The sequence below is a fragment of the Anastrepha obliqua genome, chromosome 3 (assembly GCF_027943255.1).
Source record: "Anastrepha obliqua isolate idAnaObli1 chromosome 3, idAnaObli1_1.0, whole genome shotgun sequence".
Lineage (NCBI taxonomy): Eukaryota > Metazoa > Arthropoda > Insecta > Diptera > Tephritidae > Anastrepha > Anastrepha obliqua.
In genome coordinates this window covers 71,884,478-71,956,566 of record NC_072894.1, presented here as the reverse complement: position 1 = coordinate 71,956,566, position 72,089 = coordinate 71,884,478, and the positions used below count along the sequence as shown (strand labels likewise).

The 72,089-nt window shown below is 37.6% G+C and overlaps 1 protein-coding gene across 1 annotated transcript; it reads left to right on the top strand.

The window, feature by feature from the left end:
- The first annotated feature begins 32,926 nt into the window (after positions 1–32,926).
- LOC129242379 (uncharacterized) lies at positions 32,927–63,558 on the top strand. Its single transcript, XM_054878987.1, has 4 exons — positions 32,927–34,063; positions 39,693–40,201; positions 43,014–43,270; positions 61,237–63,558. The coding sequence occupies exons 1-4, from the start codon at positions 32,969–32,971 to the stop codon at positions 63,276–63,278; spliced, it is 3,903 nt and encodes a 1,300-aa protein (XP_054734962.1). The 5' UTR covers positions 32,927–32,968; the 3' UTR covers positions 63,279–63,558.
- The last annotated feature ends 8,531 nt before the right edge of the window (positions 63,559–72,089 follow it).

Below are 72,089 nucleotides of genomic sequence, written 5' to 3'. Positions count from 1 at the left end.
ATTTGGAGAAGTCGTTAGGTAGCAGTCACTCACGCTTGGTTAAAAGCTTAAAATATTTATGAAATAGACTTCGGTAACGTATACAACTTTTTGTTCTGTATTTTAAAAGGTTCAAAGAATTTTTTAAGCTTATAAAAAAAAATCAATTTTTTGATATTTCTACAGTGGTGTTACCCCTTAAGTCCATATAATTTAATGTTTGAAGATTATTTCATGCAAATGTTGACCGCGACTGCGCTTCAAATGGTCCATTCGCTTAGTCCAATTTTGGCATACTCTTTCCAATGTTTCGGCCGGTATCTCACATGTAAATGCTTTAATGTTGTTTTCCAATGCGTTAATTGAAGCAGGCTTGTCTGAATAAACATGAGCTTTAACATAGCCCCACAAAAAATAATCTAAAGGCGTTATATCACACGATCTGGGTGGCCAATTGACAGGTCCCGAATGCCAATAATCGATGACCATTGACAGTACCAACGTAGTTATTTTCATTTTCGAAGGAAAACGAGACAATTATTCCATCAGCCCAAAAACCACACCAAACAGTCAAAGATGACATAAAAAGGCGCAGTCTAGGAATTATTCACTCCTAACATCTAGACGTCTCCTTTTAAAAACCCTTTATTATTATATTTAAAGACCAGTTAAGAAAAGTACTAGGCCATATTTAAACTAGAATTATTTTTGGATATGATTACCTTCTTATTTTTATTGTAAAATTTCGACAGGAGAAAAGCTGTCATACATATATAAAATGTTACAATAAGGGCTTCATTTACAATAAATTTTTGCCTAAAAAATAATAGATGTGAGTATATCGAAAAGCGAGTATTGCAAGTGGTGATCCCCAAATCTTAATTCTTGCTCCGATTTCGATGAGATTTTGCAAATTTGATTTTCAAATCAAGGCGAAATTTGCAACAAGAGGCCAAAACTTTGCAATTTTATGCCGGCCTTAGTAGTAGTGGATGAATTGTTTTACGTACAATGTAATGGACTTTTAATTTTAGAGCCCCACTGTTTGTTATTGGGCTAGATATTTTGCCTTCAGTTAATAAGCCGTTTTGAGGAGCTATTTTTTAGGAGCTAAGAATTATTGTTAGCAAATTTCGGCAGATCTGCTATTAAAAGTAGAAAGAGGAGGAGGAGCTCGACCAAACACCCAAAAGGATGTAGGCATCAACCCCTTCGGCCACGACAGCTGCACATGCATATATATAATGACGGTTCAATACGTCGCTTTGACGAATCTCTATATATCATTTGGTTATCTATCAGACAATTATATCTAAGATTTAAGTATTTTGTATGAGAGTAGTGGAAGAAAATTTCTTATTTGGAACAGATTCTAATAGGAATGACTTTTTAATCAGGATTGCAATCCATTTTTCATAAATTTTGTAATTAATTTTCATAATAATTATGAAAAAAATATATTCTATGAATAAGTTCGTGCGGTTTTTTTCGAAATTTGAAACTTTATTGACGTAAAATGGTTACAAATTTAATATTCAAAGTATTGTCCATCGCTTACTACTACTTTTTCCCATCTTTCTGGCAATTCACGGATTCCCTTTGTGAAAAATTCGGTCGGTTTTGCCGCAATCCACGAATCGATCCATTTTTTGACTTCATCGTAATTACGGAAGTGCTGGTCAGCCAGGCCATGTTGCATCGATCGGAAGAGATAGTAATCGGATGGCGCAAGGTCTGGACTATACGGCGGGTGGGGTAGGACATCCCATTTGAGCGTTTCTAAGTATGTTTTGACCACTTGTGCAACATGTGGCCGAGCATTGTCATGTTGCAAAATAACTTTGTCGTGTCTATCGGCGTATTGCGGCCGTTTTTCTCGCAGTGCTCGGCTCAAACGCATCAATTGTCGTCGGTAGACATCCCCCGTAATCGTTTCATTCGGTTTCAGTAGCTCATAATACACAACACCCAGCTGGTCCCACCAGATACACAGCATAACCTTCAGGCCATGAATATTCTGCGCCGACGTCGATGTTGAAGCATGGCCAGGGTATCCATACGTTGCCCGACGTTTTGGATTGTCGTAATGGACCCACTTTTCATCGCCAGTCACAATTCGATGCAAAAAACCCTTTCTTTTGTGCCGTTGAAGCAGTTGTTCGCATGCCATAAAACGGCGTTCAACGTCTCTTGGCTTCAATTCATACGGCACCCAATGGCCTACCTTTCGGATCATTCCCATGGCTTTTAAACGTTTGGAAATGGTTGATTGATCAACTCCCAAAGTTTTTGCAACCTCTTCTTGCGTTTGAGCCGGATCTTGATCGAGCAATTCCTCCAATTCGGTATCCATGAACTTTGGCGGCGCACCCTCGCGTTCTTCGTCTTCCAAGCCAAAATCACCACTTTTAAAGCGTGCAAACCACTTCTGGCACGTTCGCTCAGCTAGAGCAAGCTCACCATAAACTTCCACCAAGATACGATGACTTTCGGCTGCTTTTTTCTTCATATTAAAATAATGAAGAAGAATTCCCCGCAAAAACACATTATTTGGCACGAAATTCGACATTTTCAAGTGTGGTAAAAATATTGTTGTTTACGCTTCAAATAAAAAACTTATACTGACGTTTGTGCCTTACGACAGTAGCTCTCCAATGAATGTTTGGAAATGTGGATCGATGGAATAATAATCAAGTTACGCCATCTGTTGTAAAACCGCACGAACTTATTCATAGTCTAACACACTTTTAATCAGAACTGAACTTTTAATCAGAACTGAATTTTTTAGTTTATATAAAACTTCTTCATGTTATAATGTGAAAAATTATCCACTTCAAAAGCTTCAGTTCTCGCTAGTTATCCTTTCTGGTGCGATTTTGTGCTCTGTGGTACCGTGATCTTCTATGTTAATATCTGCTTGTTATGCTTGAAGGCCGAGAAGACATTTCAACACATTTTATGGGACTATCCGGCATTGATCGGGCCTAGAATTGCATTTTTTGAAGAAAATTGGAGCGGGCCTCAGGCTTATTAGAACTGCGGCTCTCATGGATGTCCCCAACTTTTCAGGGAGTCTGAACACACTTAGGATGAGGGACGTGATATCCAGATGAATGATCTTTTGGATCACACAGCCGCACAGTGGGGATTTTGCGACCAATATTGTTCAAAAATGTATATAATATCCAATTTTCTACCGTTTTTAACAGTTCCTTTTTAATGCTCATAAACGATTCTCGGCAAACCGACAAGGAATTCTGAAACAGCAACAACAAAAACCCATATATAATTTTTTTTTATTTTTTGCGGGGACTATTCTATGTTTGAACTTGAGGGGTCACCTCAAAGGCAAACGGAAAATAAATTCGGATTAAACTACTCCAAAAACGTTTTCATGGATTTTTTTAATTTTTTCGGTGAATATTTTAGATTTTTCCACGAAAAAAATTTGTTTTCAAGTTTTTAGTTAGTTAGGGTATGATTTCACCCCTTTAGAGGGGTTGAAAATTTGCGTAATTGCTCTAATGTATTACCGTTGATTACAGCTTCAATAAAAAAATTCCAAACCGAATTTGAATATTGTACATATGATATAATATTTTGTTTTTAAAATTTTTCTGAATTTTTCATAAAAGTGCCCCTCAAAGATGTGTTTTGATTGAATAAAGAAATATTGAAAATCAGGTCTAGACAATCTCTTTCAAAATCATTCGAGAGCATTTAAAAAAAAATATTAAAATCGGTCGAAAATGGCCATCTCTAGGGTTTTTGAACGAAATTTGTAGAAAAATACCAACTGAGTGTCGTTTTATCTCTATGATATCCAATATTCTGTCTTATCTATGCCAGCACTCCTGTAAAGAATAACCAACAAAATGCTTTCTTTTTCAAAACTAAAAAAAAATATACAAAATCAATTTTATTCGTTAATTCAGATTTCCAAGATCTTGGAGCTGCTTTCTAGTTCGATTTCATGAATGGCTTATGCGATATTTGAATAATAGAGTATTCACGTTACAACTGTTCTTCACAGCACCCCAAAGAAACAAAGTCTCAATGCTTCAAATCGCAGCTACGAAGTGGACTATTGGCATCGCCGAGATGATTGATAACTCGATTACCAAACGTGGTGCGCAGAAGATCGATTGTTGAAGCTAGAGATCGGCCAAGCTCATGTCTTTAATTCCCGGCTATAAAAAATCATATATTACGCCTCTCGCTGACCATTGGTTTTTCTGATGTTAGCTTGTTAGCAAACTCGCCGAATGAAAATGAACTTCGTAAGGAAATATGATTTTGATTTCTTTTCAATAAACACACTGTTTGGGCTACACAACATTGACTTTGGGAATAAGTTCATAAAACTTTCCAATATTGTTCAAGCATAATGGGACTCATTTCCTTTTGAGGAAAAGGACTATATGGGTAAACACTATATGGTATGTACGAATTTTAGCGTGATATGACCAAGTCACGAAATTTATTATATATTTTTATTTTCAAAGATTATCAATATTCCTCGACCTGAGATTTATTAAAAAAAGTGGCAGAGAAGGTGTTGTATAGCATTTTCCTCTCGAACATGATTCCAACGCATGCCAAGATTCTTTCCTTTCTGAGTACTTAAGATCAACAAAAGTTGCCGAGACAGCAGAAAATGGTGTTTTTCACTAGGAACGACCGCTCCACGTAACCCCCTTTGCGGGGGCCATGTGTTCGTGTGCATCATATACACATGCACATATGTCAATATGTATATAGTTAAATACAATTACATTGCTATATGTGTGCATGTATGCACTCCTCGTACCCCACATTTATGGAATTCACTTCACTTCTGCTGGTCACTCGCAACATTTCTTCCTTTCGCTTCACATCACTGCATGACAAGCGCTTTCATATACATTTTTATAGTACATACATATACTTGTATATGTTGTTGCTTTTTCTTGCATTTTTCCTGCAAACAATATTACGTACATTCATTCAGTTTTCTTTATTTTCGTTCGCATTTCTTTTTTCCCTTTCAATCAACATGGTTTGCTCGTTTGGCAAGCTTTAAAGAATTGTTTTGCACACATACACTCAAACACATGTGTATGCATTTAGCCAAATTTTCGTACATACACATAAATATGTAGCTTGAAGTGTTTTAGCAAACGAATGACATTGCTGTTGTTTACTGCAGCAATATTTGTTGTAGCAACACTTAGCGAGTGCGTACTTACAATAGCCAAGCATCGAACTGGCGATAACAAAAGCTAACAGCAACTGGACTCTGCGTACCTACATATGTACATATAATATGTATATGTGTGTGTATGCGTGCTCTGGTTACCATCGCTGGTACTTACATATGTACGTACATATGTAGACACCATTTTATTCACACCACAATCTCACATTTCCGCAAAGCAGCAGCAGATGCAGAAGAAGAATAAGTCGCTGCTGGTGCTCTGTACTCACCCTGTAGAGAAAAGCCAAACTATTGGATTCGGGAATAACTTCATGGCGCTATTATATAATATATCTATATAATTGGCGCGTACACCCTTTTTGGGTGTTTGGCCGAGCTCCTCCTCCTATTTGTGGTGTGCGTCTTGATGTTGTTCCACAAATGGAGGGACCTACAGTTTCAAGCCGACTCCGAACGGCAGATATTTTTATGAGGAGCTTTTTCATGGCAGAAATACACTCGGAGGTTTGCCATTGCCTGCCGAGGGGCGACCACTATTAGAAAAATGTTTTTCTTAATTTTGATGTTTCACCGAGATTCGAACCTACGTTCTCTCTGTGAATTCCGAATGGACCACGCACCAACCCATTCGGCTACGGCTGCCGACGAAGACTTTTATTTAAACAAAAACAATAATTACATCAATAAGTTAATCAATTTTATATTCAACGTTGCTGTTTCCAACCTCTTCTTATCTCTCGACCAATTTGTTGATGTCGTTCCGCCAAAAATCGCCTGGTCTGGTGTCAAAGCAGTTTTGAGCCAGTTTTTAAGGGTCTCTTTATTATCGAAGGTAATGCCCTTCAATTGGTTTGACGAGGAGCGGAAAAGATGGTAATCGATCGATGCAAAATCCGGAGAATAGGGCGGATGCTAAAGGACCTCCCATTCGAGCTCTTGGAGTGCGGTTTTGACGACTTGTTCAACATGGGGCCTGGCGTTGTCGTGAAGAAGTATGGTTTGACCATGTCGATCAAGTATTTTCAGTCCAATAGCCTCATTCACGTAGTGGGCAATATAGACCTTCTAGTTGACCGTGGAATTCTTTTTGAGCATTTCCCAGTGCACCATGCCCTCTCAGTCCCACCAAACACATATCATGATCTTCTTTGGATAAAGATCCGGCTTGACTATCGGCTTTGGCATATCTCCTGGAGTCACCCACTGCTTTCTTTGCTTCATATTGATGTATAGGCACCATTTCTCATCTCTCGTAACGATTCGGTACAAAAAGCGCTGTTTATAAAGGCGTTTTGCTCGATGGCGGCTTTCATTGCTTTTTCGTTGAGCTCGTGAGGCACCCACGTTCCCAACTTTTCGGTAGATCCCACTGAATGAAGGTGATTGAGAATCGTTTTATGATCGCAGTTCATTTCTTCCATCAATTCTCGACTGGTTTGACGACCGTTCTCCTTCAAAAGTGATTTGAGCCGTTCTTTATCGAATTCAGAAGGCTTTCCGCTGCTCCGCCGCGGTGTATCATCGACGTCGAAGTCGCCATTTTTGAACTATAATTTTTCCCTGCAGGGTAGTTTTAGCGCACGTATACAAATGTACATACATATATTTATTTTCCAAAAAACGAAGTTCTGTACTTTGCATGTATGTATGTATAGGTATGTACATACATATGTAAGCTTGCGAATACTGCGGTAGCGGATGGATGGTTGACTTGATGGCCGACACAACTGTGTATTCAACCATCCGAACAAACGAATAAACAAAGAAATAAACGAATGAACAAATGGTCTGACAAGCTATCGGCCAAACAACAAGACGATCGAATATTCTGACAGTGTAGTAGGTGTGGTTAAATAGCTAATAAATTGTGGAAAATTCGAATATAATATTCCCATAAAAGCGAAAAGAACGAAGAAATACTCTCGAAAACTTTATTGCATCATTTGGTCTTTCGTGCCCGGAGATTCGAACCCGAGAACTTCCAAATGGTCGATATGCACCAATCCATTCGACTGATGTGGCCGCCATGCTTTTATGGACGTCTAATTTAACCAATACCCTGGGAAGTCAATCTTCGGATATGTTGCTAAAATTATGTAAACCGCCGATTTACTGGCATGTGAGCTCTCATCACATATATTGTCCAGAAACTGAATATTAGACAGAAGTTTTGTTTTTGCAATCATATGATCTTAAATATTTAATAGGCCCTTCACAGTGGCTGCGTTGCGTTCATTGCGGCAACATATTTGACTGAGAGCAAAATTAATTATGTGTATTTGAGTCGAAGGCGAAACGTACGTGCCGTATGCTATGCCAGAATGCACAAAAACTGGCAACTTCTACTTTTGCCGTACGGTAAGTGCAGCGAAAATGACAACTGCTTAAAGAAGAACAATTTTGTATCGCGCATATTTTTATCGCTGGTGGGTTTTACTATATAAAATTAAATGCAGAAAATAAATGAAATTCAAATTTTATGAGTCAATTCATTACACCCTTATGTTTTCAATAAAAGTTGGAAAGAGTAGAGAAAAGGCTAGGCTTAACTAATCTCCAAGTTGCATCCACCGTCTACTGTTGCTATAAATCCTATTAAAACTCTCTTTTGTTTCAATAAGCGTTAATTTTATAATACATTTCAGAACTTACAAAAATCTGCTTATACACAAGGAAATATAATATTTGCTTTCACGACAAGAGCATCTGTTTTTTTTTTTGTTTATATGCGGCAGTACTTTCATTGTGGCATCAAGGTATGTTTACACGTCACGTTAGTCAAATGCACTGCCGCAACGGACGCGATGTACCCAGCTTTATAATTTCATTGTTGAAATATGGCGAGAAGTTTTAAATAATATTTTAAATTTAGGTGCATTTCTTTCTCAAATCGGCCGGATTCGCAACTCGAACAAATCTTGACTGATTGAAATTTAACTGTGTATTCGTAGCTACATTCTGCAAGGAAATATGGATGGATTTCTCTCGTTAAATTGCATGGTTTAAAAAATAAAAAAAACACATTCGTTGTTTTTTAATCTTTACATCAAAAAATTCGCATTTTCATTTGAATTCGAGATTCAGTTTTTTTTGTTTTACGCGAAGCAATTGCGAGTACAATTGGTCCGGCCATGTCTCCTTCAAAAGCTATGCAGCTACTATTTTCTTTTATATTACTAAGGAAAAAAATAATTCATAAACTTAGTTAATGATATGCAGAATGAATCAGTTTTTCCAGATATTTTATTTATATATTTGACTGGAAAAAGTTTCTAAAATAATTTATATTAACCGCCGATATAGTGGCCTAGCTCCACTAAATTGAGCCAACAAATGAACTCCAAGTCGTTAGCAGAAATTTGGAAGCTCTCAGTCCATTTTTCTTCTGCAAATCTTTTATTTCTCTATTGAAAAACACCCTATACTTGTATGTACATATACGAGTGTACTTCTGTACGATATGCGCGCGGAATCGCGCTTAAAGACACCACTGTTTCGAAGTTGAAGTTGCACCATTGAGAAACTACACTCAGTTTGAACTTATTCATTGCTGTTACCACGTTTTTCATTACCCACTGGCTTACCCTTCTACGCTCACTTCCGCTCATTATTGTCCACCAGTACTTCATACTTCCGGGCATTTACCCTTTTTCATTTTTATATCAAGCAGTGGCAAAATAAAGAAAAAAAAATAAAAAATGCAATAAAGATAATACATATTACCATAAAAGAAACAAGGTAGAAATGAAGTGCAAAAAAAGGTATTAAAAATCAGTAAAAGAAACAATGTCAGTGTAGAATAAGAAAATGAAACCAAACACTACAAATGCGAGAAGAATAAAAACAATAATAAAATGCATGAAATACTTAGTAACATATCTCTCCATAACTGATATCAATCCCACGTATTCGATTACATACAACTGCACCTACAAATGTACATACATTCATAAATATATAACGGCGCGAATGTGCACGGAAGTACAGAAGCAAATGGTCTTCACCGTCATTGTCATCGTCATCGTCATCAACAACGTCTATGCCTTTCCCGTGTTATCATTGTTGTCATCATTGTTTGTAGTTGTTATAGCAGTTGTTGACGCCATAGTCACATTTGCGCTTTTGTCATCGTATCTGCGTACATACATATGTATATGCTTACATACTCACTCTGCAATTGTTCTTTGATGGCATGAGCAGTTGCTCTTCTGATGTTTTTGTTTTGCTACCATTGTTGACATTTTTGTGGCGGTTGTGGCATTTCAACTTTTTGATTTTTGATTCCTCATGTTGATCTTAATTTCATTAGCTTTGTCTTTTAAAAGGCGTCACAATCGTATCGACTTTCACCTTAATGTCACAACTATAACATTTTATTGCTTCAACACATCGACACTTATTAGAAATAGCTTAGTTTAAAGTAGATGTATGTATGAGCACATGTTCACGTGCACATATGCATGCCCGGTGTGAACACGGAACATCAATTGACACAAGTCTACGGATGTATGTACATATGTTTGTATTTCTGGCACAAAAAGGCTTCTCCATATGCTTATATGAGGTGATAAGGCTGCAGGCCTCTCCATTTCTAGGATATCCGGAAATGAGGCACATATAAAATGAAAGAAGAAGCTCGACAAATTCACTAATACCTAATCTCTTGACTATGACTGATCGCCTGATGGCACTTTATTTCGCAAGGGCTCACCGATAAGTTTATCGGTATAGGGGTAGTGTGACAGTTGCTAAAGTTAAGAAATCGGTGCACAAAAAAAATGAAAATTGTAACAAATACTCAAAAGCTTTATTTTGAATTCTCGTCTTCCAATTGTCTCTCTATAAGATTTAAATGTTTCCCAATAGGCGACTAGATATTGTTTTAAGCCTTTACTGCATGAACTAATAAAGCGTTTAAAGAAATTGTTTCACCGTGCAAATACAATAGTCTTATTTAAATATCATTAAGAAATATTAAAAGAAAAATAATGAAAAAGCTTTATATTTGATTTTTGCACGTAACCATGTATAAAAACTAGTTCCAAAGTATAGAAAATAGTTGCAAAGTGAAAAATGATTATCGGTCAAGAAATATGAGTATACTGGCTCCATGAAAATATTTGTTTTTAGTCAAAAAGTACTTAGGTTTTACTCTGCTATCTTTGTTTGGAAATGAATGGCTCGTCTTCAATTCTGCTTCTTCATTCAATTTCAAAATTTCATAAAATCATAGACAATTTTTTTGCGTTCCATTATTGCTAAATCTATATTTGATGAATTAAAATAACGGCAGATATTTTTATGAGGAGCTTTTTCATGGCAAAAATACACTCGAAGGTTTGCCATTGCCTGCCGAGGGCGAGCGCTATTAGAAAAAAGACTTTTTCTTTATTTTGGTGTTTCACCGAGATTTAAACCTACATTCTCTCTGATTTTCGAATGGTAGTCACGCTCCAACCCATTCGGCAACGACGGTCGCCGATGTGAAAAATTATTATACATCATTTAAATGTCCCCTACCTACAACGTAGATGTCCACGTCTACAAGTGGAATCCGCTAAAGAGTCGACTAACGACTGTCGAATAGTTGGGAACGTCGAGATATTGATGTTGATAGTTGCTTAACCACACTTTGCGCTACAGCGGCTATATTCTCTACAGCACGTCCCCTTTATATCCTCGACAAAATCAGTTTATGAAAGATTTTTCACCAACCTTTGAATTGCCTAAATATTTGCCAAATGTTACAGATGATATAAAAAAACCGGTACTGTCTAGGAATTATTCACTACTGACATCGAGGCGGCACTTTTGAAAGACTCTTTACTTCCTCACTACTTGAACTATGTATGTATTTAAAAGTATATGATAGGATCGACACTTTTCAATGTGTTATGTGGGAGTGCCCATCTCAAATTGCTTCTGCCTATGAGAACTCCTCTTGAATTCAATAATATTTCGTATCCGTATTTTTGAAAAGTAATGAAGCGTAGTTTAATGAAAAATTATTTTAATTAGTCAGTAGCGTGCCAATAAGGAACGAACTAGTCTTCGGTGGATTGCAATAATAACAACTATATCGTGCAGATTATTTTCGCTAAATTTTGTGTACTGGTCTGTAAAACACATTACAGATTGAATGAATAAATAAATAAAATGTAAAAATAAAAAAAAATATCTTTAAAGTTAAATTTGCAATCCTAAAAACTGTAGATGAACTATCTAGGGTAGTGGTAGCTCCTTCCAACAAAGTCTTACTTCCCCAATCAGTGTGCCGCCGGCTTGCACTCGGATGATACACTCAAGAAAGAGATGATTATGGTTTCTGGTTTTCATTCCTGCAGCTTCTGCAAAAGTCGTTGTGCGAGACTTTCTACCTCAACGGAAAACTCCTCATAATCATTGGTTTCATAGCGGTCACATGGTTGTTAATATTAAAGGCGTGTGCAATAGAGCCATCTAGGAAATGCATAGTTTTTTAATCACCGTAAGAAGATTACTAAAAGAAAGAGTTAACGGTTGAAATCCTATCCTATTCCTACTCTACCACATAAGTGAATACTTTTGTTATATCTTTTCCTCACGTTAAATATCAAGTGCGCACATTTTACCAAGGCAATAATAAAACGGCTGCTTTTCACGCTATCCAAGTCTGTTAGGAGCACAAAAAGTGTTCGATAAAATAAAGATGTCGCTTTTTAGTCAATGAGCCAAAAGCGGAATGAACAAGTGAGACTAGGTCTCAGACTTTTTTTCAATGATTTTTGGCCAGATTTAGATTGATTTATCGCCTATGGCCCATCTATTATTTGCATCACCCAAATTTACTTGGCATTTTTCAATTGACTTTCGCAACATGAATAGCCGAATAACGGTCTGTTATTGAGCACATTAATATAACTCGTTTGCTCGACCAAACATAAACTTTGTAATTTTGATTACTTCTCAGTCTCTTCTTTCATGAAAGTAACAAAAATTAACAAGGAATCTAATGTAAATGGACGATGTGTCAACAGTAACTTTGCCATTACCGTCATGCCATGCCGTCTGGCAATTGTTTGGAAAAAACCTTTTCTGATCGGTTGTTCTGCCATTCAAGTTTGAGTGTTTAGACGATTCCATCATCCATTAAAATCGCCGTTGATTGCGCAATCACTGGCAGTGTTTGTCAAAAATCACCTGCCAGTAGAATCATCCTACCACCAAATCGGTGCGTCCATACAAACCATCGTGCATTCAACCCAAACAATCAATTTGCTTTGCTGCTTAGCAGAATTTGGCCATAGCAGAATTCCTGGAAAGGTTGCAAGTTGGAGTTTAATTAGGTTCAATGTTCCACGGCAACTTGAGTGCCAACAGCGAAGCTGCAAAATATGTGCAAGTGCAGGTCATTTTGTCCATTAACAATTCGGAGATGTTCGGCCACGAACATGTAAACGCATAACCAATTGCGTCAAATTGGACTTGTTGGGAAGAACATGATGTCGACTAACATTGAGGCAACTTTGAGTAACATTGAAGCAATGAAAAGTCGAAAGGAGAAGATATGCTTATTGTCCGTATTCCCATAATTCCCACCGACAAGAAGTTTGACTAGATATTTAAACTCGGCCAGTTATATACATATAACATGCTAAACAAATTTATTTGTTATAGTTATATAAAAAAATAAAAACCCGTCTGTCCATGCGTGGTTTCCACTTGATTTTTTTTTTCAAATAATAAGTAGTTCTAAAATCCGAATTACTGATTTCTTTAGTCCATCTTTCCTGGAATAGACCACAGGTCCTGAAGGGAACCTCAATCCTCCTGTTTTGCGATGAAATCTAAATGAGCCTAATATCCAAGCAATCAGATGCAATTGAGAGAGAGGTCAAGCATTCCCCGACAAATTTCAAACGCACAAGCAACGAACCGAAGGCCCTAATTGCCTGTTAGCTATCGGAGTAGATATTTACGTCCTTTACAGTAATTACAAAGTTAAGCAACCAATCCACTGCTTCTTTAATTGCGGCTCCCTCCGCTTGGAAAACACTACAGTGGTTCGGAAATCTAAATTTCAGCTTAAGTTCATCAACTCTACCGTACAACTTTGAGCCAAACTGAGGCTGTGTTGGTGTTATAAGAATAAAATCGTCCAATGAATTGTTGCTGGCAAGGATGTTGTTGCTTGTCTTAGGGAATTCGGCAGCAGAATTCTGCACCTTCATATCACACGTAATAACACATTCGTGCAATCAATCCTTGTATGGGTAAAGGTTTCAGGTTTCAGTTTTTTCGTAAATAAACTGCTGTCAGAACCTTTGCGGCATCAGCCAATTAGCTGATTTTTTCAAATACACTGAGAGCCGGTTAACGGTCTGATCTAAACTCTTTTCAACAGGCCTGTCCCTTGATATTTTATTTTATGAGGAGCAGAAATACATACGATTGGATTCTTATTCGAAAAATTTGGTTTTAATCTGAGTTAAAAAAGAAACTCGAACTTGAAAGTTTATATTTTGCAAAAAAATATGTAAGTAATAAACATGTATTGGGCACATAAAGCTTCACTACTACCAAATTAATTAATTTTTGTTTATTTTTTTAATTGACGCTCTGCACTTTACTGCCATGTGAACGGCCATTTTCCTTCGAGCCCAATTTAAATTGCATTTACCAAGTTTATTAACGTTGCCATTTCACAGCGATTTTAACGTTATCATCATCCACATCGTTATCAACGTTCTGCATAATTATCACGAAAATCATCATCGTTAAAAAATAACAATCATCCTTCAGTGTTCACTAACGAATGACCATTAAGCATTGTTCACCACTTCTCGTTTGCTGTTTGCCATCAAACGTTCGAGTGCCATGGCCATTGAGCGACGTCGTTTCATTCGGGGGAAAAATACAAATTGGGGGAAGTTTAAAGGTTTTCTGTTTCAATTTCTATACTTTGAGGATATGTACGTCTGTACCAGTAGACATGTGATGTAAGCTTGAATGCATGGACAGTGCATATATGTAGTATAATGCAATCATGTGTGTATGTGTAAACAATTCAATCAGTTTGAATTGTGGCTTGGACCGATTGATTGACGCCAGACGCATACGGAGGATTATTTACTGTTCGTGCATTTTTATTTTACCCGGTTTTTGCATCATTGATCTTTGGTTTCCGCTTATCGTCTCCCATAGCTTTCGATGGTCGCAAAAATGTAGCACAAGCTGTCAAAATAGAGGAATGCATGGAACAAAAACAAAAAAACAGAAGACACCACAAAAAAAAGAAAAAAAAAATTAAAATAAATGCAATGAGAACCAAAGAGCTGATAAAAATTGAATTCACTTAAATTGCGTTCGTTTTCGAATTAAATGCATTTTAACTGTTTGGCAAAGGGGAGTTATTTTCAGCGCTCACATGCTAACAGAGGTTTTGCCTTTTGTTTGCTCCGCTTTTCAACGTACTTCAACGGCTGTTGGTCATAATGACTTTATATTAAAATTTAAATATATAAATAAGTGTTTTATATAAATATGCAGTTACAAGTGATTCGAACGGGTGTGTGTGTGGATGCATACATATGTAAGCATGCATGTGCACACATTGCACATCCTTGTAAATACTTATTGCAAGCTGTTGCATATTAAAGTGACCACATAAAGTTGCGGTCAGATAAGAGAAGAAAATCGCTTTTTCAACTGCTATAATTCGTATTTTGGGTTCACAATTTTTTACTTGCAGGTGTGAACACTTTTGAAATCGGGAGAGTTTTTTCAACTTTTTGGCAATCAATTTCACAACGGAAACTTGCATGGCCTAACTGAATTTATCAGTTGTTTTTGTTGCTATAATCAATGCAGGAAAAAAATAATCGACCTAGAAATGATTTCAGCAAAACTACTTTTCTGTAAAAAAACTATTTATTTATTGCTGATTTTATTTATTTTTTATGTTGTTGAAATTTTAACAGTAGCTGGCTCAAACACTGAAATTTCGATACTGACATTTTGTTCTTGCTCAAAATCTCAACTGCCCGATCATTAAATTACAGTGTACTATTTTATGACAAATTTGTGGCTATCATTCGGCATTTCCCGGACTCGAAATCTCGGCAGGATGAAACAGCAAAGGATAGAAAGGGTTTTTCCTAATATCGATTGCCCCGCAGCAGGCAATGGCAAACTTCTAAGTATATTTTCGACATGCTAGGTTAGGTTGAACTGGTTGATTTACAGTTACGCAAAGATCGGTTCGGTCCATAGCGATACTAGATGGAGTTCATTAGTTATGCCTTTGAAATAGTTACCCGTCTGGTGCCTGTTTCTATTGGGAATTTGAGGAGACACTTCCAGCCCACTGTGAGATATCTTTCGATCAGTCAAATCCCGTCAGTCGCAAATATTTTAGGTCTATTTTGAATAACGCCGGACATATGCAAAGGAAATGCTGTACAGTTTTCCTTGGACCCCATATTTCCTGACATTCGGAGAAAACAACAAGCCGCACACCACAAAGTGGAGAAAGAGCTCAGCTAAACACAAAACAAAGGATGTACGCACTAACTGGCACAAAATTATTTATCCGATTTTGTTTTGTAATAACTTTTTTACTAAGTAAAAAAATATTTTGAGTAGTTGGAAAATTTATTGGACCTTTAAACTTTTTTCTGTGAAGTGGAAAAGATTATATCTGTGATCATATCTAGTGAGTGCCGCCTTTGTGCCCGGCTTATCGCATTCTCCAAGACTTTCCACAAGATTTTCGCCCCTGTTTCTTTAGGGGCTGCGGCTGTCCGAGGCTTGGCGGCATAAATCTGCGACTTTAAGTAGCCTCAAATAAAAAAATATGGGATGGTTAAATATACTGATTTTACTGGCCATTCCAAAACGGAAGATTAGGTGTCCAGAAAATACTAATACTGAAAAAAATAAAAACCCACTAAAAAATAAAAACCCACTAAAAAAATAAAAACCCACTATCCAAAGGTCACACTTGTCCTCGTAACAAAAGGATATCTCATTAGCTGCCTATTTCAACAGACTATTCTTTATTTTTTTATTACATTATTACAATTTCGATTAAATCTATATAAGGATAAATACTTTAAATTTAAATAAGAAACATTTCTTCACTTTGTATTACTAAATGCTGTGAGACGTAGGTACAATGATGAGTAACACAAAAAAATCTGTATGCGTAAAAAGAAAACAATATAAATGACCAAATTAAATACTTTTAAGATAAAGCCTTGAACATTATTAAAGAGAAAAAAATTGTATATTAAGGTTGTAACAGAAATTCGTTATATTTATGATTGAAAAAAAACCAAAATTTTGACTCGTTCAGAAATACGATTAGTATTTTGAAAAAGGCCGCCGTAGCCGAATGGGTTGGTGCGTGATTACCATCCGGAATTCACAGAGAGGTCGTTGGTTCGAATCTCGGTGAAAACACCAAAATTAAGAAAAACATTTTTCTAATAGCGGTCCCCCCTCGGCAGGCAATGGCAAACCTCCGAGTGTATTTCTGCCATGAAAAAGCTACTCATAAAATTATCTGCCATTCGGAGTCGGCTTGTGGAACAACATCAAGACGCACACCACAAATAGGAGGAGGAGCTCGGCCAAACACCTAACAGAAGTGTACGCGCCAATTATTTATTTATCTATTTTTTTTATTTTGAAAAAGGAAAAATTGTGGTAACCACATCTTAGGTATAGCCAAAAAACGAATAGCAAAGTCTTGGCAAGTAGCTACGTGAGTGGAATTTGTGTTTCGTAAAATATGATAAACCATATTCTTACCAATATACTATTTTATGTAATATCAAAGTTGATTTTTGTAAGCTTTATTTTATTAAAAAAATAATTCTAATTTAATCACACTGTAAATATTGACAGATATTCTTTTCCCCGCTATGTTACCTAACCGCAAGCCTGAATTAATGAGTGCCTTTTGAAATGGAATTGTTAATTTTTGTGTTCGGTTGTGTTCTGTTATGTTTTGAAAACTAGAATGGAAAACTGAACTTTTACTGAACCACGTTTCCAATTATTTTAACCAATTCTCCAACACAGCACCAATTTCTGGACGAAGCATTTTATTAATCGCAAGTTCTTTCCGCAGCTGCGTTTTTCATAATGAGTTGTTTAAAGATGTGGCAACATCGGTGTGAATATTTCAGTTTTAATGGTAATTATACTTTGTGGTATTTGCAGGTACTTGAAACATTCGTCATAGTCATATAATGGAATTAAACTTTGAACATTTTCCTGCTATAATTGTCTGTAAAAAAAAGTTTCTGCCCTCATAGTTGCAATTAAATTTGGCAGTGTGAACAGCCAGAAAGTAATTTAAAAGCAGAGTGTGATTGCTCTTGCAATTACTTTTCGAAATTGCTTAGTCTGCAGCAAGCACTTCCTTTATCACGTCTGATAGCACCTTAAGGCTGCTGCACTACGCAATTTTTCGAGTTGTTGTAAGTGAGAAATTGCAATTACGATCTCATTTAATGCGTTGATTAAAAACTTTGCCGCAAAAAGGCAAACAAAAGTAAATATATTGAAAAGCTGCATAGCATAAAACATTCATATATTGCGTTTACACATCGCTCATTTATTTCAATGACGTCATAATCCAAACACAATTTTTTTAGATAAGTATGCAGAAATGACCACCGGCTCTTCTTTTATGCCGTGTAAAAAATTCATTGAAATTCAAAATTCAAAGTAACTCGTTATAGGGGCATAGTAAATACAAAACTTTGAAGCTGTTTTTCTCGATATATTGATTTTTTGAGTTATGGCACTATTCATATTAAAAGTGTGTGCCTCCAATCCTACTCATATGAAAAAAAGCGCCGTTCAATGCTATTAAATTTACATCTGAATTCTTAAAATATGTATTTCCGGCAGGCATTAATTTTTGTTATTGTTCATCAATGCCTTGCAAAAAGTGTTTGTATTGGTAGTAATGAAATGTAGAAAAAAAATATTGTAAACTCATTTTGGTACCCAAAACTATAACAAAGAAACGAGTACAAACACATATTTTTCCAACCAAACTTAACTTTTTTATGCCCAAATGCCGGATGGGTCTTCGCTAAATTTTTGCTTCTACAAAAAATCGGGAAAAATAGCTTAAAAACACTGGCGTTTTCGTTTTTGAATCTATACAACTTGATTAAATATACTGTTCTAGGTATTCTGCAAATTCTGTCGCTTAGGAGCAGCGAATCTTTTACTGATTTGATGGGCACCCATCAGGTTGGTTTGCATTTTGAGAGAATCAATTTTTTCCATATATCAGTTCTTCCACTAAAAAAATTGCAAATATAATTGGCTATAAAACGAAAGAATAAAGTATTGGCAATTGAATAAAAGGACTGCAATACTATTTTCCGCAGGAAAAAATTACAGAAAATTAGATGTTAAAATTTATCGTTGAATATCCTTGTAGAAAAACCAAATAATTCCACCAACAAAAAGTACATTACCTCCATTTTCTCTGCAAGGCAAACATTTTAATTTTGTCCGATCACTAATTCAGCGTAAAACGGACCTTCAAGATAAGCACTTTCCAAAAAACTTCATAAGACCACTCAAATATAAAGAAATCAAAGAATTGCAATTTAGTTTATAATTCCAAAAACATAAAAATGCATTTGAAAATATTATACATTCTATCAAAAAAATACCGCGAATCGCTCAATACAACGCAAAGTAATTCTTTAATGATCAAAATTATTTTGTCGCTTTCAAAATAGGCTCCATTCGAAGCAATACACATATGCCAACGACTAGTCCAGTCATCAAAGCACCTTCTAAATGCGTTTGAAGAGATCTTCTTCAGCTCCTTCAGCGAATTCTCCTTAATGGCCTCTATCGACTCAAAGCGGCGTCCGCGGAACGGCAATTTAAGTTTTGGGAAGAGGAAAAAGTTACAGGGGGCTAACTCCAATGAATACAGTAGTTGTTTGATGGTATTTGTCGAGTTTTTGGTAAAAAAAAGTGTTCACAATATGAGCCTTCTGAGACGGTGTGTTATCATGGTGCAAGATCCTTGAGTTTTCTTTCCACAAATTGGTCCGCTCCCTACGCACATTCTCTCTAAAACGTTGCATAACTTCCAAGTGATATTCTTTATTTACCATAGAACCATTTGGAACGAGTGCCGAGTCCACAACTCAAAGATAATCAAAGAAAACGAGTAGCCCGACTTTCATTTTTTACCGACTTTGACGTAGTTTTTTGTGTTTCGGCTCATGTGGATAGCGCCATTCAGCTGTCTGTTGACTCGTTTGCATGTCAAACCCACCTCTGGATAAATGTTGGGTCCGAATTCACTTGCTCAACAATGTCTTCAGCCACCTTCTTCCGATGATTTTTTTTAAAGAAATTCAACTCTCTTGGAACGAGTCGAGCAGCCACGCGTCTCGTGCCTAACTGATGGTGTAAATGTTGCGAACTGATTCGTGAGACACGCTAAGGTCACGAGTTACCTCCTTCAAACTTTATAGTGGTTTTCCAGCACCAGTTCTTTGACGTTGTCGACGTATTCACTGGTTGAAGACGTTGATGGGCGACCAGATCGGGGCAAATCTTCCACGTTTCTCGGTCATCTGCAAAAGCCGTATACCACTCGTAGACCCGAGTTTTTGATAAAGCACACTCGCTACAAGGACAGTGAGGACAATTTACCAACATTCCCGAAAAAAAAATTTACACATATGTATGTGTAACGCGGGACTTTTAATTGAACAATTCCCGACATTTTTTGACAGAATTTATGTGGTAAAATTTTGGTGGGTAAAACAATCAGAGATTAATGCAGTGCGTTAAATAACCATACCACATGGACTTATTGACAAGTTTTGAAAACTTGTTTGTTTTTTATTTAATTTTCATATTTTTTTATGAAATGATAGTTCATTTCAAACAAATAGAAAATAAAAATCCAAATTTCAAGCATTGCGCAAATTAAAAAAACCTAAGCATATTGATGTATGCAGTTTTATCGCCATTTAATTTTGGTTATAATAAAGGATAAGTTTGAAGGGATGCAAAAATCGTTTTGATTTTTCGTAATTTTCTTGTTGGCGGTGCTTTTCGAATTATAGACATTTTTTTATAGATGTAAATACCCGTTGCTGCTATATAAATGCAGTTTTTATTGATGCAAAGATTTGGTTTTCCTTCAAGGATAAGCTTAAAACTCTTATTTTTTTCAGAAAAATTTTAATGTTCTTTCATTTCATAAGTAAACGTTTTTTCAATTTTTTTTATTGAGACACCAATGGTGAAAACCGATGTTCTCAAAAATTTAACGTGATACTGTTTGATACTGGGGTAGTGCCCGGGCCGGCGGGGCTCTGTAGCAAAAGAGCAAATTGGTTCTTCTTTTATCGAATCTTTGTCATATCAAGTTATTCAATAGCAACTATGGAAATTCATAGCTAGCAGAATTCAGAGTACAACTTCTTTTATTGATGTAAGCTCTGTTTCAGAGGTTTGATAGCCAATAACTAAATGTTTGTTACCTTAGAGTAGAGGCTCATCACTACACTTTATTCTCATTATATTCTTGAGAGAGTTCGTTTTGAAAAAAAAAGTTTCCAAGAGAGAAAACCGCAGTGGAGTTGAATGATGGGAGTTGTATATCCCGATATAAAGGGTGTTTTAATAAGAGGTGTTATTTTGATATTCAAACAAAAATGCTATTTTTTATTATAAATGATCGGGTGTTTATTTCATTATAAAGAGGAAGGTATGCCGTTAATAGTGGAAAATAACATCAGGCAAATTACCTCCACGAACGACCACGCTTACAGGACAATATCATTTTCCAGAAATTTTCCATAATCGAATTGCAAAGTGGCTGCCCCATGTCTCACGAATTCCATATTTGAAGTCTTGAATCGACCCAGGGCTGTTGGCGTAGACCTTCTCTTTCACGTGACTCCAAAGAAAAAAGTCACCAGGTGTTAAATCACAAGATCTCGATGGCCAATTGTGATCACCTCTTCGAGAGATAACACGGTCCGGAAACTTTTCCCGTAAAATATCAATGGTTTCGTTGCTTGTTTGGCACGTAGCGCCGTCTTGTTGAAAATAAACCTTGTTCAGATCAATACCATCCAATTCCTGCCATAAAAAATCGTTAATCATCTCTCGATAGCGCAATCCATTCACCAATAACACCCCTTATTGGAAAACCCTTTAGTTACATATAATTTGGAAGTGAAAAAATTGGATAATGATGCATCCATCTTTAACACAGTATTTAATACAAATTAAATCCATCTTTAAAACTGTAAAAAAATCGAAACCACGTGCAGAGGTAGATTTATTTTTACAAATATCATGCAATGGCTATACAATTTTCGTAGAAATGTTAAGCACAGATGTGGGAACCTAAGAAAAAAACACAAAACTCAAATCAGTTGACTGGGAGCGCCATCTGGGGGTTATTCCGGGTACTTTTTGATTAAGGTGGTGCACAATTTTGACATTTGACAGATAACAGCTATATAATTTATTGTATGAAGAGGTATACGCTTCTAGAACGTGAAAACACATTTCAATAGTTTTGTGGAATAATTCGTCAGCGGCCTCGACTTCGGTCAAACATTTCGACACTTAACCGTTTCGGGACGGGAACTTTTGTGACGTACAATCTCAAAGAAAAGTGTTTATTTCATCTCCTATGGCTATTTTAAGAAAAGTAATTTGATAATATATTTTTAGCGCATCCCTAAAAGGAGATATTGTCCTGGGATAAAAACATCCCAAATCCATCTTAAAAATTCTAGACTTAAATTAACTCGATTTCATTTTATTTTGTCGTTTATATATTCAATTTTATCTTATAAGACATTATATTTATATCTCATGGCAAGGAGTAAAACATTTTTTACAAAATGTCAAGTTGCAAGCAATGCAAATCTGATTCGTACGGCTCTCTTTGCCCTTTTTAGCACAATTTACACATCGTTGTCTCTTCTTCTCCCAGATTTTGTTTAATTTTTTTCTTCATTGCGGAGACCGGTCCTGTTCGAACTTTGCGCTGAATTTTCGCATTTTTTTCCCCTTCGTCGATGAGGCATTCGGATAGCTCTATCAAGAATCCCAAGAACGGTTCTTTTTCTGACGTGGATGGTTTGTTTCCGCCTGGATAATCCAAGCATTTACGGTGCATGTCATCATAAGTCGAAAGAAAACGTTTCGCCACCATTTAGCAGACTTTCGGTCTAGTTCATACAGGGTAGCCATTTTGTCGGCCAAATCTACGCCACCCATAATGTTTCGGTATGTTTTCACTAAATCTGGACAAGTCACATCAACTCTGGTGCCATCTTTTTGTTTTCTTTGAACGGTGCCCACTGTAGCCTCATGGCAATTGCTTAGAAACATTACATGTTTAGTATCTTGCCAAACCACTGCCAAAGTACCAGATGAATTACACTTGAAAACATATTCTCCTCTGTTTAGTTTTTCAGTAACTTTAGGTAAATTTTTTCTGTTAGATATACAGGTACCTAAAGCTGGAAAAGGAATATTATTTATCAATTTTGTTGACGTGAAAAAACGGTCAAAACACAATGTAGTGTCAGGATAATGGTCGATGCCAATTTCATAATAACGCGTTCGCCTAATGTGGATGATGTATGCGAATTGTCTTCTTTTCCGGAATATATATATTATTAAAATCGTAAGTATAGCCAGTCATACTGTCGCATCTCATCCATAATTTTATTCCTCTCTTCACTGGCTTCAATGGCATATACTGCTTCAAGGTAGAGCGACCCAAAAATTTGGTCATAGACTCATCTATGCTTTGGAATGGAGAGTCGGATCTACATTTTTGAAAGGTGCTTTTGAGGCAATTGACCAAATCATCAATGAAATATGTTTTAGGTTTTGGATCAGGCTGGTATGATAACAAGGAAAAATATAGTTTGGACATAACGTGTAAGAACCGATCTCTGGACATGGCTTTTTTTATGTACGGATTCCCCAATGAAGGGCTATTTGAAAAATAGTCCTTCAAAGAAGGCACTTGATTATATGACATTACAAATGTGCATCCGAGAATTATGAGGATCTCACCAAAATCGGTTCTAGTTCGTTTGTTTTTTACATGGCTTATATTCTGAATATCAATTCTCTCATTGGTACAATATACTATGTGATAAATAAAGCTTCTAGGCAATAGCTTGAAAAATACCTCCAAAGGTTTCAGTCCACGAGTTATGCCCTCATTACTAATGATTCGTTCTTGGCTAATAGTGAATCATGGCTTGAATGTCGGTTGTGGGTCTGTCCATAATATATGTATCATCAGGCCATTCATTCACATTATCTTCTGCCAAACGTTCAACTTCGTATATTTCATCATCAGTACTTTCATCTTCACCATCATTTTCATCTATAGCACTTTCATTTCCACGATCAATTTCTATTTCTTCATCATATGCTCTGCCGGGCTGTGTGTTTTCTCCATCTTCTGAATCAATGTTGCTTTTTTCACTGGGACTGTATGCGGAACCACTATCAGCAAACAGATCATCCTCATCACTCGATTTATTCAAAAAGTTCTGAATTTGTGAAACACCCAGTCTGCGTGGTCTCTCCATTCTGTAAGTAAAATAATGTACATGAGTACGTATGGGATAATAATATCCCACAAATAAACAGATTTGGTATGATTTCTTCCCACGGAACTTACCTTGACTTCTTATAAGGAAAATAAGTTATTCTTTATTCTAAACTTTTTATTTCAATAGATTAGCACTATTTGCACAAAATGTAACTATATTTCTAAGCTTTTTCCAAACAAATACCATCTACGCAACAACGTGTCTAAGAAAATGACATTTAATAAAAAACTGATGACTCCAACCAACGCTGGTATTTTTGTTTTTGTAGAGAAGAGTATAATGAATGATTTGGGACTGTTTTGAACAAAATCGCTTCCATATTGTGACAGATACGATTTTTTTAATTTCTTCGGGATAAAAACATCCCCATCGTCCCGAAACGGTTAATGGCTCGACTTAAAGGTACTGCGTCAACTCGAAATCAGAAATCGTCTGATTGGTCTCAAACATGAAACTTTGAGATATAGTGTCGAGAAAAATCCTTTAGATGTGTGTTCTATTTACAGAATTTTGAATATTACAGATGGTGTAATAGCCAACTCGCCATCGAACTCGTACAGTCTCTTGTAGCAAATGAAAAACGTAATGCCTGATTTGTTCGAGAAATTGATGCGGAGTGGCGAGGCTCATTTCCGTTTCCATGGACATGTAACTAGACAAACAAGGCAGAATTCGGTTGGAACCGAATTTAAGTTCTGTACCCGCGCACATTTTATACACATACCCAGGGCCGTGGAGAGAGTATTCGGGCCCGGGGGAAACTTGAGATGCGGGCCCCTTCAAATTTTTTTTATTTATCAAAATGTGTATTATGTTATAGTGATATAACATTTAAACAGTGAAAAAATCATTGATAAAATTTTTGATAGAATTAATTGAAATATTGATAAAATGAATTTTGGAAAACTCTTCAGCAGATCTGAAATAAAAAACGCAGCTGAAAAAAGTTAAAATTTTTTATTCATTTTGTGAGCCTTACAAATATTTGAAAATGACTGCCATGATGCTTAGAATTTTGCTTTTCTTGCTTTAGCTGAGGCAAAAGCTGTTATAATATCATCGAAGTCGAGTTTCCTTGCTAACTCAGATTCCAAATACAAAGTTGCCAATCCTGATACTCGACTCTGAGTTGAACAAGAACGATGGTAGTCCTTGATCCTTGATAAAGCGCTGAACGATCTTTCGGCGCCGGCAACCGATACTGGCAGGGTGCAGAATATTCGCAAAGCAATGCAGATGTTACCAGAATGTAACGTTATTTCACACAGCAAACTTTTCTTGAAAGGGGCCACACATTAGTTGCCGAAACATAAAGAAATAAAATAAAAGTGTGAAATTGACTGGGGAAACGAATTTAAAATATTATTTATATAATAACATACCCAGTGAAAAATCAAAAATTTCTAGTCTATAAAAAGTATTATTGCTATCTCTACATTTAATTCTTTATCAACGTAAGGACAAATTGCTTTAAAGAATAACTACGTTTCAAAATTGGTCTTCATTTAAAATACAAGTATCTAAATTTAATCTAATCATCACTATAATTATCAATTACCTTATAAATCAGTAGCATAAAATGTTCCATTTTAATAAAAGCTCAATAATATACACTTTTGTATCACCATATTATATTTATTCTTCGGAACTCTGGTAGAAGTATTATAATATTTACTATATTTTTTCAAGCAGGAAATTTCTTGGAATTACCCTCGAGTCCGGGCCCCTCTGAAAACTCCGGGCCCGGGGGAAAAAGTGACCCGATGGACGGTACTCATGGTGCACTACGCCTTCGGTTTGTTTAAATTAAACATTCCCGGTACTTTTTGATCATAGGGTATAAATAAGTATATAATTGGTGCTAACCCTTTTTAGGTATTTGGCCGAACTCCTCCTGTTTGTGGTGTACGTCTTGATATTTTTCCATAAATGACGGACCAACAATTCTAAGCCGACTACGAACGGCAGATGGGATAGATTTGGAGAAGATGGATAGAATTAGATAGAATAGACTTACTGAAATACACTCGGAGGCTTGCCGTTGCCTGTCGAGGGACGATGGCTATTAGATAAACATTTTTCTATCATTTGGTGTTTCATGCACCGAGATTCGAACTTGCGTATTTCCGAATGCTAATCCCGCCCGAACCCATTCGGCTACAACGGTCGTGTAAAATTTGCATAAATTCTGCTGATGGCTATCTATCTGATATCATTTTAGAAGCATGCAAAAATTAAATTATTTTTGGAATATCAACAGTAAAAAATTTGATAACACTCTTTGCCCCACTTTGTACTTATATTCAACATAAATTATTGCAAAAATTAGTTTCAAAAACTCTTACGTCTTTTAGGTGTTGTTAAATTGCTAAAATTAAGATGCAAACATACATACGTATGTGTGAGTACTCGCCAACCTTCAATTATGCGAGTACTTCAAGAGATGCGTTGATGGGTATATGATTATCACTTTAAGTTAAGTGTCTTTCGGTAGAATTATGAAATTGATTAACAACATTTGTTCATAACGAAACTGCTCACGTCCTTGGTGTTTCTTCCATTCATACACATACACACTTACAATCACATGCAGGAAATGTTAAGAAGTATAGCAAGAAAACAAGGATATGATTAAATATTTGCTACGGAAAGAAGGCAAGTGCTTGGTATTGGTGTGTGTGTGACTCCAAGTATTTTACACGCAAACCGCTTTGTGGTCATGGAATTTAGCTTCATTTGATGAATTCTCTGAAATAAGCTTTTAAGCTTTTAATGCAGTTGAGACACGCAAAGTGGTCGCTTTGCGGGAGTTTTTGCTTCTTAACCGAATTTAATATATTTAATCGTTATGTGAAATAAAAAAATATATATTTAACAATGAATAATTGTGATTAATGTCATGGTGTAATTATTTAATTATGGCCTTTCACAGATTTTACATAAATTATATTCAAATTTTCAATTCAATTAGTCAATGTGAGCAAACTACATTATTAATTGCGCTCATATACTTTTAATCGATCTGTGCGCTGCCTAAAAGTAAACTAATTAATGGCTGGAAATAAATTAATTCGAGTATGCAATAAATTAAAAAAAGAATATGAAATTGGTTTATATTATATTAGTTTGTGGCTAACTGTGGGAGAGATTAGGACGACCCTCGGAAATTTTTTTGCATGGTGTGATGGAGGGAACGTGAGCTGTTGTGATTGTTTTTTATCGCAATCAGAGTTGTGGACGTTTCGTTGCTGGGGCTACTTACGGGAAAAAATATTCTCAGCCATTGGAATTTCGGTAAGACAACTACTAAAAGATTCCCATGAAAGTCGGAGACGTATTTATAGTGGGCCATGTACAGTCGCTTCTGTAGTGTTACCCGAATTCAGCGAAATTTTTGATTCTACTAAAACAACAACAATAACACCGAAACAACAGATAACGTTCTGGAGAAGTGAGGCAGTGCTTTGAATCGAAAGCTGTGAATAGGCTCAACCCGTTTTTGTGCGAGACGATTCTGCTTTCTATCGAATATTGCGAATTTAGAAGGAAATACTCGACGAAATTCATAACTCCGATCGTTAATTGTATTTCCTTCCAAAAAGGATGTAAGCGCCAATTATATGCCATACCAATTATATGTCTTTTCTTACGGTGGACTGCATGCACGCAGCACAGTCTGTCGGTACTTTTCCTTTCCCTTTACAGTTGAATACTTTTCTCTCTATTCGTGTGATTATAAGGCTGGATAAAAAGCAATTACTGCTGAACAGTAGTCGGTGGACTCAAAGTGGCATGCGGTGCCAAAGGAGCTCATCGAATAAATGTCTTTCGTATTGGACGAAATGAAGGCCGTCTCAAGCAACTCGGAGGGACACTGTAATGAGAAAAATGCACTTCGATTAAAAGGACCTACTCAAATGTAGCTCGAAATCTCAGCTGCTGATGTCAGATTTCGGACTTTTCAACATGAACTCTGGTTCCAAAAATCAAGATACCATCAGATTTGCCAAAGTCTACAAGGGAGCTCGGCAACTCAGATAATTACTTAAATAAAACAAATACACTTGATTTATGAGAGTATACTTTTGCTGATGCACGCATGCCGGATTGTGACCTGTATTAAATATATGCCTATATACATGTAAAGGTGCTTATATCCATTTTAGGTATTTGACCTATTTGCAGTGTACGTCTCGTTGTTGTTCCACAAATCGGGGGACCTAAAGTTGTAAGTCGCCCTCGAACGGCAAACTAAATGTTTGTTGCTTTGCACCCTGTTTGGGTTTTTTGCCATGCGTCTTGTTGCTGTTTCATAAATGGGGGGACCTACAGTTTTAAGCCGATTTCGACGGGAGATATTTTTTATCAAGAGCTTTTTAATGGAGGAGCGACCGCTGTTAGAAAAAACTTGTCTTTCAAGTGTTTCGTGCTCTGTGCACCTACGAATGGTAGTCCCGCAACAACCCATTCTGCTGCGGCAACTGCGTCCATTACATACAAATATAGTTTCGGGGAGTCTTTCACTCTACTAAAACAATGCAGGACTGATAGGCGAATTGTAACTAAAATGCACAATTGGTTCCCACAACTTTCTGATGTACAGCTAGTTTTTCCAACGAGCAATCTTACCTCACACTTATGCATAGCTATGTAAATTTGGTTATCAAGCACTCCATGAACTGTAGACGTGGTCGAGTTGTGAATCTTTAATAGTTTTTTTTAGAACTCAAGAAAAGAAATCATATCCTTATGAACTGGAGATTTATCGCCGATAGATTAAGTTTAGGTATTCGTGGGTGCGTTTACCAGCATCCTTTTAAGCAGCATTGAGTAAAATGTAATATTAAAAAACGTTAGTTCACATATTAAATGAAGTTGGACGAAAGATCGATGGGAATAGGACTATTTCTTTTTTCTTGATCTGGAGCTTATCTTACAATTTATGGTCATAGCATAATGATGTCTTGCTAAATGTATGCAATCTTCGAACGGAAGTACGATTTTATGGAAAGCTTTTTCATTCCAAAAATGCACTAGGTGACTTGTAGATAATTGTCTACAAAGAGCAATATCTCTTGGAAAATAAAAAAAATATTCACCAACCGAGTGCCACCTGCGCACAAAAGCTTTATTTCAGTTTCTCGGTCACTGCAATCTGTCTCAGTCATTGATATCACTGAAAAGTAATAACTTGGATGTATCTGCTACTAACTACTAGGCACGGCAAAGGAACACACTGAAATTCATTTAACCACTTGCCAATTGCTATTTGTTTTTGAACAGATAAACTGTTACTCAGCTTATCCAATGCTAATGGTGGATCTATCAACTTCGCCCGGGGAAAGCTTTCAATAACAGTGGGTATAATTCAATGCAGCATAACTAAATATACTTCTGCTCAAATATGAACGAGACGGTATCAATAAAACGGTCCGCGGATGACATATGGCAAAAATAAATTTTTTGTTTTTTAGTAGGACTGTTATAAGCTTACATGGCAAATTTCAGCGTGATATGTCACATAGTTTGTTTTCTGTGCTACTGTAAACAAGTCAAGCTCAACTGTGTTCTTCGAATTTTCTTTTATGACATCAATTGTCTCAAAATGTTTTCCACATAGCGGCAACTTGAGCTTGGGAAACAGGAAAAAGTCACATTGAGCCATATCAGGCGAATACGGTGCTTGCGGAATGATATTAACATTATGTTTGTTCAAATAATCGCGAACAAGACGTGATGTGTGAGCTGATGCATTATCGTGATGCAAGAACCATGACTTGTTGTCCCACAATTCCTTCCTTTTAAGACGAATGTTCTCGCGCAAATGCTTTAAAACGTCTAAATAATATTCAGCGTTAACGGATCGGCCTTGCGGAAGGAACTCCGAGTGCACCACACCTTCGTAATCGAAAAAACAGTCAGCATAACCTTAATTTTTGAGCGACTTTGGCGTGTTTTTTTGGGTTGATGTACGGCCCTCTTTGAACGATTTGTACCACTGGAAAACACGTGCACGCGATAGAACAGAGTCCCCATAGGTTGTCTGCAACATTTTGAAGGCATCTGCAGCCGAAATTTTGTTATTCCAACAAAATTTCAGACAAATTCTTTGTTCAACTTGAATTTCCATCGTTAAATTCGAAGAACACACTCGAGCTTGACTTGTTTACAGTAGCACAGGAAACAAACTATGTGACACATCACGCTGAAATTTGTCATGTAAGCTTATAACAGTCCTACCAAAAAACAAAAAATTTATTTTTGCCATGTGTCATTCGCAGACCGTTTTATTGATACCGTCTCGTTCATATTTAAGCAGAAGTTATTGTGAATGTTTAGATGACTGGTGTTTGCGGAATATCAGCATCATCTCATCAGCTGCTTTGCTTTTGTGAGATTGGAATATTTTTGTATCTCATTAGTATAAGAAATCATGGAATAACAATTTTTAAATTCTCAGTAGTCCGAAAAGTTTAGAATTTTCTAACACGTACGTTGCAAAGCAATCACAAAATCATAAATCACTTTTACCTACTTTTATTTTTATAAAACAAGAATCTTTAGTAGCCGTAGTTACCTAAATCTTTCGCTGTAGATGGTGTTTTAACGTTATGGTGCATACATTTATTGTGATTTTTCTTAGAAAACGATAATGAAAATATTACGTACTAATATGACTGATGTGTCAGCATGACCATCAAGTGCCAAATATAAGCAGTGTAGATACATTTATTTACGATTATATCTACACTCAATATAAATTAAAAGGATTCAATGTATTATATTATACTTTCATGTTTTTAGCACATCATCAATGCAAGAAAAAGCTATCGAATATGAATTTTATCAAGAATGATACTACATCGGCTGGCCAATCAATTTATCTTTTATCAACACTTCACTATATTTCGTCAATTGTGGGTAGTCCCATGTATACACACATACTTATATGTGGAAATTTGTATGCAATATTTTTTATACGATGTAATTTTATATGTAACAGCAGAATTTACAACAGCTAAGGCTGCAGCAGCCATTAATCGGATTTCCATTGTCGGCTACTTGGCGCGTGTATACAAGTAATGTGATTATGTGGTATTAGGTGCAAGTGTAGGGCTGATGGTGCTCGTGGGCGGTTATCTATGCTCGTAATAACCTAATCAAATCAGACACTGCTTCATTTGGCCATTCATGCTCACATTTCTAGTTAATACACCAAAATAAATCAATTCAACGTAACCTGCCTGAACATTTTTGTTGTTTCGTTACTAAACTACCCCACAGGGAAATCCACCAGTATCGCATTGTTGTATTTATAGTGAACTTAGAATAATGAAAAGGGTTTATCCTACTACCAGTTTTTTCCGTGCAATACCATGAGTTTGGGCTCAAATTCCCCCTCTAATTCCTGATGTTATGGAACCACTTCGGCTCTCTGTATGATTCAGAGAAGTAAGAAATTAGAGAGCGGCAAGAGTGGGAGTGCGGTCCCGGTAGTCTAGCGTAAGTGTAAAGTAAAAGTAAAGTACGACCTTTGCATTTTTCCAAACTTACCTACTTTCCTAGTTTCCATAGCAAAAAAAAAGACAAAACAAACAAAAAAAGTTCATTCCACAATCCCAACAACCTTATCCTTCCAATCCTTACTTCTGTACAAACGTCAGCGCATTACTTGCATTGTGGCTGCTAAAATAAGCAAAATAACAAAGAAAAAGACACAGGCTACACATTGCATCAGTGGCGTCAGCAAGAGGATGCGGGCAGTCGCGGTAATAGCGCAGTCACACCAAATCAAATTTAGCGAAATCCTCAACAATCTGTGTGATCCTTCTACCAGAAAAATGAGACACACAGATGGCGCTTCAAGCAGTAAGAAGGCATAGTTCCTAAACAACGATAGGTGGGCATTCCCACTACTTAGAACTGGTAGCGGCACGCTAATCACCTACCCTGTCAGAAAGCACAATCGTTTAACGAAGTGAAGATGAGTCTTGTCGAGGTCGTATGCTTCCGAGTGGAGTGAACAAGGAAAAAAAGAGGGGGACCATGACAGAGAACGTATTCCTTGTATTTTCTGCAGCTGCGACGGAAGTCCTTAGAGTAAAACCCCTTACGTTCCCATTTGTTCTGATTAGGCAGTGCCTGGTGATGATACCACCCACTGTACTAATGGCAGGCTAGTCTTGATTGATTCGGCACCTAGTTCTGTGTTAATTCCTTCTAGAAAAGATCTCTCCAGTTAGCTTACAACTGGGCTGCGTGATCCGTATATTGACTAGCGCGATGTAGGTCGACTCGATCCAGAAGTTACTTGAGGATAAAATGATGCCCATATGTGGGGGAGAGTTTACTGATTTAAGATCAGTTTCGTTTCTTGCCAACTCATCCGCGTTGCAATTTTTAGGAATGTGTCTATGTCCAGGGGCTCAAGAAACCAACGTTGCGCCCCTTAGACAGCGCGTTTAGAATATTCCCACCTTCAATTGCTACCTTGGATGAAGTATTATAGCACTGTTTAGATTTTATGGTAGCTTGCAACATACTGGAGAGTTTTATGAAGTGATGCTATCTACCTTTTCCTTCTCTCTTCAGAAGTACCCATATTCAATTCTTGGGACATCAATTAATTCTTCTTTCGACACAGATCTCTTACTTCCGAGCGCTTTTTCATGTTTCAAATTAATGAAAGTAAAAGAATAAACCTTGTTGTCACCACAATTTGTAACATATTAATTTGGCTATTATGACTGCGGATATCCACACAGGAGTGTTCTTGCGGCAGCTGCAGCCATCTTTCTGAGGATTTAAAGTTGGTTCTTTTCAAAGAAGCTTATTGATAAGTATAATATGCAATATGTGGAGGCAACATATTATATTTTTTTTATAATTTCGAAGAACTTATTGTTCCATCCTCTTTTTTACTTTAAGATTTCTATTTTTACCCAATTACATTCGTACTTTTGAGACTAATTCATATTTTCCCTACGGGATGTTTATTTATGTATAAACGTATGGATGTGTGTATGTATATTTTCTAACTATATCATTATTGAAATTCTTCTCCAATCTTTTCTCCTTTACTTCTAGCACAAATTGCCCGCACGAAAAGCGCGCAGGCATACACAGAGCGACTGTGGGGACAGCAATGATGACAGCTACCATGGCGGCCAAAGATACATATCAATTTACGCGAACTAAAGCCAGTACCACCATCATCACCAACACCACCTTAACCCCCATTACCACCATAACCACCACCAACCCCATCAACTCCAGCCAACGGCGACAGCCATTTTACCAGCAGCCGCCAGCAGTAACAACAACTACATTGACAACTCCAACAACAGCAGTACAAACAGCGATGGGTAGAGCGATAAATATTGGTTTTACTGGCTACACACACGCTTACATAAATGATCATCGAGCTGGCGTTGGTGAAATAAATGAAAAGGTACTGCAAGATGAAGTGACCGGCACCCGTGTTACAGCCACAGCCGCCGCCGCTGTCGATATTGGAATCGATGTTGTTGATGATGATGAGGGCAATGTCGATGGCAATGGCAATACAGATAGTGTCGCCGGTATGGCTTCCATCGCATCGACGGTTGTTGGTGATGACGTTAATTTTGCCGTTGACTCACGTAAAGGTATGCCGACGGGCGGTATTGAGATGGACGACGGTGATGACAGCGAGTCGTTCGGTTCAATGGAAACATTATCTGACAACGTAGCTGTTTGGGTGGATGGAGAAAAGCATTGGGTGGCAGGTGTGGATGCTAATACAACGTGTGCGGATTTGATTGGTGCGTTGCTCAATTATCAAAACGCACAGCAGCTGCAACAGAAACAATACCAGCAGCAGCAGCATACGTTTAATGTCAACACTGGCAAAAACAACAATAATAATAATAACAATAACAGCAAAATGTCCAGCAGCACTACAAATACAGCCATCAATCAATCAATGTTAATAAAAACATCAACGAATACCAAAGAAAATTGCGATCCATTGCTCGCTGTGAGCGGTGAATTGACTATTGGTGGTTGCTTCCCTGCTGCGCCTTCGTTGGCGCTAACAGTTCCCGCAACTAGTAGGGCTGCTTCTATCGCCGGTAACTGCTTGACGCAGGCATGCGAGTACGCCATTGTCAAGCAGCATCGTCACTGTGAAGAGTATTTAGATGGGAAAGCGAAGGTGTTCGACGTGTTGCCAGTGCATGATGGTACTACAAGAAAGGAGGTAAGCGCGAGTGCACATTTATTTCTGCCATCATGTCACAATATTGCGTGCAAAATTCTTGGGCTGTGTGATTATGTAGTCTTGGAAATCTATGGATCATTTATTTATCTAGTTTGCAAAGAGCATAGGTGTAATGTACAAAGAACTTAGGTGTAGATACGCACGCACATTCATAGGTAGTTAATCAAAAAGTTGAATACAGCTTGACTTGTAAACAGATGAACTCGGATATACATATGTATAATGTAACGGCACGAAATTCCATTAAAATGCGACCAAGGCTAAGCTTCGTCGGAGTTGTCTGGAATTACTAGTTTTTTGGAGTAAGATGATTCACTGCAAGGAAAAGAGGCCTTTTTAGACAAGTATTACAAATACGTCCATTGCGGTACCATTCAAGATTGTTGTCGTCAGAAACTACAATATGCCATAGTAACTTCGGCAATTTTGGTTATAAAAGTCCGATTATAGGACCATCTTCACTATTTAAAAATATATTTATGTAAGTACTTGTATACAAAAATCCAATATGTGACGCACAAACCGCAAGACAGGAGATTGTATTACTGAGGAACCAATTGGCCCATTGTTGCACCCCACATCTCCATTTTCTATGAGCTACTGAATGCGAATTATGCTTCACTAAGTAAAAGTAAATATATATTTTCATTAAACCACTTGATTCTTGGGTTTTTTTTCACAAAAATGTAACTAAAAACATCACGTTTTTTTATTTTGTATTTAAAAGGTTTTTATTGTTTGAAAAAAATAAAAATAACAAATGACAATTAGCGAATGGCAAGCAGGATTCGTTCATGTGTCGTATGCAATACAAACATGTCGGGGCCTGCAAGCAGCACCCGGATTGGTGTGTTAGAATATGTCTACTGCACACCAGAGCTGTTCGTTCAAAATCATTGAGTGATCAATCAGATACTAGGCCTCTTCTTTTCACCAAGCGTTAGAAAGTGGCGAATAAATGAAGCAGCTGGTATAAATGAGCATACCTATAGTACATATATTGGTAACGCGGGAATAGAGCTACCTTAAATTATATAGTATGTGTTCGTATACCAGTCTAATGAGGTACAACCACACTCGCTAGCGCGAATCTAGCTTGATAAATTTGCTGTTGCTTTCGCATGAAAATTTTTCGTTAAGCTAGTTGAGCATAGATATAGTAAGCGGAGAAATGCTAATAGAAGAGGCCTACTGAGAATAGACATTGCCATACATTTTTTACATTTCATAAAAGAAGAGCTTGTGGTAATTTCTGCATTTTGAAAATTTTTTTGATTTTTTTTTTTGGTTATGATATTTCTTCTTCTCTTGCACTCGTACAGCTCATTGTTCCATCGCCTGCGCTGTTTGACATCACCAACAAGCAAAAGTCCAAGAATCTTCAGCAAAATCTTTCTCCCGAACACTCCAAGCGATGCCTCAACGGATATTGTCATCGTCTAAGCATCTGCGTCATACGTTAGGACGGACATGATGAGAGCCTTGTAGAGTGCTAGTTTTATTTGTCGAGAGACGACTTTACTACTCAATTGCCTACTTAGTCCAAAGTAACACTTGTTGGCAAGTGGAGATTCTTGTTGGATTTCCAGGCTGACATTATTATCGGTGTTAATGCGGGTTCCTAAATAAGCGAGTCTTTTACAGCTTCGAAATCATAACTGTCAAGGTGCCGATACACGAGAGCGCCGACTGTTTATTTGATGGCAGAAGGTACTTCGTTTTGTTCTCACTCACCACCAGACCCATTCGCTTTACTTCTTTATTCAGTTTGGGAAAGGCAGAAATAACAGCGCGGTTGTTAAGGCCGATGATGCCAATATCATCGGCATACGCCATCAACTGTACGCTCTTATAAAAAGTGTGTTTGAGCGATAAAGTTCTGCGGCTCGCACGATCGTTTGCAACATCGGGTTAAAGAAGTCACACGACAGCAAGTCACCCTGTCTGAAACCTCGTTTGGTATCACACGGCTCGGAGAGCTCCTTCCCAATTCTAATGGCGCTGCTGGTATTGAGCAACGTCATTTTGCCTTATTAGTTTTGCAGGGATACCAAATTCAGACATCGCAGCATATAGGCTACTTCTTTTTGTACTGTCGAATGCAGCTTTGAAGTCGACGAGAAGATAGTGTGCATCTTGCGTCCTGATAATATCTGGTCGATGGTGGACTTTCCAGATCTAACGCCACACTGATAAGGTCCAATCAGTTCGATGATGGTCTTTCACACAATCGCCCTTTTTATAGATTGGGCAGAGCACATTTAAATTCTCAATTGGCAGCCATACGTTCATCCGAGCATATTTTGCATAGAAGCTAGTCACCAGATCACCGTCTTTGTTCTTACAGGAAAACGCCACGATCTTGAAACCTTCTGCAAGCCGGCGAATTTTCTGGTAGAACTTTCGGTCGTTGTTCCTATTGGCCAGCATCTCAAGCTCCTCGTGCTTACGTATTTCGGCCTTTCGTTTTTTCTTTCTAATAATACGTCTCTTTTCCTTTCTTACCTCTCGGTACCGATTCTACATGGCTCGCGTTGAGCCCGAACCCAGCGTGGCTCTATAGGCAGCATCTTTTCTTTCTGAGGGAGCATGACATTCCTCGTTGTACCAACGGTTTTTTCGGGCACGCCGGAATCCGATTTCTTCTTCAGCGGCGGTACGAACAAGAAATGGTGTTCTCTCTGAGAACTGGAGTGAGAGTCGAGTGGCGAATCTTCTGGCTGTCCTTTGTGATTTCAACTTTCCGATGTCGAACATTCCTTGCGTAGGTAAATATATGTTTTTTGCTGCACAGACGGGTGTGCGTAATTTGGCTACAACGCGGTAATGATCAGAGTCGATGTTGGGCTATCGGATCCTACGTACATCTAAAACACTAGAAGTGTGTATTCCACCTATCACAACATGATCGATATGGTTTTGCATTTTTCGATCAGGAGACAGCCACGTTGCTTGGTGTATTTTCTTATGCGGGAATCTGGTGCTGCAGAGTACCATGTTTCGGGCTCCGGCGAAGTCGTTCAGCCTCTGCCCGTTACTGGATGTTTTCGGGTGAATTTTCCGACTATGGGACCAGAAATTCTCTCCTTGTCCACCCTGGCATTGAAGTCGCCAAGCACGATTTTTATGTCGTGGAGGGGGCAGTGCTCCTAGGAACGTTCCAGACGCTCATAGAAGGCATCTTTGGTCGCATCGTTCTTCTCGTGCGTGGAATTCTACACATGGAATCATCCTCGGGTTATGTCACTATTGAACTAAATAATCGAAAAAAGGTGGCACAAAATACGATGTGGAAAATATATGGATGCAACGAAATATATTTTCGCGAAGAGAAAAAAGAGAATACAATCTTCAAATTACTTTATTCTCCAAGTTAAAGCACCGCTCTGGAATTTACACAAAATCGAGAACTACTTTAACTGGAAAAGCAATCTGAGTTCACTTGATCTTAGCTGTCTGAATCACGCAGCTTAAGATAAAATTTAAAAGAAATGTAATAAAAGAGGCGTATCCAGCTCGGCTTCTGTAATCAAGACTTCTGGTCGCTCTCACATGAATGGAAAAATCAATTTCAAGTATTACACAGATTGCAGAGGCGTGGTCAACAGCAAACTGTTAACCGGCTCTCAGTGACTTTTTTTTGTTTACGAAAGAACTTACGAAACAGAAAAAATCAACACAGCTCTCACCTATTCAACTGCGTTGCCCTCTGAACAACGACTGATTGGACGAGTGTGCGAATTTGTGTGAAAAGAGCCGCAGAATAACTATTGCCACTGTTGGCAGTTTCCCATCAAACTTGGTTGTTTTCTTTTCATTTTTTATAAATTATTTGGTAGTTTTTGTTTTTTTAAGTATCTCATTTCCTTTGTCAAATGACCTCTCCCATATTTTAACTAAATTTTTCCTAGTAAAGCAGTAGGTTTTGGATTAAAGTGTACCACATTCGAGATTTTGAATTAACTAAATGCCATAAGTTACTTATTTCTCCTCTGAAAATCATTCTCCGAAAAAAATTGCTCGCAATCAACTTCTATAATGATCATTGTTGTTGTGGGTATTTCACCAATAAAGTGGCTAGTAAGCCTTCTTTAAAATCGATGTACATTTTGCAAAATTATTCTTGACGTTGAGGTTTGACACTGACGAGCGGTTGGTAACAGTTACGAGCAAAAGGCGAGGCAAGGACATTTCGAAAATTAACTAGTAAGGAAGTGCTAAATTCGTTCCGAAACAAACTTTATATACCCACGCACTATTTAGTAAAATTTAATTAAAACTGGTCTTTAAGTTTTGGAACCAAGCAATCTCATATAGAAAAAGAGTTGTAGCTTATAACATCGGATGGGACGAATGAAAATTTTGTCTTAACCCCGTTAAAAAGTGGGCGTGGACTTTGCCCGATCTCAATGAAATTGTATCGGATCGAAATGAGGTGGGCAGCAATACATCTACCAAGTTTGGGTGAACCTTCGAAATCGTTATCGAGATACGCGCCTTTACCCGAACATGGGTGTGGATCATCCTATTTCCTAAATTGGAATGCGGACGTGGTTTTTGACCGATTTCGCCCTGTTTCAAAAGTATTGATTTCTGCCCGAGTTATTGTCTCACGGACAGACGGTCCGACAACTATTACATATAACCGTGATGTGAACAAAATTATATTACCTTTGTGCCCAATAGCGCATGGGTATAAAAATGCAAGTTACACACAATGATTTGCGTAAACAGCAACGCATTGTAACTGTCAGGCAAGCAAACAAGTCACGCAATGGCTTGTGAATTGCTTTCGATAGGACCCTAACCGCCTAAGGTGGGTACCGCAGCTGTTGAGGTTGTCTTTTGCAGGGTACCAAAATTGTGAAAGTTCTTAAAGCGGTCGAGGTGAAAGCGGGTAGGCTGGTAGGAAGGCAGTTAAGCAAAGTACTCGCATGTATTTAGCAATTCTTTGATTATTTCGATAATATTTTATTGCTGTCACTATGTCGAGAATTTTTCAAATCGTTGGCGTTACTCACTTTTCACTTCACACAGTTAACAGTTCACTTCACACTTTCCCTTTGGCAGTTTTCGCAAAATGTTTTAAACTTTTGTTGAAAAACTTTACAAAATTTCCGGCTACTCTACAAGCCCTTGGGTGAAGCATAGTTTGCCACTTAGTTTTTTTCTTTCTGCCAGCCAACCATGTATTGTTATTGTTATTGCTGGTGTTAGTAAGCAATTTGCGATTTGTAAGACATGCAATTCTGTTTTAGTGCTAAGTGTTGAGTCACGCAAAATTTTTGCTTTCGAAAAACTATGCCATTTTTCAAAGCCAATATTTCCGTTCCATTTTCTTTCTTTCTTGCATGACTAAACAAAACGAAAAAAAAAAAAATGAAATAACAACGAAAATGCAATGCAACCACAACATCGAATCACGCTGCAAACCGTTGAACTGCATATGTGCACGCATGTACGCACGCACTCATGCATGCATGCATCACCGCTTGGACGCCACAACACCACCACCAACACCACCTGTCACCTGCCCGCTGCTATTGTTCCACGAACACTAACTGTGGTTTCAACTCGGCCTCTTTAAACCAAACATCTAATCCACTAGTGCGAACTACTGCTCCGTCGTCTAGCTGCCGCCAACTCCATCAACGCCACCACCAATGGTGCGACTTTCACTGCGTCACCTGCTGCATTGCAGCGTTCCAGTTCGCCTTCCCTCAATTTCAATACACAGGTCTCTTCCCTGCTCTCCACGGATAAGGACAGCGGCATGGGCAGCCCGGTGGGCAGTTCACGTAGCGCGCGTCTACGTCGCCGCAAATACAAATCAGCAACTACGGTAAGTTGGTTGGCACAGGCGAATACGTTGCATCCACGCGTTTCGCAACGTGCTGTCGCCGCTTTCAGTGGTCTTGGCAACACTCTGACCAACGCGCATGGTGGCAATAGCAATAGCAAACACATTGCTGCCATCGAACAGGCATTGGGAGAGGATACGTTGTTGGCTACGGATGGTCTGGATGGTTTAGGAGGAGGCGTAAGTGCAAATGAGAGGCTTCTGAAAATTATTCTAGCACAGGACGAAACCATACATCGCCAGCTGGCTCTGTTAAGGTGAGCTTATGTAACTTTACTGACACAGTCATTTACAAAAGTGTGCAGAAAAATAAAAAATAATGAAAGATTAAAATGTAATAAGGCAATAATAACGTAAAATAAAATAAAATTAAATTAAATTGAATTAAATAAATTAATATGAATAAAATTAAAGAAATAAATAAAAACCAAATAAATAAAATAAAGTGAAGCAAAATCAAACAAAATAGAAAATAAAGTATATTTTAAAAAAATTGCCAAAATAAAGTTAAATGAAATAAACAAAATAAAAAATAAAAAATTAAATAAAATAAAGTAAAGCAGAATTAAAAAAAAAACAAAATAAATTTTGAAGAAATAAATTAACATAAACGTTAAATAAAAAATAAATAAAATAAAATTTAATTAAGTTGAACTAAATAAAATGAAATAAAAATAAAGTAACTAAAATAAAATAAAATATATAAATAGAGGAAAAAGTAATAATAAATGAAGTAAACTATATTAAAATTAAATTAAATAAAGTAAAAATTAAAAATATAATTAAAAAAGTAAATTAAAATAAAGTAAAGTAAGGCAAAATCAAATAAAATAAAATTAAACACAAATAAAAAAAAATAAAATAAAAATAAAAGAAAGAACTAAAAACAAAATAAAAAAATAAAATGAAATATAGTAAGAGAGAAAAGCAAACTTAGGAGAAAGTAAGACAATATAAAATAAAATAAAAGGAAGCAAAGGAGGAAAATAAAACTAGAAGACATAAAATGACATAAATATTAGATAAAAAAATTAAATTAAACACAAATACGGTAAAATGAAGAATGAAATAAACTAAAAAATTAAATTAAATAAAGTAAAGCAAAATTAAATAAAATTAAGTTGAACCGAATAAAATTAAATAAAAATCAATTAAGTGAAATAAAATAAAATAAATATATAAATAAAAAAATAAATAAAATGAAGTAAATATAATAAAATTTAAATATAACAAAATGAGATCCAATTATATACAAATAAAATAAATAAAAACAGTTTAACTAAATAAAGTAAAGCAAAATAAAATAAAATAAATAAAATAAAAGGAAGCAAAGGAGAAAAATAAAATTAGAAGAGATAAAATGACATAAATTTAGATAAAAAAATTAAATTAAATACAAATACAATAAAATGAAGAATGAAATAAATTAAAAAATTAAATTAAATAAAGTAAAGCAAAATTCAATAAAATTAAGTTGAACCGAATAAAATGAAATAAAAATCAACTAAGTGAAATAAAATAAAATAAATAAAAAATTAATTAAAATGAAGTAAATATAATAAAATTTAAGTATAACAAAATGTGATCCAATTATATGCAAATAAAATAACTAAATAAAATAAAGGAAAATAAAATACAAATAAAATAAAGAATTTAATTAAATAAAGTAAAGTAAAAATTAATGATATCAATCAAAATAATTTAAAAAACTAAGTAAAGTGGAATTAACATAAAATAAAATTTAATTAACAATAAAAAAATGGAAATAAAAAAAAAACTATGCATTATACCCTTGCGCACAAGTTCGCGGGCATAAAAACTACGAGCACGATCTGAATAATTTTAATGGGTGTTACCAGCACTTCTGATTAGAAATATTTTTGAACATACTATATAAAACGTTAAAACTAAAAAAAATTTAATCAAATGCAATGCAACAAAATGGGTTCCAAATAGGAATGTGGTTCCAAAATTATGGGATTTCGGTTTTTTCGCGCTCTGATGTACCGAGAGTTGGCATATATTAATCCCGTGATCTCGGTGTTCAAGTTTACTTTAAAAATATTCCGAAATGCCGGGATCGAAATTTTCCGCTGATTTGGGCATCCGTAGCACTCAGCGAAGTCTTAGGTAAAGTTATATTAAACAAATCTTTTGAGAGGTTGCCGTCTATCTACAAAGTGCAAAATGAAAAGATAAAAAAATAAATTTACAACATGGTTAGCAAACAAAATGTGGTCAAAACGCAGAAATGTATCAAAATGATTAAACAAAATTAAATAAATTACTCTTCCCGTATAGTACTTATTTTTAATTATTAGTATTTGATTGCATTCATAAAAAAAAAAATTAATCAATATTTATTTATTAATTGTCCTTATCCTAAAATTTGCCCAACACCATTGGCACGCCAATTGGTGAAGCAAATGTTCTAAATGTTTTCTCGCTTTATTTCAATGGACGATAAACTTTCCGACTAACCACCCATTATCGGACAACGACGATTTGTATGATTTCATTAAGATTTTCGCTGGAACCACCGTTTTGCTGCTGTGTCTGATACAAATCCACCTGTTGTAACATTTCATTTTGGTTGTAGCGACAACCACTCTGACAACTCTAATTGAGTGTATCACATATGTGCATAGGTACATAGCCCCAAAATCGGCACTGAAAAATTCGAGGAGAAATTCGGTAATATATGGCGCTAACAAAAAACATCTTTAAAATTATGTCTATTAAAATTTTGGTTGATGCTAAGTAAAAAAATTATAAGAGAAAGCAGCAATTATTTTCCCAGTCACCATCATTTTTACGCAATTTTCTTCATTGTTTTCAATTAAAATTAGTGACGCGCAAATATAATGCTCATTCTCCCATTCAGCACACTTTTGTATGTAACAGTACTTCTAATGTAAAATACTTTTAACGCTGCTGCGTATTTCGTTTATTTATGCATTGTTTATTCACTCATGTTTGCTCTTGTTTTTGCAATTTTCTCGCTACACCTTTATGTTCAAATTGTTCTTTTCATATGCACACACAACCGCATCAAACACAAACAAACAGAGAAAAAGAGCGGCAAATTTCAAAAATTGAAGAGGAGAAGCATCGCGTGCGGGAGCGCGAATTGGGGAAAAATTACCTACTCGAAACGTACCTGAAGGGCCTGGATGAAGCGAATGTGGAGCCCGATTTAGAGGCGTGCACCGATGTGGGATTGGCCGATAGTCCAGTTAATGAATTCAGTGATGTTCGCTTTGCCCACACTGCTGCTGTTGACTGTGGCGATGAGGTTGGCAATGATGATGTGGAAATTTATATAGGTAAGTTGGAACTATTTTAAGAGGGGTAGGTTAATTTAGTTAAGCAAGACATGCTTTTAAGATTTTTTTAATAGGTTCAGTGAAAATTTATTCGATTAATATCCATGTAATACTCAGCGAAAGTTGTTTGCAAAAGTTGTGTACGAAGTTTGTGTGAAATCCCCGACGAAGCGCTAATCCAATGGCGAAAAAATTGAAGATATCTGCCACATACTGAAAAATGATCTCAAAGTCAAGCTTCCAAGATCCAAAAGGCGCATTATCTGACATCAAAGCAGCAACAAGTCAGATTTGAGAGACATACAACATTTCGGTGGCCGACCATGGACGTTTCAACAAGACTCGGCACCGTCCCACAAAGCTCGAGTGGACCAAGAATGGCTAAAAAAAAGAGTGAAGATAGGATAACGTTTCAGTTCCAAATCGATTGGCAGCAGTACAGGGTTCGGCACTCGAAATGTAACCAATAACAGGCCATACATTTAGTTTTCGCGTTTACTTTCGGCAAAATGCTTCCTCACGCTTGTAAACAATACTCTGGACTGTCATTTAGCCAACTAACAGACAGCTGATGTACGGGCACGAGCGGTCTGAAGTTGGTTACACCTCGAGTGTCGGGCCATGTATATATCGCACCCTAAATACAAAGGCTGACATCACTGCCATCCAAGAGATGCGATGGACGGGGCAAGGTAAGAAAACCATAGGACCTTGCGACGTCTACTACAGCTGCCATGTAAAGGAGCGCAAATTCGGTGTCGGATTTGTTGTGGGAGAGAGACTTCGTCGCCAAGTACTGTCGTTCACTCCGGTGGACGAGCGTCTCGCAACAATCCGCATCAAAGCCCGGTTTTTCAACATATCGCTAATTTGCGCCCACGCCCCGACGGAAGAGAAGGACGATGCGATCAAAGATTCCTTCTATGAGCGCTTGGAGCGTTCGTATGAGCACTGCCCCCGCCACGACATAAAAATCGTGATTGGCGACTTCAACGCCAGGGTGGGCAAGGAAGGAATTTTTGGTCCCACAGCCGGAAAATTCAGCCTGCACAACGAAACATCCGGTAACGGACAGAGGCTGATCGACTTCGCCGGGGCCCGAAACATGGTAGTCTGCAGCACCAGGTTCCAGCATAAAAAGATACACCAAGCTACCTGGCTGTCTCCTGATCGAAAAACGCGAAACCAGATCGATCATGTTGTGATAGATGGAAGACACGCTTCTAGTGTATTAGATGTACGTACGATCCGAGGACCCAACATTGACTCGAATCATTACCTTGTTGCAGCCAAACTGCGCACACGCCTCTGTGCAGCAAAAAACGTACATCTACCTACGAAAAGAATGTTCGACATCGAAAAGCTGCAATCACAACAGACAGCCAGAAGATTCGCCACTCGACTCTCACTCCTGCTCTCAGAGAGCACTTCCCAACAAACCGGCATGCACGAGCAATGGAGCAACATTTCTCGTTCCCTACGTACCGCCGCCGAAGAAGAAATCGGATTCCGGCGAGCCCGAAAAAACAATTGGTACGACGAGGAATGTCATGCTGCCGCAGAAAGAAAGGATGCCGCCTATAGAGCTACGCTGCGATCGGGCGCAACGCGAGCCATGTGGGATCGCTACAGAGAGCTGAAAAAGGAAGAGAGACGTATTATCCGAAAGAAGAAACGAGAGGCCGAAATACGTGAGTGCGAAGAGCTTGAGATGCTGGCCAACAGGAACAACGCCCGAAAATTCTACCAGAAAGTTCGGCGGCTTACAGAAGGTTTCAAGACCGGGGCGTTTTCCTGTAAGAACAAAGACGGCGAACTGGTGACTGACGTACAGAGCAATCTTAAATTATGGAGGGAACACTTCTCGAACCTGTTAAACAGTGACAGCTGCGCATGTCACAGAGAAAGTGAAGATCCCGATACCCCAATCGTTGACGACGGAATTGTCGTTCCGCTACCCGATCATGACGAGGTGAGAATAGCGATAACGCGGCTAAAGAACAACAAAGCCGCGGGCGCCGACGGACTGCCGGCTGAGCTATTCAAACATGGCGGCGAGGAGCTGGTAAGGTGCATGCATCAGCTCTTATGCATAATATGGTCGGATGAAAGCATGCCTGCCGATTGGAATTTAAGTGTGCTCTGCCCAATCCATAAGAAGGGTGATCCTGCAATTTGTGCCAATTACCGCGGGATTAGTCTTCTAAATATCGCCTATAAGGTTCTAGCGAGCGTATTGTGTGAAAGGCTGAAGCCCACCGTCAACCAACTGATTGGACCTTATCAGTGTGGCTTCAGACCTGGAAAGTCCACCATCGACCAAATATTCTCAATACGCCAAATCTTGGAAAAGACCCATGAAAGGAGAATCGACACACATCATCTTTTCGTCGACTTCAAAGCTGCATTCGACAGTACGGAAAGGAGTTACCTGTATGCCGCGATGTCTGAATTTCTTATCCCCGCAAAACTAATACGGCTATGTAAGATGACGTTGCTCAACACCAGCAGCGCCGTCAGAATTGGGAAGGACCTCTCCGAGCCGTTTGATACCAAACGAGGTTTCAGACAGGGTGACTCGCTGTCGTGTGACTTCTTTAACCTGATGTTGGAGAGCATTGTACGAGCCGCAGAACTTAATCGCTCAGGCACAATATTTTATAAGAGCGTACAATTGTTGGCGTATGCCGATGATATTGACATCATTGGCCTTAACAACCGCGCTGTTAGTTCTGCCTTCTCCAAACTGGATAAAGAGGCAAAGCGAATGGGTCTGGTGGTGAACGAGGACAAAACGAAGTACCTCCTGTCTTCAAACAAACAGTCGGCGCACTCGCGTATCGGAACCCACGTCACTGTAGACAGCTATAATTTCGAGGTTGTAAAGGACTTCGTCTATTTAGGAACCAGCATTAACACCGATAACAATGTCAGCCTTGAAATCCAACGTAGAATCTCTCTTGCCAACAAGTGCTACTTTGGACTAAGTAGGCAACTGAGCAGTAAAGTCCTCTCTCGACGAACAAAACTAACACTCTACAAGACTCTCATCATGCCCGTCCTAACGTATGGCGCAGAAGCTTGGACGATGACAACATCCGATGAAGCGACGCTTGGAGTGTTCGAGAGAAAGATTCTGCGTAAGATTTTTGGACCTTTGCACGTTGGCAACGGCGAATATCGCAGACGATGGAACGATGAGCTGTATGAGCTTTACGACGACATAGACATAGCGCAGCGAATAAAGATCCAGCGGCTACGTTGGCTGGGTCATGTCGTCCGAATGGATACAAACGCTCCGGCTTTGAAAGTATTCGATGCGGTACCAGCTGGTGGTAGCAGAGGAAGAGGGCGGCCTCCTCTGCGTTGGAAAGATCAGGTGGAGAAGGACTTGGCTTCACTTGGTGTGTCCAACTGGCGCCGGTTAGCACGAGAAAGAAACGACTGGCGCGCTTTGTTAAACTCGGCCAAAATCGCGTAAGCGGTTATAGCGCCAATTAAGAAGAAGGAGAAATACAAAAGGGTCACAACTCAAAATTTTCCACACTCGAGCTTGACTTGTTTACAGTAGCACAGAAAACAAACTATGTGACATATCAAGCTGAAATTTGCCATGTAAGTTTATAACAGTCCTACCAAAAAACCAAAAAATTATTTTTGCCATATGTCATCCGCGGACCATTTTATTGATAACGTCTCGTTCATATTTGAGCAGAAGTACATTTTGAGTTGTGACCCTTTTGTATTTAGGGTGCGATATATTTATATTGACGCGTACACCCGTTTTGGGTGTTCCACAAATGGAGGGATCTTTCAAGCCGACTCCGTATGGCAGATATTGTTTTTTTTATTTTTATGATTAGCTTTTTCATAGCAGATATACACTCGAAGGCTTGCCATTGCTTGCCGAGGGGCGACCGCTATTAGAAAAAAAACTTTTTCTTAATTTTGGTGTTTCACCGGGATTCGAACCTACGATCTCTCTGAATTCCGAATGGTAGTCACGCCCCCACCCATTCGGCTACGGCGGGGTCCTTTAAGGTCCTTTAAAAAATTTAATTCACGAGAAATAATATATAATATATAGAACGTGCAAAGTGGCCAACTATGCGAAATATTTAGGAATTATATTTAATTTATTTCAGACCGTTGGCCAAAGGAAGGAAGGTGGCTTTAGTAGAAGTGAAAATTCAAACCCCACAAGCTGTCCCAAGCACATCCTGCTTGTAATCACCGTATCAATTAGTATGGATTTCAGGCACTATTTTTATAAATATATATGACTGTGAAAAAGTGTAAAGCTTCTGAGAAACTCACGAATGGTCACTCTTTGCGCTACTAAAAAATGTGGCGCCACATGAAAAATAAATGCACGGTGACATTGAGTTATTAACAAAATCTTTTTCCTTTGCATATAAATGTATTCATATTAGCGATGACTTAAATTTGCATACATCATGAAATTGTTATAAACTTCGTTACATGCCCCTATACATACATGAACCAACACATGTGTATTTGTGGACGTGAAAGAATTCGATGCATAATGTATAGGGAATGAGTAAAATCGTAACACATTGCCGGTGCTGCTATCTAGCACTCAGACTTTTTGTAGGAAAAAACTTAAATTTTTTACTCACATTTTCACATATTTTGTGCACTTGAAAAATTCAGAAAAAAATATACACTTGTGGTCACAGAAATAAGTATTTTTGTAATATTCTCAATGTTTTTATGTTCAATTTCTTCGTTAATTTTTTATAAGAATATAGTTTATTGAACAACAAAAACTTTATAAATCAAAATTCCAAATTTTTAAACTTTTCTTCAATATAAAGCACCTATTTAGAAGTCTTTTATATAGGTGTGAATGTCCAACAAAAAAATTTGGAACTTATACTTTAATATACCAAACTTAAATGGGTTATAAAAATGTATATCTAGAAGTTTCCTAAACACTTTGACTAAAAAGTTGAAAATTATGTTGATAATTTTTTGAAATTTGTTACATTTTTGTGAATTTTTTACAAAGATTTACAAGTAGCGTGAAATATTGAGAATATTGTAGAAAGCTGTGCTACTCAGTTGTGCGACCACAAGTGTATTTTGTTTTTGTGCTGGCGCTCAATTTTTTGTAGTAGCCTTTTAGGTGATTTATGAGCTCTTTGTGCACACTTGGTTGACAGTTCTGCTGTCAGTCTTGCTATTATTTTCCTTTTTGGGAAAATGCTTAAGCACACACGCACAAAACTACATGCATAAGCATACCTACCTGCGAATGTTACATATTAAAGAGATATGCACATATATGTATGTATACCCACTATTAAAGAGATAGTACCGTGATCAAAAAGTTCCCGGAATATATTCAGAAAATTCTAAATACAAGTTTATTCCACAAAATTGATTTTATCGCCTTCAAAGTAATTCCCATCAACTGCAACGCACTTATGTCAGCATTTGATCCAAATCTTCCATAGAAACATTTCTGGACTAAATTTTTGGTATACTGTCGGAGCCGTCTTCGAATTTTCCATTACTTTCTTTCCGCTATTCCTTTCGCAGGGAGCCATATCAGATAAATTTGATGGCTGTTGGATGGCATACGCGTCGTTCTGGCAAAAGTACAAACGTATATCGCTATATTTTTTGATTGAAAAGGACGTTGTTATTGGTTCATCCGAGCTCCCCACTCACTCGCCTGATGTCTGTACTGCGTGTCGTACTCATAAACCTGCGTATCCTCGTCTCTGCCCCTGTAATTATGGGTTTGATGAATGTTGGCTTCGGATTCATGTTCAGGTCGAACACGACGATGTCGATGACCAACGTGGTCCCTACTTTGAATGATATTCAGGTGTTTTGGAACCAACTTTGCAGCAACACGGTGCAATCCCAAGTCATTAATTACATTGCCCTGAGCGGATCCATAACCAATGTTTAAGACCTCTGCTAGCTCTGCTAACTGGTAGTTAATTTATCGTTACTGATCAACTTTTCTTTTACTTTATTGATGTTTTCATCAGTTTTCGATGTTGACGGCCTGCCACTATGTTCATCATCCCGGATGGACTCACGACCTCTTCTGAAGCATTCATAAGCACTCATGAATGACTTTTGAGTTGATTATCAGTACAAAAAAAAAAAAAACTGAACTCAAATCAGTTTACTTACAGCGTCACCTAGCGGTATTCCGGGACTTTTTGATCATGGTGGCATATACGTGTATGTGTGTACGTACAGTGTTGGACAAAAGATATTAGACTGTTGTCTATTATTGGCAATATCATCACTTACACTGGCAAATACTAAATATAATAATACAATTATTTCGAAATAAAGAAGAAAGATTTAGTTTAACAAAACAAAAACAATCTGGAATTTATTTTACTCCTTGGCATTATATACGAAAAAAATGCACCTTTTCGATATGGAAGTCATATTAGACTAATTATTGCTATTTAATATTTGTTATGATTAAACAATTTTTTAACGCGATATACATCTCCCTAGAAGCTTAGAGGTTGTCAATGATTTCTGGAGGAATTCTTCTCTATGCTACTTCTGCTGTTTCAATTAACTTATTTTTGTATATATTGACACCTTTTCTGCCTATCCTATTATTTAATATATACTTGCCGGAGATATTTTTGTGGATTGATGTCTGGCTATTGAGCCGACCATTTGAGGGCAGTGCTTCTTCAAATGTGATTAAATTTTCTATGAGCTTCGAGGTGTGTGACTGGCGCATTCTACTCTCAATGGGGAAGCTTTTCACTTTCAAGGATGTTTTTGAACTTTAATCAATACATATGTTATTTATTCGGTCACTGCTAAACCCAGAAAAAACATCTCCATATATAACTCCAGTGGTATAACTCCGCCAATCTTAGTGCTTATTTCGTGGTTGCCGAAATTTTCTCATTCCGTCTTCGTATCTCGAATGAAATTTGAATTCATATGAAAATAGTACAGTTGTCCAGCGCTTCACTGACCAAGTGACGAGTTCTGAAGTAAACTGAAAATGTTTTAATTGATTTTCTCATGAAGTAAATGGCATTTCAGCTGCCCTACATCTCTTTTGTCCAACTGCACATGCTCTTCTTTGCACAGACCTGCTGTTTACGTGTAAGTTTAGGACTTTAACTATGCTTGGTACTGATTTATCTGGATGCTCGTTTGTTTCTATACATGAGTATGAGTCAGTCTACTTGTTGTTTTGTTGCTTTAGAGCGCCCTCCTCGAGAGTGAAATTCTACGGTTCTAGCCTGAACTTGGTTATTATAAAACAGACTTTGATAATTAATGTTTTTCAGTTGAACTGAATGTTCGTTTATAGCTGTTATCACTTTTTCACTAAATGAAATGTTAACAAATTTTAATGCGTCGCAACTTTAGCGCTCACTTCAGACTCATCAAATAAAATCTTACTGAGAAAGCTTAAACTGCGCACTACACGCACACTCGTGTACAATTAAAGGTATTTTCGTCGCCTACTATGATAAATCGCGACGAGTCCAATTTGTTTAGTCTTAAGAGACTTTGTTTAATTTTATTCGGTAATTTTTTAAATTTATGTTGTATTAAGTCTGTATTAATACTTAGTTCAATATGTTTTGTTCGACACTGTATATGTGTATGTACAGGGTCTTACAAAATACGCGCCTTGATGTTGTTTTAAAATGAAACATGTAAAAAGATTCTTGCTATTTTTTATTCAAAAAACAGTTCTCAACAATTATATGTGAAAAATGTCCACCATTAGCACGGCTACAGGCAAAATCTGCCAAGCAGTCGATTCATGTAAGCACACATTGTTGAGAACGTCGAGATATCGGTGCTGAAAGTTGTTCAGCAACACTTTGCGCTACAGAAGTAATAATCTCAACTGAACGTCCAGTTTTCGGATAATAAGTTTCATAATAAGTTTTGCCAATTTTAACGCGTTGCTTTATCGTGTAAAATTTTACATCTGCCTACCTACTTGACAAATGTCAAAGATGATTTAAAAAAGGCATCGTCTAGCATTTTAACCACTACTGACTTCTGGGTGTCACTTTGGAAAGACATGTATGTACGTACGTACATGTGGATACGTATTTGTATGCACAGTTTCCACACGTTGCACCCTTTTGCCGGTTGTATGGTTTGTGCAAAGCCTAAAAGTCGTGTACTTTTTCAACGCCTATTGGGGCAATTGCAACAAGCTTTCAACACTTTGCTGGGAAAACTAACAAAAACTGCGAAAGATAAAAAATGCAGCTAGACAAATGGCAAAAGTTTGGTCTATGTTATATATGTTACAACCTTGCGCGAGATGAATTAATTTTTTATGAAAGTTTCATTTGAGTCCTGGAATTTGATGCAAAACTCCTATTCACTTGCAGTTTTTTTTACATATTTTGTTTCAATTTTTTTTTGTTTATTTTGAATTTTTTTCCTGAGTTTTGCTCTCACTCATGTTAAACATTAGCTGGTAAGAAAAGTAACGAAATTGCCAGAAACTTAAAAATTCATTCATATATACGTATGCATGTACACATCCTCATTTATTCAAGTCGATGGGAGTATAAATACCAAATTCCAATTATTGTATAATTTGCGTACACAAATTACCGATCGCCGAGCACTACAAATAAAATTGTATGCATTAAAGAACTTAAAATTAAAATTTTAAACCTCTCCTAAAGCTTGACGAAGTTACAATATAGACAGAAACACTTAGTATGTACTAAGTACTTAGTCCTGCCATATACTAAATTCTGTTTTAAATTTTATATTAAATTCCGAGACGTAAATACAGAACATAAAAAAGAAGCAGAATAAAAAGAATAAGCGAATGTATGTGGAAAGCCAAAAATATATGTTGAATAAATCGTGCGCCAGACACATCCGCACATGCATACATTTGCACAGAAAAGTGCATTTATTTTCTGTATTGACGTCACTCAGTTGCCAAATTCGCTAAAAATAAAATGGCGGTTTTCGGAAGATGCCAGCTTTTGCATGCTCTTTCTACATCGTAACTGCTCAGATAATGCAACTGGTTTGTAAAAATGTTTCATTCCAAACTAAATGATGCAATTCAGTTTCTTTTAAAATGTGAGGTGATTAGCATAAAGCGGGGTGGCATAGAAAACCACATCGTGGGGATTGCATTGCGAAAGTGCGGAAATAGTGCGAGCCATATATTCACGTAGTTAGAAACAGCTTTGCAGAATCACAATGTCTGTGTATCGCAGCATCAATCAATTCGTAGAATAATCTCAATCGGAGGATAGGGTCAGAACCGTACGTTCTGGCACGGGCAGATCCATAAAAGTTGTGCTGGAGTGAGTTCACCGAAACCTTTTAACTCTTCGGTTAAATAAAACAAGATTGCAGATATGCATGTAAAAAACTTTTCCAGTGGCGCGCTAGCAACGTCCAACAAAATACATTTTTACGTGGGAAACAATTTTTATAGTGGACTAAATTTATACTAAACAAAAAAACAAAACATATACACACACATCGGATGAAGGGGGAAATACTGTAGCAAGGGTTCAGTGAGGGTAGCATACGTTGTGGTTTGGTAGGGAGTGTCCCATAAAGGCGTCACTGTCACTTCTCATATATTTTTGCGAAAGGGTGAATAATTTAACAGGAATCGTCTTCAATGGAAAAACGTTTGTCCTTCAGCAAATTCTGTTCCGGTATATAAAGCTAAAACAACCAAAGAACATTTCGAATTTTATTTGTGCTGAAGATTAGGCTTCGGGTAGCCTTTAAAGTTTCCCATCGAAATTTCGAGAATGTCAAACACTTGGTGACTCAAAATGAATTTCCCTATCAGAAGGTTTATAATTTTGTAAATTTTGTAAATGGCGTGGTACGTCAATCAAATTTGACACTTCTGAGAACTAGACAGCTGCGATGTACAAATAGGCAAGTGATTAAGAGCGTAAAGATCGAAATATAGAGTTTCATCACTCAACATCATGTTTTTGATTTCTTAAAAAAGTTATTTAAAAACAAAACAGCATCGAAATCCAAATCCATGGAAACCAGACATGCTGCTAGAGCATGTAAGACCTGTACTAACATTTTTCTTTGCATTTAAATGCATATGGAAGTACGTATGATCACACACATGTTCACTATTCTACAGGGTATAGCAACAGTGCGAGGCAAAATGTAGATGCAATTTCTGAAGTATTGCACAGGACTTTAACTAACGTTGTGCCCAGTGCTCAAACTGCCTCGGTAGGAAGTTTAATTCGGGTTTAAGTCCTCATACAAAAAAAGGGTACATTAAACCAAAGCGGCTTTAAAAGGATAAAGGGTGTTTGACCGGGCTCCTCTTCCTATTTGTGGCCTGCGTTTTGATGTTGTTCCACAAATGGAGAGACCTACAGTTTCAAACTGACTCCGAACGGCAGTTATTTTTTATTAAGAGCTTCTTCATGGCAGAAATACACTCGGAGGTTTGCCATTGCCTGTCGAGGTGTTTCACCGAGATTCGAACCTACGTTCTCTGAATTCCGAATCATAGTCACGCACCAACCAGCACATCTGCAGGTAGAATTCGCTATTCCCAGATATTGATGCTGGAGGTTGTTCAGCGACACTTTGTGCTACAGCTGTATTATTCTTAATAGAATGTCCAGTTATTGCTCTGTCAGTCCTGTTTCTATCTTCGAACGAACCAGTTTCTTTATATTTTTCCGCCAGCTTTTGAATTGTCGACTCATGCAGACGATTATTTGCAGCCAAGATATCACAAAGTTCGCGGTATGTTCTTAAAGATCATCTATTTTCATAATAAGTTTCAATAATTTTAACGTGAGATGATGAAACATGACACAAGCGAAATATATCGTCTATAAGGTATTCACTATTCACATCTAGGCGTCACTTTTGAAATTCCCTTTATTATAGGTTACACTAAAATCATTTTGACATGATGTGCTTCTATGAAATTCTGTAAAACTAACTCTTGGTCGAAATAGGACTATGTTTTTAGCTTAAGTATTGGTTGGTTAAAGTTGTGGTTCGTCCAGAAACCAACTAGCGCTTCCGCGCAATTGTGTAGCCACAACCTCGCTACCAACTTGTTTAATGGTAATTTACAGCATGACTATATCCAGTCTGTGTAGGTCAGGAACCTTATTAGGTTTTTGACACCTAAGCCAGACAGTTGTTCGAGACTCTCGAACAGCAGTTTGCCCAGGGTTGCCCTATAAGGCAGGGTTGTTTACAACTGTGGCAGTGTGTGTTGTGAAGGATGCCCGTTTTGGTTGCTTGTTCCCCGATAAACCTGAAACTACGACTGTCGTGAGCCAGCAGGCATCCCTTCGTTTTATATTTGTCAGAATAGTTGGATGGAGAATGTTTGTTTGTGGTTGTAGGTGGACCATAACGTTATGCTAACTTTGCATATTGTCTGGTATCTCCATCTGCTTATCGCGATTTGTAGATATTTTAAGTAAATTGCTCTCTTAATTGCACCCAGTGGTGTGAATATCGATTTTGCAAGAATGTAATTCATGGCAGATCCCCCTCTTACCAGTTCGTCTGCTTTTTCGTTTTCTTCAATGTTCCGATGTTCCGCGACCAAATTAAGGTAACTTTAGGCTTACACTCAATGTGGTAAGGATGATTTGTTGCACCAGTTTAGAGGTTGTTATAACTGAATCCAGTGCCTGTACTTCCGCTTGGAAGACGCTGCAAATATTGGGTAGCCGCGCAGTTTATGAGAATATATACCAGCTTCAACACCACAATCCATTTTTGAACCCTCTGCGTAGACTGTAGTGTCGAAGTTGTTTAGTAAAAGTCCCTTACTGCATTCCTCCCGAGATAGAAAGAAAGTGGCAAAATTTCTATTGAATATCACCGTTGAGATTATGTAAGCATGTCCTGGGAATGTTTTTAGGACAAGCTCTTCTAAATTTGGGTGTGCTTCTTCGTGAAGTAGCTGAACAATAGAATCTCTTAGTACAGAATCCGTAGTGGTATTTGTATTCTTTTTGGTTTTCGAAGTGGTATTCCTATTTGTATTCGTATTCGTAGTAATATTAATACTCGCAGTTTTATTCGTATCTATACCCGTATTCGCATTCATACTCGTTTTCGTATTAATATTACCATCAGTATTTTTTCGGTTCTGTTAGAACTCAATTGCTTGTTCTGCGCTGGGGCAGTAAAAGAGGTAAATGTGACATGAGCCATGACATCCGACATCTCTGAGTGTTTTCACGGTTTGCAAGTTTTCATTTCGATAGTTGTTTGTTGTGGTTGTAGTTTTTCCTTTCATCAATATATAATATAAGTAATGGATTTCATTCAATCATCAATCGTTTCAGACGGGTTGCTGGTGCTAAAACCTGCAATGCTTTGAGTCTGACAAAATCGAAGAGAATTAGCCTGAATTTGAAACAAATATGGTGACAGGGCCTTGTTCAGACCCAGTTATTGTCACACAGTACAACAATCCAAAAAAACTGAGCCTGAACAAAGTTCGGACCTTTGAGTCTAATTGGACGGTCACTATTAGTTTCACCTAACCTAGAATCATCAAGAATACAAGAACCTCCATCGCTTAGAATTACGCTTAGAGGATGTAACTTGAATGTCGCTAACAAAATAGCACCAAAAGCCCCAGCAGCAAGCCAAGTACACACAAACACACAAGAATGAATTGACATATGGTATGTTCACTGCTCAGCGCACTCTTATAAATTCGACGCACAAGGACGTCAGTTCAAAAATGGCGAAATAATATTTGCGCAAGGTTACCTACAATATATAGTACATGCACAAACGCACAGTAGGGGGCACCACGTGCACATTTACACACGCACTCGCACCTATACAGATCACCATTCGAGTGAAGCTGCATTCCACAGAAATGCAAACAAGCTCCAATATAAATAACCTCAGCAAGGAGTACACAAAATCAACAAAAGAAAAGTTGGTGAAAAATATATAGCAAATGAAGCTAGGCGTTGAGGTATGAAGGTAGTGGAACCATGACGGATGTGACTTCCTTTGGATGGCAGTAGTAAAATCGTACGTACAGCAAATCATAATCATAATAAGCTCCGAAAATACTGAAATTTTAATATAGAGTGCAAGGGTCCGTGTACTCCGTGTGCACCGTTGAGCATAAAAATGCCAACAGCAGTCAGTGCTTTAAAATTAGCGAGTTGATATCGTAAAAATGTGGCGCTGATAGCAATCTTTGAGGCGCGTACTCGCATGTGAAAGAAGGGGTATTCGTGTATGCGGTTAAGCGAAAATTTTTGGTTTTGTTGCTTGTTTGTTGTTCTGGTTAAAACAGAAAAGGCTAGAATTATAAACAAAGCGTTTAACATTTTTTTTAGTTTTTTTATTGAATATATGTAATTATATAAAATACAAAAAAAATAGGATATTTGTAAAAAGATTTATGACCATGTTCAAATCGTACCAAATAAATAGAAAAAAATATCGAATCAACTGCCCTACTATTACTACCTGATCAATGTGCCTTGGTTTATATTCAACTTTATTCAGAAAAATCAGTTTTTGTTTTCAAAAACAATACAAAATTTCCAAGTTAATTTTACTTTAAGCCAGTACACATGCTTCAGGAATTTCTGTAATATGAAGGTTGTCTTTTATATTTTGCGTTCAACAATGAAAACACGGTAAAATAGTAATCAAAATGGCTTCATTGTCCTTTAAAATTTCCTCCTTAGAAGTCAATACACTTCTGCATTCCCCTGAAGCAATTTTCAAAGCACTTCTGATAATCAGAAGTGGATACCTCTAAAATGAGCTGTCTAAAGGCTTACACAGCTTCTTGAACCGTTGAAAAACGTTGACCTCATATTTTATTTTTAATCAAATCAGAGCTGTAAGGTGGATTTCCCATTGATTCAATTCAATAGTAATATGCCTTCCTGGTTCGGCACTGTCTTTCCTAGTCTAATCGTATATCGTTATAAGGATTTCAGACAGCTTTGAAAAACAACAAATTCTGTAAAGAGAGGTTGTCGTATTTCTTAAAAAATAAAATACCAATTATTCAATTATTCAATTATTCATTTCAAAAAATATACAACCCTTGTACTAATAGTGCGGCTATACCAAATATTGTTTAAAAATGATAACGCCAACCGCTTAGACCGGAGCTTCTATTCCGCTTCGTGCCTTGTTCTTTGCAGAAATGGTTTCTTATGACAGACAGTGGGGAGGTATGAGAGGTATTAGTCCCATCTTTTCATGCCGTCATTTATATCTTATGTTCAAAGAGTGGTGAATTAACCTTATATTATGAAATTACTTATTAAATTAAGATGTGCATGCCGCGCCAAATAAGCGAATCTATGACAATTGCTCCTTACTCGTCAGTGTAAAACGACACGATTATCTAAGCCAAAGTGAAAAAAAAAACCCAACATCAGATTTAGTTCAGTTGACATGAATAATGCCAACCCTGTATAAGAGAGAGAAGAAAGCGAAAAGCAATAGAAAAAATCAAATGTATGGCAACAATATATTAGGTCAGTCCATAAGTTCGTGCGTTTTTTAAAGATTGTTTTAAAATTAATAAAAAAGATGTTATAAGTATTTATTAATCAATAATATATTTTCCTTCATTATTTGCAATGTCTTTCCAACGTTTAGGCAAATTTTTAATTCCCAGCTCAAAAAATTGTTTGTCCTTGGAGCCAAAATACGCTTCGATATCCCTTTTTATTGCTTCTTTTAAGGAGTAGTTCTTGTTACTCATATGGGATTGAAGTCCACGGAAAAGGTGATAATTACAAGGAGCAATATCCGGAGAGTTTGTTGGATGCGGCATTAGCTCTCATCTGAGCTTGTTCAGCGTGCCTAATATTTGCCTTGCGGTATGAGGTCTTTCGTTGTCGTAGTGAAGGAAAACTTTGCGTCTATGCACTAAAGACGGTCGATTTTTGTTAAGTGCCTCATTCAGGTTTGATAGCTGATGGGAATAACAATCAGCAGTTATCGTCTGTTTTGTTCCATAAGTTCATAATAAACAATACCGGCCATATCCCACCAAATAGACAGGAGAATCTTCTTGGGGTGAAGGCCATCTCGAGGGGTCGGTTCTGGTGCTTCGTCTTTATCTAACCATTGGCGTTTGCGAACAGGATTATCGTTAAAGACCCATTTTTCATCACCAGTAACGATACGGTTCAAAAAACTTTCATTTTCAAGCCGTTGTAGCAGCTGAGAACACACATATTAACTCTCTGATGAAGGTTGGCGACAGAAAGTCTATGCGGCACCCATTTTCCCAGCTTTGAAACCTTTCCCAACTGAACCAGGTGCCTGTTAACTGTTCCATACGATGAATTTAACCTCTGAGCTATCATATCGACTGCCAAATTTGGCTCAGATTCCACGAGTTCGAGCAAGGCGTTGGAGTTAAAGACTTCAGGACGACCAGCGCGCGGGGCATCCTCCACGTAGCAGTTACCACTTCGGAATTTTGAAAAACACTTTTGCGCAGTCCTTACACTCACGGTATCCTCTCCGTGAACAGCAGCAGCAGTTGTTGCATCTTTACCACCTTTAATATTATAAAAAAAATACAAAATATGCCTCTATACGCGAAGATTCCATTTTATTTTTTAACAACACGTGCTTCTATCTATGATTAAAATCACTTGTTGAACGCCTTCTTCAATATTCATGCTGATATACTTGTACAATATCTCCTGTAGAGTTGATAACGTTGAAACCAGAAGCATATTTTAATAAAATCAGGTTAATTTTTGAAAAGATTCTGCGTTGATTCCAAATCTTCGATTGCCAATATGGGTTTGAATTTATATTGAGTCCCACCGCATACATATTTTCTTATAGGTTAGTTCCCGGTTAAGATCCATTTGGCTATGGCGGCCCCAAGAAAAAAACATATTTCAATATTTCGGAAAAATGGGCGTATTATCGCCTGCTATCGGTTGTGGACATTATCCACAACCACGCCCAAGTTCCATTATGTTACAGTTTCATTAACCGTCCGTCCCGTTGTTTGTGCAATGAATACCTATGGGGAGAATTTGAAATTTTTATAAAGCTCAATACAAATGTTGCTCTCGTCATGAAATAAATTGTCATTTGAAATGGGCGTAGTTGGACAACAATCAAGTCCTCTTATATATAACGGTGTTTTCAAAGTTGTCAAACCGACGAAAAAAATAAGCAAAACTTTACTGGCAGTTTTTAAGAACTTGAGTACTTAAAATGATAATACAAAACAGAAACATTCTACGAATGCATTTTTTTACATTCTGGGAGATAATTTTTTTATTAGTTATTATATAATAGGACTATGAATAAGTTCGTGCGGTTTTTTTTCGAAATTTGAATTTCGGATCATTCCCATGGCTTTTAAACGTTTGGAAATGGTTGATTGATCAACTCCCAAAGTTTTTGCAACCTCTTCTTGCGTTTGAGCCGGATCTTGATCGAGCAATTCCTCCAATTCGGTATCCATGAACTTTGGCGGCGCGGCCAAAATCACCACTTTTAAAGCGTGCAAACCACTTCTGGCACGTTCGCTCAGCTAGAGCATGCTCACCATAAACTTCCACCAAGATACGATGACTTTCGGCTGCTTTTTTCTTCATATTAAAGAATTCCCCGCAAAAACACATTATTTGGCACGAAATTCGACATTTTCAAGTGTGGTAAAGATATTGTTGTTTACGCTTCAAATAAAAAACTTATACTGACGTTTGTGCCTTACGACAGTAGCTCTCCAATGAATGTTTGGAAATGTGGATCGATGGAATAATAATCAAGTTACGCCATATGTTGTAAAACCGCACGAACTTATCCATAGACCTATTAGTTGTTCCGCTTTGTTGGAACCAATTGTCGTCGATGTTTAGCTGCTTAATTTTTGGAAAGAAAAATTCAGTCAGCATGGCTCGATAGCGCTCGCCAGTCACTGTAACGGAAGCTCCTTCCTCATTTAAAAAGAAGCATCGAAGAGGCCGCAGACGTGTGAACCGCACGTAAAATAAACGAAATAGTTTATGAACTTTGCGAACAGATTTATTTACTTTTTCAAAGTAAATATCCTCAATTTGGAAGCGTTGTTGAGACGTTAAACGATTCATGATGACTTGTCAAATTTTACTGAACAGACATAGTCAACATAGTTTGCCAATCTCTCTTCTTCATTTAATTTAGGCAAATTCCTGTTTACAATATGTTTGAACAACTTTTACTGTAGTTTAGTGGACTCGGATGTCCAGCATTCGTGTCTTCTCGTCGGTGGCCGCCCGGATGGTCTAGTGTGCTGCCGTTCATCGTCATATTTGCTATGCGTTCGCTCGACATTCTGCGAACATGATCATGTGGTCTTGTGTCATGCAGTGTGTATCCTGTTATGGCCCACAGTGTTTTCATTTCGATAGTGCTAATATCCTACTGGGTTATGGAAGGGTCTGCTCTTGTTTCCGCCGCATATGTTAAAATCGGTCGAATGCATGTCTTATATTATATTTACTTCTACATTCTTATCTTGCTGTCAATGTTCTTATAGCTCTGAAGCTGCTAAAAAAACAACCGGTATTTGTGATGACAACAATGAACAGTTTTAAGTCAGCAGTAATTTCATTGTACGCATAAAAATGATAAGTTGAATTGCCTTTTGGATCACTGAAGATAAATTTTTGCTATAAGAGGGAAAGAGATATGTGTAAGATCACAAAGAAAAGTACTTAGTTTTTTCCTCGAGGCTAGAGTAAAAATGAGCAGTTTGATAGGCGCTTTTGTACTGAATGATAGTGATAATATAAATCCATATGTGAAACGCAGCTGTCTTGTAAGGCAGTTATTTATACATACCTACATATACATATATATTACATATCTACAAATGAGCTCGTTAAAGTACTTCCCCACATTTATTTACTGAAGTAAAATATTTTCTTTTAAACTTTCTATATTTGCAGATGAGCCGTATAAGCGCACAGCGAGGACATTTAAAGCACACATAACTCCAGAAACAACAACACCGACCACAACTACGAAGGACATTATGCTCGCAAAAACAAGAAACTTCAATTTGGATGCGCGTCACTCGAAGAAAATGAAGGGAGATTTCACTAATGGAGTTGAAGCGGTAATGACTGCGGGGAAGATTGACGGAAATGAATCACCCCCCACCAGCAGCCAGGGAAATCAGAAGGAAATAGACGTGCAACTGTTTTGGCTTGAGAAGATCTATGCACTTAATAAGCAGCTGCAGCGCGAGGAGGAAATGTTGCTGAAGTTGCACGCAAAAATACGAAAACATCAGGTGAAACGTGCCTACCAAACAAAGCGCGAAGTCTTGCAACAAATTGAGAAATTGGATGCAGAGCTGACGTTGCAATGTTGTGACATTCGCGCGGTGGAGAATAAATTACACGCCTCCAACGAGCAACTCAAACAGAAGCTCTCCGTTTTGGAGCGACTGAGTAAAGAGTTTCTGGAAACGATAGAGACGCCGCCAACGGATGTTGCAGAGTGGACGACGAACTCAGTGGCGGCAGTTGACGCTGATAGTCAGGCAACTGTTAATCGAATGCCAGATGTAATTAACAATGAAGATCACAATCTTGTAACATTGTTGCGTGCCACAGAGATGGCGAGGGAGAATACGTTGCAAGTTGCTGATGAGTGGCATGCAAAGCAGACTACAACAGAGCAGTTAGTAATGGTTCAACAAAGTTGTCAGCTGCAACAACTACCTGAAGAACCGGCAGATGTGTGGCACATGCAAGATGCGAAATTTCGCTTGCCACATGCAATGCAATCATCCTCCCAAGTATTGCATACAGATTTGAATATAATAAGCGGACAGAATGCGTTGGCACCAACAAATGCAGTAGCAGAAACAATAACAGTACCATTACCTGCAGCACACACAACAACAATACAGGAAACGACAATCGTGCCCAAAGTCGTGGCAGCTAGCCATGCGGCAACAAAACTAACAGAGACAAGCTGTATCGCAACATCGTCAACTGCGCGAGCGACAGCAATTACAATAGCAATAGCGTCGGCAACGGCAACAACAACAAATATGACATCTGCTTTAACAACAGCCGCAACTTCGTGCAACGTGTCAGCTGTGCCACCGCTTGCGGAAGAAAAGCAAGTCACAACACTTCGTCTTCCTCAACAGCAACAGCAGCAGCTGCAGCTAGGGCAAGAACAATTGGCGCTGCCCAAACCTGAGGATAGTGCGCGTCAATGCGTCAATGCTGATGACGTTCCCATCAATGTGCTTGCAGCCACTAGCGTAGTAGGCTTGCCACAAAGCAATTATCCAATTAGTTGCATTAATCATGCGGCCATACATGCCACCAGCCAACTCTCAACGGGGCAGATTATTGTTGCAGCCAACGCTGATGCTGATTGTGGCGGTGGTGGTGGTGGTGAAGGTGCGGTGTCTATGAAATTAATAACGCCCGAGCAAAAATTGCCATCAGCAACAGCTGCATTTCCAGCCTCCAGTTTAGCGTCTGCGGCATCAGAAAATTCTCCACAGCAACAGCAAGAGCAATTGCGGCAATACCACTACCAACCACAACCATTGCTACAGCGGCAGCAAATCAATCTAAATGGCTGCATGCACGATAGCTGCGTCAGCATACAAAACAACAACAATGACAAGAATTTGCTACCGCCTTCGCATGCCGCCTACACGAAAACGTTGCAAAAACAAATGTTCGGACCGAAATCTCTTAATCAAATACAGCCGGCAGAACCGCCATCAAAAATAATACTTGTTTCAACAGCAGCAGCGACAATGACCACACCTTCCGCTACCATCACAACATCACCCATGCATGTGGGTACGCATGCTGGCTACGCTATGCCACCGATGATAACACCCTTGCGTCCAACAACGCCAGCAGCGCTCTTGACTTCACCTGTTATTCCATTCAATGCAACAACAACGCAGTGCAGCAGTGTTGATCTCACGCAGTTGGGCACATTGGTCTAAAGATAACGATGGACTTGCTCGCTGGTTAATAACCACAAAGGCACGTCGCCGGTGGGCGCAAGAAACACTGTGTGGCTGGTGTAGTTGTCACGTTGGTGGCACAGTGATGAAACATTGATGAAATACTTAATTGTGTTTGGCAAGAATGAAACAATTTATGACGAAGGCTTCTCTCCTAAATTAATGTACTTATACATGCCCTTAAGTCTATGGAAAGTAAACTTTTTGAAAGTAAATATAATATTATGAATAAGTACCTCATTATTAGACCTTCAATAATGGTATGGAGATTTATTAGAGAAAATATATATACATATACATATTTTAAAAGTCTAGTCAATATCTGGGCGGGCCGAGGCGAGTGAAAATTTTCGGCAAGTCGCTGTATAGGGTTTGGAGGGTTTAGAAATTAGTTGGTTGCTTAAAGTGGTGCGTTATTCAAGTTTCAGTTATGGTGGATTAAGTCCAGATTTAAATGAGCCGTTTTCTTTGAAAGAGGTGTAAGTCCATTCTCACAAAAAATTAGTTAATGATAAAAATGAATACATGTTACTATGACCATTTTGTTTATAAACTTTTTCTAAAATCTATCAACATTTCCATTATTTTTATGAGTACAAATATTCGTAGCTAATAAAGTTACAAATATAATTGTTTTGAAAGCCGATAGCCCTGGTAGCTAGAGCTGTTATATTAGTTTAATCTATAATTTTAATTATACTTTAATAAATAATAATAATAATAATAATTGTTTTGAAAATGGTGTAAGTCCACTTTCATCAAAGTCATACTACAGTTTAGCTCAAAATTGTACTGCAGAATTTCTTTTTTAATACATTTCTTACTTTCTTTTCTTTAGTGCATTTTGATATGTGTGGCAATATCGTAAAGGGTGATCAAATTGTCGGTACTTTTTCCAATAAGATTTTTTAACAGATTACGCGTGATTACTGTCAAATTAAACACATCATTTTTTTCAATATTCATTGCCATTTCATCATGGAATGTATTACGAAAATCGTATAGCGTATTTGGACCGAAGAACAGCCTTTACATCCATTGTAACAACCGTTTGAGGCGGCCTATGGGCTGGAGGAATCAATGGCGCCAATGTTGCAGTGTATGACGAACGCTATCACGCCCTGATAAATGGCTTTTAGATGCCGGAGATTAAATCCCGTGATCTCTACAACATTTGGTTTCATTTCCAACAAGACGGCTCATCTTGCCATACAATCCGCGAAACAGTGGATTTACTGCGTCGTCGTTTCGGTGAGTAATTTATCTCTCGTCTCGGACCAGTGGATTGGCCATCACGATCCTGTGATATCGCACCTTTAGAGTTTTATTTGTGAAATTATGTAAAATCTAAATGTTTTGTGAATAAATCAGCTTCGATAGAGGTATTGGAAGCCAACATTACTGAAGTTATTCACGAGATACCGAGTGAAGTCCTCCAGCGAGCCATTCAAAATTGGTGTTTACGCCAAAATACGGCGTAGTTGCAGCCAAAATTCGAAAGGGATTATCTTGGAAAAATAAAAGCCACCAAAGTTTCTGTACAAAAATAATAAAAATTGTCCAATCAATTTGAATTATCGAGGTTTTATTTCAATTTAAAAACCAATTCTAAATTGATCACCCTTTACATGACATAAACATTGTTATAGTTTTTCGGAATTTCAGTTTATTCCCATTTATTATAGAATATGAAGTCACTGTATGAAAAAAAGTAATGTTTCACGTTTGATAAATCATCTTGAAGGAGGTAAAAGGAGGTGAAACGTTTAATAATTACGTTTAAAATTATTAAGTGTTAAGTTTGTAATAAGTATGCTTTTCTTATCAAATAATTATTTAAAGGGAAATTCCTGATATTCAGGTGAGTATCTACCACACGGGGAAGACCCCACTACTTCGGAAATACATATAGGGTTTTCCAAACAGAGGTGTTATTTCGATATTCAAAGAAAAATTCTATTTTTTAATATAAAGGATCGGATGTTTATTTCATTATAAAGAGGAAGATATGCCGTTAATAGTGGAAAATAACAGCAAGCACATGACCACCACGACCACGCTTACAAGACAATATCCTTTTCATGAAATTTTCCATAACCGAATTGCAAAGTGGCTGCCCTATGTCCTCGATAGCCTCACGAATTCCATCTTTGAGGTATTGAATCGACCCTGGGCTAATGGCGTAGACCTTCTCTTTCACGTGGTCCCAAAGAACAATGTCACAAGGTGTTTAATCACAAGATCTCGGTGGCCAATTGTGATCACCTCTTCGAGAGATAACACGGCCCGAAAACTTTTCCCATAAAAGATCAATAGTTTCGTTTGTGTGGGACGTAGCACCGTCTTGTCGAAAATAAACGTTGTCCAGATCAACTCTCGATAGCGCGACTCATTCACCAATAACAATTATTATTGGAAAACCCTAAGCGTTTTTCAGTAAGAGCGCTTCAACTTTTTTTTTGAATAAAACACAAACGGTTTGACTTTTTTAACTATTTTTTTTTTTATTATCGAGTTTGAACATATACATTTAAGTATGAAATTCGATTTCTTTTGCATGACCACCGCGTGCACGTTTTACGAAGTCCAATCGTTGAACCCAATTTTCGACCACTCTTTTGCATAAATCGGCCGAAATTTCGCGTTCAATATTGGCTCTGAGCTCACAAATCGTCGCCGGCTTGTTACTGTAGACCAATGACTTCACATAACACCAAAGCAAATAGTCGAGAGGCGTCAAATTACACGAGCGCGGCGGCCATTCGACCGGTCCATTTCTGGAAATAATGCGCTCATCGAACTTACTCTTCAACAAATCAATTGTAGAGTGTGCTGTGTAGCTTGTGGCCCCGTCCTGTTGAAACCACATGTCGTCTAAGTCCATACCATTCAATTGCGGCCAAAAATAATCGTTTATCATGTCGCGGTATCGATTTCCATTCACAGTAACGTGGCGATCGTTCTCGTCAACGAAAAAATATGGGCCAATTACGCCGCCGGCATGTAAACCGCACCAAACAGTGATTTTTTCGGGATGCAACGGTGCCTCATGAATCACGTGTGGATTGCTTTCTGCCCAGTAACGCATATTTTGCTTGTTGACAAAGCCATTGAGCCAAAAGTGAGCTTCATCACTGAAGATGATTTTTTGGAAAAACAGCAACAGCGACAGAACGATTATTTTCATAAAAAATTTGCTCAAGTGTGTAGCGTTCCATGATGAAATGTATACTAATGAAGTTTACAAATGACAAGCGAAAAATAAAAAATATTGCGTCGTTCGCCCTCCCTATTGGAAAAAAGTTGAAGCGCACCTATTGAAAAACACTTTATAACACATTTATATCCTCTTTCTACGCCCAATATTCGACATATTTACAGACATGGTGGTTTTATTACCAAATATCCCTTCCACACATCATGACTTTTTTCAAAAACTTCATCATAATGAAACAAAGTTAAAATATATTAATAGTAAGGGCATAAATAATTTTTGTTGAATGGGAAATGTTGAAATAAAGCCTTTTTATAATATACTTAGAGGAACAAAATTCAACTATTTTTTGTTAGCTTTTGTAAAACAGCAAAGAAAAAACGAGGCTGAGGTATGTACTATATTACTAGATGTACTTTTAACATATATTCATTTTTTTTTTTTTTCAAAATAGTGCACTTGGAAATTTCAAGAATATTTAAGGATGAATTTTTCAAAGGACTTCATTGTAGATACTACAATGGTCCGGAACTCGAAATGTAACCAATTAAAAAGTTCATAAATAGAGTTTGGAAAATTAATTTTATTCAAATAAAAGAAAAAATGTGTGAAAATAATACAAAATTAAGAATCAATTTACTTCATTACCACGTTTTGCCTTGGCTATGGCCTTGATACAGTCCAGAAACGGATCGCAAGCTGCCCGAATGTGACTTGCAGGTATTTTGGCCCACTCGCGAAAAATGTTTTTTTTTCAGCGCCTCGAGACTGTTCGGACCTTACTCTGCAAAATTGCCCAAAGAGAATAAACCATCAGATTCGCGTTTGGTGAATATTAAAGCCATTGTGGGGACGTTATGCAGTTCGGAAAGTTGTTTTAGCCATTCTTGGTTCACTCGATCTTTGTGAGACGGTGCCGAGTCACGTTGAAATGTCCATGGTCTGCCACTGAAATGTTTGTCTGTCCACGGCTTTAAACTTCAGAATACTTTCCCGATAATATTTCGCATTTACCTTGACGCCAGGCTCGATGAAAACGATTGGAGGGCGCCCATTTGCGGTTACAGCGGCCCAAACCATTACCTGTGGCGGGTGCTGCCTTCTGGTAGCCAATCGATGCCTCAAATTCTCGTTCGAACGGTTGGTCAAATAAATCCTATCGTTTAGGGAGTTTACGAATTGCTCAATTTGAAACATTTTCTCGTCAGAAAACACAATGCTCGGAAATTGGTCACTTTCGGCTAAGCAACTGATTCGCTCTCTCAAGTCTGACTTGTTGCTACTTTGATGTGAGATAATGCGCCTTTTGGATCTTGTAAGGCTTGATGCTTGCGGCGGATGCTATTTATAGATATATTCAGTTCAGTTCAGATATTTTCAGTTCTTTCGTCATTTGATTGGCACTTCGACGTGGATTCACTCCAGTCCTTTCTTCACTTTTTGATCCATTTCACGTGACGTTGCAGTCTTTTGATGACCACCTGCATGACGTTTCGCGATGTTACCAGTACCATTGCAACAAGTAATGTGCGATACACAAAAACTTTATTTACTTTAAGGTGCTCTTTAAAAATTTAATTGATGAAATAATTAAACACCGAGTATGCAGCATTTCTATATGAAATCTATAGTTTTGCATGGATAGTAAATATTTCTTGGTTTAGTTTTGCTGTCGCAAGGGGTCAATTAAATCAAGAATTTTATTCGTTATTAACAGCCTATGTTAGTCTTTTCCCTACGCTACACTCGGAGTTAATGGATATTATATACAATATATATAATATATATGCATATATATACATATATAATATATTTTTTATACAATTCTTGACATCCATTTTCACGAGACCTCAGGTTACGTTGAAATTGTTATGCATTCTCCATGTCAGTATCATGGGTTAGCAAATGTTGTTTGGTCGGTCTTGGTTCATTGGGCATTCTTTTAAAATTCCTGCAAAAAATTTTATTGATTATTAATACTAGTGTTATTTCAAAATCGTGTAAAAAAAACAGCTTAGAAAAGCGCCCGATATTTGGAAAAACCTCCTGCGTCATTTCAAATTTCATGTCTACTTATAAAAGGTGATTAAGTTTCAAGAGCTGGTGTTGATTTTGAATAAAATACAATTTTTTTAGGAAATATTGTCATTTCTCTTTATTATGATAATATTGTTAAGGCTCAATTACGTATGGAACAAAATATTTGCCAAACAGCCGCCGCGGCCTCGACGGCACACCTCCATCCGATGGTTCAAATTTTCGATGACGCTGAGGCATAATTGAAGTGCCGAATTGTTTCATCCTTTAGCTCTTGAATTGTTACTGGCTTATTGACGTACACCTTTTCTTTCAAATAACCTCAAAGAAAGAAGTCCAACGGTGTCAAATCACATGATCTTGGCGGCAAATTGACATCGCCGCGACGTGAGATAATTCAGCCATCAAATTTTTCGCGCAAAAGAGCCATTGTTTCGTTAGCTGTGTGACAAGTGGCACCGTCCTGTTGAAACCAAATATCGTCCACATCAATATCTTCCAATTAGGGCCATAAAAAGTTCGTTATCATCTCACGATAGCAAACAATATTCACAGTAACTGCCTGACTGGCCTCATTTTGGAAAAAATACGGCTTAATGATGACGCCGGTCCATAAACCGCACCAAATAGTCACTCTTTGTCGGTGCATTGGGTTTTCAGCACTCTTGGATTATCATTCGCCCAAGTGCGGCAGTTCTGCTTATTGACGAATCCACTGAGGGGAAAATGTGCCTCATCACTGAAGATGATTTTCTTCGAAAATTGGTCGTTCACTTTTGCCATTTCCTGCCGCCATTCTGACTATTGACGACGTTTAAAATGGTCAAGAGGCTTTAGTTCTTGAGGCAATTGCACCTTGTAAGCGTGTAAATGCAAGTCTTTATGCATAATGTTAATCAACGACGAGCGTGAGAGGTGCAATTGTTGGGCACGAGGTAGTCGGCTCTTCAACCGCACTATCGCGAACAGCAGCAATATTTTCTGCAGTACGAGCTGTACGAGCATGCACTGGTGTTTCCACATCTCCTATAGACCCGGTTAGCTCAAACTTTTGCACAATTTTTCCGATTGTACGCACATCACGAAGTGCGCGATATGCATTTTGATTGGAACGCCCGTTTTCATAATAAGCCTGAATAACTTTAACGCGTTGCTCGATTGTGTATCTTTCCATGGTTCAAATGGAACTAGTCCGGAATTAAAAAACTGTCAAATAAAATGCAGAAAAAAACTTGACGTTTAGGTGTGGTTTACATTCAACATCGGCCCTTGAAATTTAACCACCCTTTACAATGCGGCACCACCGCTGTAATATGAGTATAGGCAGAAATCTTGTTTTTAGCACTTTTCATCCGCTAAAAGAAATTGGTAAGCAAAAACAGCCAATGAACCACCTTCTGGGAAAGTAATTGTATACCTCTGGCGTACTCTACCTCAAGTTGATTAATGAAACAAAATTAGCTTAAACAAAATAACTTAATAAAATAGAAAAGTTTTTTCTAATGGCGGTTGCTCCTCGGCAACGGCAAACCTCCGAGTGCATTTCTGCCATGAAAAAGCTGCTCACAAAAACAATCTGTCGTTCGGAGGTGGAATAACATCAAGACACACGTCGTACATTGGAGGATTGGTTGGTTGGTTAGAGTGGTGATTCATCCAGAATCCAACTAGCGCTTCCGCACCATTTTGTTGCCACATCCTCGTTACCAAATTGTTTAACAGTTATTTGCAGCAGGACTATATCCAGTCTGTGCGGTTTAGGAACCTTATTAGGTTGTTGACGTCTAAGCCAGACAGCTGCTCGAGACTCTCGAACAGCGGTTTGCCCAGGGTTGACATTCTGTCCTTCCATAGGGCAGGGCATTCACAGAGAAAATGGAAGATTGTTTCTTTTTTGTGTGAGAGATGCCCAGTGTTGTGAGGGATGCCCATTTTGGCGGCTTGTTCTCCGATAGACCAGAAGCCAGTTATGACTGCCGTAAGTCTACAGGTGTCCCGTCGTTTCATGTTTATTAATGTCGACGATTGCTTGAGGTTGTAGGTGGGCCATAACGTTCTGCTGATTTTGCATTTCGTCTGGTCTCTCCATCTACACTCTGCAATTCGAAGGTATTTTAGGGAAATTGCATTCTTGACCGCACCTAGTGGGGTGAGTACTGGTACTGCAAGAGCGCTATTCATGGCAGATCCCCCTCTTGCCAGTTCATCAGCTTTTTCGTTACCTTCTATGTTCCGGTGTCCCGGGACCCAAATTAAGGTTACTCTATGGTTTTCACTCAAGTTGGTGAGGCTATTCCTACTTTGCTCCACCACTTTAGAGGTTGTTATAGTCGCATCCAGCGCCTGGATTGCAGCTTGGCTATCCGAAAGAATAGCGATATTGCCCATTGGAGGAGGAGTTCAGCCAAATACCCAATAAAGGGTGTAAGCGCACGTTATAAAGTGCGTTTCATAATCATAAGACACTCCTAATTTTTCAAAGTGTTTTAATTTATAGACTTCAGAGGAAAATAAAAATTTTACAAATCGATTAAAGTAACAAAAGTTATCTGTTTCATTACAGAATTTTAAACTTTTTTTAAGACATAAAGAAAATGTTTAGCAAAAACGTATTTCCAGGCTTTTCAAACACTGTTTAATTACAGTATATTTTTTTCGAATTTTTTTTTCTGTCGTCTAAAATATTTTAGTATTCGATGGAAACACCATTTGTTTTAGCGGCACAAAATAACCTTTTTTTATCGATTTTGCTAACTTTTTAAGTAAATTTACATCTAGAGAATCCCACTCTGCTTTATTACCGCTTTAAGCTCGTTGGGGCAGTCAAATTGGCGATTATTGGCGTAAACTTTTCTCACTAATATACACCAAATGTTTTCTATGGGGTTAGATCCGGAGAACGCGCCGGTCAGTCCATCGTTTCTATGGAACAATCGGTCAAATACTACCTTGCTTCCCTGCTTACGAGGATTCGGGCGTTTTCTTGCTGAAAAACGAAGGGCACTTCCCGATTATCCTGAATAAAAGTGAGGAGACTATGTGTCAACACGTTTTTGTAGTCTCCACTATTCCTTCGCGATGATGTTAACTGTACATCAAGAGTTGCTTTCGATGTAAATGCACCCCAAGCCATAAGATAACCTTCACCGAAGTTGTGCTTGGAAAATAAGAGGCGTAAATCTCTCCAATAATTTAAAAAACCATGGGGTTTTTTTCTTATTTTTGATAATTTTAAATGATCGCACCTCTGTAATGTGCGCCAAACTGTTGTTTTTGAAACCTTATTTTGAACAACAGCGGCCAAGTTGGCGGAAAACTTAGTCTAGTTAGAAGCTTTTTTTATAATTGCTCGCTGTTCTCGACTTGATAGTGTTTTTTGTTTTGCAATTAATTTCATTGACAAGCCTGAATCCGTTTAGGCCAAAACTTGTCCACGCTTCTCTTATGATAATATTGAACCCCTCGGAATTTTAGGTTAAATTGAATAAAATTATAATTAAAGTCATCCAAAACAACAATCAGCACCTTCTATATCTTCA

Coding starts and splice junctions, on each gene's coding strand:
- LOC129242379 (XM_054878987.1), top strand. CDS start 32,969: ATGATGACAGCTACCATGGCGGCCAAAGATACATATCAATTTACGCGA. Junction 34,064..39,692: donor ATGGTACTACAAGAAAGGAG/GTAAGCGCGAGT, acceptor CTAATCCACTAG/TGCGAACTACTGCTCCGTCG. Junction 43,271..61,236: donor TGATGTGGAAATTTATATAG/GTAAGTTGGAAC, acceptor CTATATTTGCAG/ATGAGCCGTATAAGCGCACA.